Source organism: Cajanus cajan, chromosome 3, assembly GCF_000230855.2.
Source record: "Cajanus cajan strain Asha chromosome 3, NIPB_CcT2T_4, whole genome shotgun sequence".
Taxonomy (NCBI): Eukaryota; Viridiplantae; Streptophyta; class Magnoliopsida; order Fabales; family Fabaceae; genus Cajanus; species Cajanus cajan.
Window position 1 is genome coordinate 79327406 of NC_138519.1, and position 67523 is coordinate 79394928.

At 29.5% G+C, this 67523-nt stretch overlaps 4 protein-coding genes and 1 pseudogene across 4 annotated transcripts in view; 2 read left to right on the top strand and 3 right to left on the bottom strand.

Annotated features, from left to right (window-relative positions):
• Positions 1 to 863, bottom strand: part of LOC145956481 (uncharacterized) — a 3233-nt gene extending 2370 nt beyond the window's left edge. The window contains exon 1 of the mRNA XM_083072087.1: positions 1 to 863. This exon is cut by the window's left edge and continues 1632 nt beyond it. Within this exon, the coding sequence (XP_082928213.1) occupies positions 1 to 79 (79 nt within the window). The 5' untranslated portion in view covers positions 80 to 863.
• Positions 864 to 5136: 4273 nt separating this feature from the next.
• LOC109799016 (uncharacterized) lies at positions 5137 to 6510 on the top strand. Its single transcript, XM_020359492.3, has 2 exons — positions 5137 to 5692; positions 6051 to 6510. Exons 1-2 carry the CDS (start codon positions 5319 to 5321, stop codon positions 6214 to 6216), a joined length of 540 nt encoding a protein of 179 aa, XP_020215081.1. The 5' UTR covers positions 5137 to 5318; the 3' UTR covers positions 6217 to 6510.
• Positions 6511 to 10460: 3950 nt separating this feature from the next.
• On the bottom strand, positions 10461 to 13485 carry LOC145955922 (uncharacterized; annotated as a pseudogene).
• Positions 13486 to 16922: 3437 nt separating this feature from the next.
• On the bottom strand, positions 16923 to 19876 carry LOC109809271 (inositol-3-phosphate synthase). The gene is made up of 10 exons (XM_020372563.3): positions 19530 to 19876; positions 19361 to 19429; positions 19092 to 19227; positions 18680 to 18927; positions 18357 to 18583; positions 18141 to 18256; positions 17796 to 17972; positions 17527 to 17715; positions 17373 to 17435; positions 16923 to 17216 (listed from the first exon to the last, which is right to left on the bottom strand). Exons 1-10 carry the CDS (start codon positions 19715 to 19717, stop codon positions 17097 to 17099), a joined length of 1533 nt encoding a protein of 510 aa, XP_020228152.1. The 5' UTR covers positions 19718 to 19876; the 3' UTR covers positions 16923 to 17096.
• An 11183-nt stretch (positions 19877 to 31059) lies between these two features.
• On the top strand, positions 31060 to 35008 carry LOC109800402 (nitrate regulatory gene2 protein). Its single transcript, XM_020361188.3, has 5 exons — positions 31060 to 32150; positions 32270 to 32347; positions 32821 to 33026; positions 33468 to 33691; positions 34052 to 35008. The coding sequence occupies exons 1-5, from the start codon at positions 31355 to 31357 to the stop codon at positions 34725 to 34727; spliced, it is 1980 nt and encodes a 659-aa protein (XP_020216777.1). The 5' UTR covers positions 31060 to 31354; the 3' UTR covers positions 34728 to 35008.
• Positions 35009 to 67523: the final 32515 nt, after the last annotated feature.

Consider the following 67523-nt stretch of genomic DNA (forward strand, 5'->3'; position numbering starts at 1 on the left):
AAATAGGGGAAGAAGTGGTGGCAGTAGGAGACATTGAAGAAGCTACGGCAGCAGAAGTGGACGCAGCAGAAGAAGCCATAACAAACAAAAGCAAGAACAGAGAGAACGGTCTGAGAAGAAGATCAAGAACCAGAGCAAAAAAGAAACAGTGAGCAAGAAAACTTGGGCACGAAGGAAGAGAATGGTGAAAACAATTTAACCCTAGGGTGAAAAAGGGGTTTTAAACGAGGTAAATGGGCCTAGGTTGAAACGGGTTAGGTTAGGCAAGATTATTTGAAATATTAAATTGAATTTCCAAAACAACCGCCAAAACGTTTCATATCAGAAGGCAAATTTATGGAAAAATAGAAGTATGCGCCGTCAGAGCTATCGATGTCACATCCAAATGGTCAGTACCTTACAAGAATAGGTTTTCATCGAAAGAAAGATTAAGTTAACGTCAAGAAAAGTGAACATCAAGAAACAAATCGAGGAAGTATCGAAGAACAACCTTGATAGGAATTTAGTTTTCTCCTAAGATGCTCATCGAAACCAAATTCCTAGGGGGGCATTTGTTAGGCATACTCGAAAATCATGTGACTCGAAAAGATTGATAGCGCTGCCTGAGAAGTAAAATCAACACATGATGAAATTATGGGACTCGAAAAAACAAGTGTTGCTTGAAAATAGTTGAAAAGTTGAGACCGTCAGAACATGGAGGTTAAGCCAAAACGGTTACTAAAAAATCAATCGAGAAAACAAGGAACGTGGGAAGAGCGGTTAAAGGAAGTTGAGTCAAGACCACGTAGCAAAGATAGTGGATAGCGGTTGAGTCAAAAGCGTACATGTACAGAATCAACCGCCCTTAATTGCTCTATAAATACAAGGAGTACGGACCTTTACTGGGGTCGGAAAAACTCATACTTGAATTAACTTCTGAAGCACTCTCTGCCTACACACACATATGGCTTTCGTGCACAAGATCGTTTTTGGGTATGACTGACTCTCGGCCACTTTTCTTTTGCTTTTTAGGAGTAGAATTAGCATAGTTCTCTTAGTTATTTCTTTTAATCACGTAGTTATATTACTTTGATATTGTAACTCTGGAACATTATGCAAGTTGAACCATGATTTGTATTGCAAGTATCTTAATTATTCATTCTGTTCATCTTAGCATTTATATGTATGAAAATTATTGCTTGTTAATTATGGAAGAATCTTTAGAAACAAGGAATTACTAAAGTTGTTCACTCCTTTTCCTGTTCTTAAATCAAAAATCCTAAATTGAAACCATTTACGTGCTAGTTCGAGTAAAAAGAACCCTTAAACGTTTTTTCACCGTAAACAATAGCTTTAGTTACTCTATCCAAAATTTATTCAGCGTCAGCATCATAATAGTGAACCACTATAATCGGTATAATTAATTAAGGAAATTGAATAAATTTATAAAGATTTAAGTTGATTATTATATATTTAAAAAGATTAATGGTTAGAAAAAAACGTGTCAATAGTGAATTAAATCTTCTACGTCAACATTCAACAGATATAATCTAAATAAGAAACACAAATTATATTGAGAGTGAGAGAGTGAATGATGGATGATTAAAGGGTTTTGTAAAGATGTAGCAGTGAGTAAGAAGAGTAATAGGTGTCAAATTGTGATTTGTCAAGTTGCATTGTGTTGTGTTATTGTACATCATTTCCAATAATCCCACTTTGTCCACATTCTTCGCTCTTCTTTTTCTCTCTTCCTCTGCCCTATGTCAATTGTCAAACCAACACCATCATCTCTCTTTATTTATATATATAAATAAATTAAGATCATCAACCTCTTCACAAGGACCATATACTTCTTCGTTTACCTTCATACACATATATATTATATTATAATAATGTAGCTTCAGCCATCCTAATTTTTATCTATTGGCTAAAATCCTTTCCCTAAATTCAACTAAGTTGATACGAACGTATGAATTTGAAAGCTAAATCATAAATAAAACACATGAATTATAAGTAAAAGGTCAATTACAACTCAATCCCAATTATGTGAGTAATAAGTCCTACAAGAAAATATAAGTCCATAAAAAAGTAGCTCTTTAACCATATTAATAAAAAGAAGAAAAAAAAAGGCTGAATCTGAAAATTTCTCAAAACCCTGTTTTTTTTTTGTTCGTCCCTAGAGTATCCACCGCCGACAGCAGTGACTAATCTCCTCGCTACGTTGGAGGCACCTCAAAGGGTGGGATAGCTGGTCCCAAGATTTAACGCGGCTGCATACACAAGGCAGGATTCGAACTCCTGACCTTGCTTAAGCATGGATCAACCCCTACCGCTGAACCACACGCTTGTGTTAAAACCCTGTCTTTTTTAAAACTCTGGCCTTGGGTAACTCGACTTTTATATATATATATATATATATATATATATATATATATATATATATATAATAAAAATGTAATAAAATAGAGAAACGCTCTCAATATTATCCAACAATAAATATGTTAAAATCGACTTCAACCTAACTTCTATTTGAAGCATCTTTTTTTATGTCCAGGCTAAATTTAGTTACTTTGTATATTTATAATAATTTATATGTAATTGAAAATAATAATAAAAATGTCAAACTAAATAAATTTGATATTTTTAAACTTAATTTTTACTGATTCAATATTTACCCTATTTGACCTATCACCTAGGCTGAACCAAATTTACTTGATATTTTTTAGGCCTAAAAACAAAAAGCTCAAGCCGACTTGATAAAACAAACCAATTTTGATGCCTCCATCAAATAAAGATTAATGACATATTCAAACTTATGATATCATTTCTATTTAATTAATAATGATATAAAAGTAGATAAATAAGTTATTAAAGACAAAAAAAATGATATACTTGTTATTATTTTATTTTTAAAATAATTTATTTATACATCCAACATAATTTTATAAAAATCAAATTTTCAATTTTTCAAAAACAATATGATATTTGTATGCCATAAATAAAGTTATTTTGATTAGTTAATTACTAAAATAAAAAAAAAGTTATTTATAATTATTCTAAACTATTATAACTATATTAAATAACTATAAATTAGTGTATATTAATATTGATTAAAGAATATCAAACAAATAATATATTTTTTTCTTTGTCATTGTTATTTTCAATCTTCTCTTTCGTAACATTATGATTGTTGCTAATTGAAGGATCTTTGCCCAAAAAAATTGAATACAAAGATTTTTCAAAAAATAAACCGTCTTTATAACATATAGGCATAAAATATTTTTTAACTATGTTATTAGTATTAAATATTATTAACTTTATTGATGACTAATTTTTATTAGAGAACCTGACTAATCATCTTTAATGAAAGTCTTCTTTTTCAACCATATTTTTTTCATATACAAAATTTTAACTTGAGACCTTACTAAGGGAAGCTAAATTCAATATTATTTAGATCAATGATAAATATAAAATGTTTAACCATTACTAACATGTTTGAGAAAACATTTGCATCACTACAAACGCGTTCTCACTTTTCAAGACACAAAAACAAAAAGGAAGAGTTTGTAGCTTTTGAATGAACGTGAGATTGAAAGACATTAAATCCAATCCAAACATGCACTAAATCAACCCATCAAATTATATAAATACTAAATTTGAGATAATTAAAGTAATTATATAATTATAAATCCTTTTTTATATATATATTTGTCACCATTTTTTTTTCAATTAACTTGTAACTTGATAACTTTACGTGCTTCGCTTTTTTTTTTTCTTTTGAAATATGCATTTAATTTAAAGTTTAATTAAAATACATTGATATTATTATCATCTAAGCACGTATATAATAATTTACTGATTATTATAATAATTATCTTAAAAGTTATAAGAAAAAATTTATTGATTAAAAGTGTCAAAAATTAAACTAATAATATATAAAAATTAATTCTTAAATATAGATAAAATTCATATATTATGTTTTGTATGTATTTTTTATATGCTTATATTTCGCATAAAAAAGCTTGAGTATGCTTTAATTTATTTGCGAAGCGCTACCGTTATACACGGTGAATATGTAAATACGATTTGACAAGTGGCAGTTATATTTGGCTCGACAATATATATAAATGCGTATTAAGAAAGAATAGTCAAAGAGTCAATTTAATTGGAATGGCAATATCTCGATTTCATAGAACATCGATCTACCAATGTCCAATCAAATTAATTTAACTTTCATTTTCATGTGTTATCAAAATTTAACTGACTTTTAGGCATAGAAAGAAGCAAAATAAGTGAGGTCCAACTACATTAATTAGTGTCACCGGCAAATCTTAAACAAGATCTAGGTGTAAAAGTCGAAGAAATTGTAAAAGTAACTTGTTTCAATGTTTATGCACCCAACCCCAAACTATTCACGCATGAAATGTCCCATATAGTCTGAATTAATTTAAATAAAATAAATTATAAATATGCAGTATAATAATTTAAAAATAAAAAAAAATAATACGATATGATGAATGGTTTTTAATTAGTATCTTTAAAACACCCGTGAATAAGACCCATCAAATAAAAATACTAAAATATATATAAAAAAATCAATTTCACACAAATTAAAAAATTAATTAAATATACTTAGTTTTCATGATTTTGCATAAAAATATATATTACATTTAATAAAACATTCTTAGAGATATTTTTTTTGTTTAAGAGCATTAAATAACATTAACTAATTGATTGAAAATTGTTTATATTTTAATTTTAACAAAAATATATATATATATATTTTTTACTTATACAAGTCCAAAGAGGTAGTAGAATTAAAGGGCACACATCGTGTTATCTTTTTACATGTATTAATTAGTAATTAACAACCTTTACTTGATCTGAATTAATTTAGTAAGATTTGAAGACTGTTTGTTTTTCCGCAAAAGTTGGCAATCTTAGAATATTACTTGATTAACAGCATCAGCAGTAAGACTCCAAATTAGTATATTCCTAATATATCTCATGATTTGGCGAATAAGGGTTATAATATATTTGTTTGGTATTGAGATGCTATAAAGCCTAAAACATGTATCACTCTAATCAGAGAGAGAGAGAGAGAGAGAGAGAAGAAAGCGTGACGTGGCCTATATGCAGTCGATGCCCTCAAGCAACGGTTGAGATTGAGTGTGAGGGTTGACACCTATTGTTTATCTTCGACACTCAGTTCCCACCTTTCTTTCTCAGTCACACACACTCACCCGTGTGAACTCAACTCCAAATAACTCTCTCTCAACTCTCTTGTTTCTGTTATCTCTCCATGAACTTTTTCTAACACAAGAGGAGAAGAACAAAACATGTTGCTTATGAGAAGAACTACGAGCATGAGTGGTGGCATGGCCGTCGAAACGCGTGAGGAAGTCATGTCTGAATCCTTGACCCTTCAACATGACGAGGGTAACAATAACATCAAATATTCACATGTTGTTGCCACGGCAACACAAAAAGAAGTGCTGGATAACCACACCATAAATGTTTTTGAGGCCAAAGAATCATATGAATATGCTGACCAACGTTTGATGGGCATGCCTCTTTCTCCCACATCAACAAATATTCATCGTTATACTCACAACCATACAAACACTAACATACACACTTCTTCTCACTTTCTTCGGACTTGCGACCTCTGTAGGTCTCGTTTGGCACCTGGTCGAGACATCTATATGTATAGGTACGTATAATCAGCTCTTCCTTGTTTACAGTTATGCATCCATTCACTTTCTAGAGGTTAATTTTCACATCTTACACTAATCCGTGTCTTTTATATTTTTAAGATATTAAATGCATACTGATCCATTGGTAAGATGTAACATTACTAGCTAATTTTTGTCAAATCTAACCTATGGATCAGATATTAATCTCGTTTGAAGTATCGTGACTAGTATGCCCAAACATGGCTAGTTAATTTTTGTTTGAATTCCATATTGATCATTAGTTATTTGTTTTGTTTAGAGGGTGATGTTGATTTTAGTGTAATTTAATTGGTTTTATGATCGGAACAAGATTGTTGATTAATTAATTTATTTCAGGGGGGATACAGCATTTTGCAGTTTGGAGTGTAGAGAGAAGCAGATGAAGCAAGACCAGAGAAAGGAAAAGTGGAAGGCGGGGGGCAACAAGGAACACCGCCGTGCAGCGGCGGCGGGTGCCGCCGGAAAAGCTTCAACGAAAAGTGAAACGGCTGCTTGTAATTGAAGGGTTGCAAAGGTAATTAATTGTAAGGTGAAATATTATATGTATGTGTTGAGGAGAAAATGAAGAAAAAGGCCAAGCTAGCTAACTCGTGTATCATGTGAACTTACGACGAGGATACCCTATATCTTGCGTTGTCCCTCTCATCGTCATCCATATATGCTTGTTAATTTCACGCCTATGCTAGTACCTCTTATTGACATAATTCTGCTGGGAAATTGTACAAAAGATCTCCTTCTTGTATTGCCTGTGTGAATCTAAAATTTCCCATATATCTATATCTATCTATGTTATTCATCTCATGCTCTTTACTTCACTTCCTTGTTGTATTTAATTATGTAGTTAACTTACAAACAAAAACAAGGATTAACATATGTAGTAAACAAATTAAGAATATGTTCAAATTAAATACAAAATACTTTTGAGATCTTCTCTATTAGAAGTAAAAATTATTTCTTAATAAAGAAATTTTCAGAAATGATTTTAAGTTAGTATCAAGTGTTTCTGTCGAATGAGAGGGTTGTACTTTTTAATTATAAAAAAAATAAATCATATTTGGTTTGGTTCCCTGGCTCTCTAAAATATAAAGATCATACATCACTGTTATATATTTATGAGTTCAGTGACGTACTACGTTAATACTGGTCTAAACTTATTGCGCTACTTTTGCAAAGTGGTAAGCGTAATCGAGAGGCAGTTGACGAAATTAAATTCAATTGGACCCACATTAAAATCGGAAAAGCGATGGAAATGGCTACCAATCGAAAATAAGAATCTCAATTAAACCTTAATTGATTTATTTCTTCCACTGCGTTGGATTGGATGGTAGATCTGAGAGGCACGAAAGCATGCACATTCCCTTTCCTCCAGAAAATAATAGAAAAGTTCAAATTAATGAAAGAAATTTTATGAACAAATGAAGGAAATTGATGATTGATGGTACATCAACTCATCAGCTTTGTTAGGCCATGCCATGTAGCACGCTCTTCCTCTTAATTATGTCTTGAAATCATGAAATACTTTTTTCTGGCATCGTTTTATTTAGTGCCCTAAAATATGGACATTAGGATTCGGAATCACCGTGGGTCCCCACCCTAAATCCCATCTTCCAATAGTTAACATTTCTGTTTGGACATTCCCCATGGTTCCACTTTCACCGATGTAAAGTATTATAGACCATACTCTTGAAATTCTTCACGTCCCATGTTAATGTACTTTCATATGTTTTGTTAAACAGAAAAGAAATCAATTTAGTCCATGATGTTGATGGCAAATTGGCAATAGGAGTGAGTATTGGGTATGCAAGTGAAGTGAAAAATAACCTCGTGCGTGAATCACACAAATGAAATTTAATTCATGTAGGTTGCGGATGGGTTTTTTAACTTTGATGAAATTATAGAATAGGACAAGATGTCTCCAATTATCATTAAAAGTGAAACGGACTAAAATGGGTTTTTGTGGTGAAAGGCATGAGTGTAGGGACATGGGGGGTCCTTTCCAACACACATAAAGTCACAGCTCTTTTTGTCACACAAGGGGACCAAGTACTCTCACATTAATTGCCCATTGTTGCTATGACTCTACATGGCATGGGGTCCCCCCATATGGGGTTTGTTCATTGAGGTGATGGAGTTTAGGTGCATCAATAATGCAATGTGAGTACTTAATCAATGATTCCTTGTATTTTCCCTGGAAAGTGAAAAAATAAAACCAAGCAACAAAACAAAAGGTGTGACTATGAAACGCACTAGATGTGGTAATAAATTAGGCTACACTTTTTGGAGCCCACAGAAGAAGGTTAGGAGATACCTAGTTCAAAAACCCCATGATCTGATTTTAAACTAAGGTCCAATCATGTGATACTTGAATCACAAACACAATCTCATAATATTGAGGCAGATGTAGATGGGAAAATCTGAAATTTCAACATATGTTCAGATTCTCTTTGGACCCTTTCTTCATTGCTCTGTCTTTATCTTGTGAAAGATGATTTTAGGAGAATCCCATTCAGATTTGCCACTCGGATTCAATTGGAAAGAGATAACTGTGAGCTGTTTCGATGTGTCGCTTGTTAACAATCTTTGAGGCTTTGTTGATGGGAATGCCAAATGCACAATTATCTCGTGGAAAATTAACTCATTACAAGCTACTATAATATCCTATGTTGAAAGGCTTGAAGTTCATTATTTAGAGGTTTGTGGAGTGTGAGGTAAAACTTTAAATATAAAGAAATAAGTGATTGACTAATACAAGCGTAAATCATGTCATTTTCAACACGCATTCATAATTCTCATTCATCTTGTAAGTTGTAATAAATAAAACAAAGGGATCAATAACTAATTCTGACATCACAACGCCACGAAAATATCACTTTATTTTTAAAAATTCTGACTGGGTGGGAAGGTTTTATTATATCTCTTTATACAGAAACAAAAGAAAAACTCCATAATTACTTTTGTTAAAAATATTAAAATAAAATATTATTCTTAATATTCTGGTATTCAGTATTTGTTAAAGGGTGTACAAAAAAATTAAACACAAAAAATTGTAGTCTAGTGAGAGTAAATGATGTTGCACATATTAAAGAAAATATTTATAATATTCTTATTAAATTGTCTTATTCAAAAAAAGTGGGGTAATTAAAGGATTATGCATATAATGAAGAACATTTTAAAAAATATCATTAAATAAAATAAAAGTAATTAAAACTTGTTTACATTTAACAAAAAAAAATGTGTAAATTCTTTTTCTTAGAGAGTAGTTAATATTATCGTCATCATAATATTTATAAAAAAAAAATTGTAGAGAGAGGTAAATAGATAGAGGAATTTGCCAACACATAAAAATAATATGATGGTAAATTATCTTTTAACACTTCATTAGGAAAGTAAAAGCCAACTAGAAGTGAAAAAAATAAATAACAATATGGTAATCTATTAATCAATGTGGAAGTGTTGATAATAATAATAATAATAAAAATAAAAAATAAAAAATAAAAATTCCTTCCACCTTTGTCTTTCTGGCATGGCCGCCACCTTCCCAACCCCACAGCAGAAAGTCCCTCCCTTGGCCAACCTTGTGAACGCCTCCCCCACCCCTGTCTGCCCTGCAAATGCTTCTCCATCAATGCCTCGCCATTGCAAATCTTTGTCAGTCTAACTAGATTGGCAACCTTCCATGTCCCTTTCTCTTCTTACATCTGAAAAAATAAAAATAAAAATAGAACAACAAAACTAAGAACATAGGTAGAAGCATAAACAACTCAGTCACATTGTATCTTTCAGCTCATAATCAAAAACTAATCTCTTAATAGAAAAAATGCTTATATAACCGGTTATGTATCCAAAACTGATAATATAACATGTTATAATTAAAAAATGATTATTTAATTAGTTAATTATAAGCAAAACCATCTTTGAAATTTAAAATAAAATAGTTTTTAAAGCCCATTTTATACTTAACACACTTTTGTAACCGATTTTGTACTTTAACGATCGTGTTATGTTTAATTAAAACTAATTTTAAAGGTTAAAACTATTTGTTTTATTTTTATTTTTAAAATAAATCTTGGTTTTAACCGGTTATATAATAATAATAATAATAATAATAATAATAAAGTAATAAAATGATATGTAACCAGTTTTTTAAAGATTAAAATCAGTTCTACCAAACCAAATCCGATTATGATTTAGTTATAATATCCACTTATCATATGATTAATTTTTATGACATTTAAAATTAACTTGTAATTATAAAACCAGATAGTTATTTTTATGGTTAACTTTTTATAGCAGGTTATCATGCTTGACCCTACCCTCGAAATATGGTGGTTCATTTAAGAAACAGATCTCTCTTATAAAATATTTTTTCATACATAGAGATGACCTGAAAATTGATCCAGCATCTGTGCAAGGCAGAGTATCCGTTCTTGTTCTGATTCTGCTTTTTTTTTTTTTTTTTATTCTTGGGCTTACGAATGGATCTAACTCCTTTGGTAACCCCTTAGGCCGAAGGCTTAATTTTTTGGACTTGTTACAAGTCCTCATGTAATTTTTTAATGTTTGTTTATGACTTTCTGTTGAAGGCTCAAAAGTAAAATCCAATAAAGCCTCAACCTCAAGACTTATTTTGTTTACAGAAAGAAAATTGGACTTGTTGTAGACATGCAACATATCCTTTTTTAACCCTCAACACTCTTGACTATTATTGACTAAATTATATTAAAAATTACAAATTTTGTAAACTATTTTTTATTTAATGAGTTTCATTTATAATTTTATAAAGTTTAATCATTTATAAAATGTATTAAAAAGTGTATTCAGATAGTATTCCTAACATTCCTCGAAAAAAAAAAATTCCACAAGAGAACATAACTATACATCACAAATCACAATCATAATTGAAACCTTTATTTTTTGGGTCCAAATCTTGATTGAAACTTGAAGGATGTCCATGCGATGCCAATGGTCCTGATCCAATTGTCGACAGATGGGCACACATGCATCACGGAGCATTTGTTTATCACCAAGGTTGTGCTTTGGACTATGATGGTACGGACTAGTGATGTTGAAACATGGGAAACAACCAAGTTAGAGAAATTCTACGGTACCTACTATAATTATGGGATACCGGAACAGTCATTTTATTTTTTTTATTTTTATTTTTTTATAATTACTTGTTTTATTTTTTATTTTAATTTAATATTTTTAATAATTTATCTGTATTTTTATATTTTTTAATTTATATCTTAATATAGCATCTATTATAATTAAAAAATTTAATATTAATATTTTGTTAATATGTTTTAGTTTTTCTTTGATGATAACTTTTTTAAATTTATAGTATAAATTAATTTTTCAGTTATATTTTTTTTTTTTTACTTTAATGTTTTTATAATATTATTATAATTTTTTTTTTAATTTTTTAATTTGGTCAGATATAAATAAAATTTGTTATAAAAATTGATCTTTTGATTATTTTTTTTTGAATTAATTTTTTTAATTGATTTATTTTATACAAATTTTTAATCTAAAATTTATGTTGTTTTAAATTTATTTTTTAAAATTTATTTGTTTATATAATGTGATGTACCAAAACTCTTCAATTTTCATGGGTACCATAGCAATTCCTCTCAAGTTATTATTATTATTGCTGTCCTTACAACGTGGCTCATTTTCACTAAATAATTCAAGTCAGGTGTGGTATGGTTGATTGTAATATGTTGTTTCTTGCAAATGTTACTGAAAAACCGTAGTCGTCCTAACACTACAAGCATGCTGATAAGTGATAGGTATTAATCCAAAAGTATGTGTAACAATTTGAATGGACCCAATGAGATAAAACTTTTAACAAAAATAAAAAATAAAACCTTGATTTCTCAGATTGATCCAAATTCCAGGATATGAACCGTACTGTAACCTTATATCGATAGAATTAATGATATCTATCTCTAACAATTTGATGTCAAGAGGATATCATATAAGAGCCCTGCACCAAGAGATAATATAGCAGTGTTTATTCCAAAGTTTGTCTTCAATAAGGCAACCAAAACCAATTGCTAAAGGGGAAATCTTGCCTTGACATGACAAAGTCCAAAGAGTCCATTATCACCGCACACTTGTACAAAAAGAAAATCTAACAACTTGTGACTGCAATATTTCAAAATTATTCTAGACCTCATGAACAGAAAATAGTGACGGTGGAGGTGGCATAGAGTATTCCCTTTTGTTTTAATAAAGGTGTTTAGGCCATTCAGAGCCTGCGATAATTGGCTTGAAATAGATGCTATTAGCATAAAGTGTAATCGCATGAGAATTCATGTTTGATTTTGGCCATGTCACATGTGAACAACCATTATAACTATACTGAATCCACTGTAATGCACACTACAAGCTTACAAGTTTGTAATGCAGTTTCCGGGGCCACATGCAGCTAAACTAGTGTGACCGTTACCAATGTTCTATTGAACAACTTGAGCATATCTCCAAGCGTTGCATGTTCCTTTCCATGTCATGAAATTTGTTGAAGAGCTTTTCAACCAAGGAATCACACTACAGCAATTATATTTGGTTCACAAAATTTTATTCCATATATAGAATCAATATATTACTTAGAGACCAATTGATGTGAGACTAACAAAGCTAGGTCATGTAACCAACATATAGCAACTGTAGGTTTCTAAACGCCAATCGCCTTTCTCCTTAGAGGCACAAAACCTTATCCTAAGAAATTATATGAATTTCCCTCTCACCAAAAGTGATTTCCTAAGTGAAGTTCCTCTAGATTCTTTCGATTTCATCATAAATCCTATTAACGATGAGTGAAGTTTGCATCACATATCCAGGTAAGACTCATTGATTAAAATTGAGTTAGGGTGACTCAGCTTGCAAATGAGAGTAAGAAGCAAACAAATTTAGACCCTTGTTTACCATAAATAAAAGGATATGACTTTCTCGCATGAACATATTTTTCTTGTATGTGCTTGAACATCTTCAATAGCATGTGACAATCTTTCCATAATAAGACAAATATGAGAGGAAAGAAAATTATAAGTAGAATAGCTAATACAAGAAATATACATTAAGAGAGGGAAGATAAAATGCATCGAATATTATCAAATTAGTCATCAAAACTAACTAGCTTGAGTCTCTTTTCTAATAGACATGCAATTATGATATACAATTTGAACTACTTCACTTTTTTGTTTGATATCCTCATACATCTTCAATGATGTCTCACAAAATTTAGTGACTTGATGAACAACTTTGGTTAAACTTGCATGTATACAACACAAATATGAAGATGAAGAATCATCTTCACTCTCCACATTAATTTTACTATAAGATCCATTAGTGCTTGCAATATCTAAATTATGTTTTTCATGAAGTTCTTTATCTTTTTGCTCTATCATGTCATGAATATCAGACACAAAGTATTGTAGTGAATGACTTAGTTCCTCAAAAGGCAAAGCCTTGACCCACTTGATCAATCACGACAAAGAACAAATATAGGTGGGGCCAAAGCACAATAAGGGGAGAATGACTTTTTGCTCTTTGAACGTTCCCTTGCTTATAGTATACAATTTTGTAGCCATCCATTGAGAGTTTCAATATATGAGGTGTGGGTGTTGATCCAATTAGAAAAATTTAGACCAAAGCACTCAAACTCTTCTAGTAGTTGAGCCTTTATCTCTATTTAAGTACTATCTCCTTCCAAGGTTCTTGTTAAGCTCCTTGAATGACAAATCAAAGAGATTGTAATGTATTGTGCATGATGACATTAAATCAACTCGCACTACTAACATCTCCGTAAGCCAATATTACTATCCGTCTATCTCCATTCATCTAATGAGTTTAGATTATACATTCAATTTGTTTTTATTCATATGATGGATTCAGTTTATACATAGTCTGTCTTCATCAAGTTAATGGGTTCAATCTATCATGTTTTATAAGACTTAGTCTTAGTGTCTTGAATCCAGTGATTTAAAAACCGGACCAAACCGGCCGATCGGACCGGTTGGACCGGAAATCGGTGGTCCAGCCAGTTCGAATCTTAAATTGGATCGGTTATGCAGTCGACCCGTTTCAAACCGGATTGAACCGGTCAATTTTCTGGTTCAACCAGTGAACCGGTGGGTCAAACCCGTTCAACCATTTTTTTTCTTTTTTTTTTTAATTTTTTTAAGGGACCATAAACCACAAAAAATAATAATGAAAATTGAATCTCTTAATGGAAAAGCAAGGAGTCTTATTAAATATAACAATGACTACTTCTAATATATTTGTTTACAATATATACAACTTAAATAACTTTTATAGTATATTATTAATTTTAAATTATATATTTAATAATATAATATTTATGTAAATATTACATATATTATCTCGTGATATTAATTGCAAGCATATTATATATGTACATATTATTTATATTTTTAATTTGTATTAATATATCGTTTAACATGTAATTTTTTATGTATTTTTTTACAAAATAAAAATAAAAATAATTTTAAATAAGATAGAAAAATTGAAATTTAAAATAAGATATGAATTTATTAAAATTTATAAGTATAAAATATATTTAATATGAATATTTTTTTAATAAAAATAAATAAAAACCGAGTCATGCGGTTCAACTAATGACCCACCGGTTCAACCTTTGACCCACTAACCCAGTACCTTAACCGGTTCGATGACCGGTCCAGTTTTTAAAACTATGCTTGAATCCCTATATATATATATATATGGTTGGGGTCTTTTTAAGTATGACACACAGAGAGAAAGTGTGAGAGCAAAGTGTTAAGTATGAGTACAAAGAACTTGAAGAATATATGAAGAGAGGAAACAAGAACTGGTTGGAGAAATCAACGGGTTACTAAGAAGAGTAAGAGTTTTCTCAATTGTAAATATCATATCTTAATTTTAGATCGTGAAATCTACTCTCTCCTTGTGGATGTAGGCCAAATTGAAGAAGACATGAAGAGAGGAAACAAGAATTGGTTGGAGAAATCAAAGGGTTACTAAGAAGAGTAAGAGTTTGTTCAGCTATAAATATTAGATCTTGTTTTTAGATAGTGAGATTTACTTTCTCCGGTGGATGTAGGCCAAATTGACTGAATCACATAAATTTGTTGTGTTATCTTATCTTAATCATTTTCGTTTTGCTGTTGCATTTTTTCTACTTTTATGTTTTTATATTCTTGTTGGATTTTCTCGTTTCTACTTTTTTGGTTTGTTCTTGCATAATGTTTGTTCTTTTTTGTTTTCTTTCTTGTTTTAAAACCAACATTAACTTATATACTTCAATTTTTTGAGAAGTTAGATGAGACAAATATTAACTTAAAAGAAAGAATTCAAATCATTTCATCTTCTTATTTTCTTATCATATAAGTTTATAAAGAAATTTATTAAACATGATTTTACACTTGATTATTAAGGAATTATAGAGTCCTTAAATGATAGTAAACTACTGGTAAAGCCTTATGTTCATAAGCATAATTCTATAATCCTGACTTAACCTAGAGTTAATTCCAAAATTTGTGGAAACAATTCTTCATCTCTCATCGTCTCAATTTGTTTAGATATTAAATCAATAGAATAAAAACTTACTATTATCCTTGAATGCAAATCCCTCACTACTAATTGAGTTTTTTCAATCACTTGAGTGCCTTGTCTTTTGTAAATTGATGTCTAAGCTTATCACATTTTTTTATATCAAATTCCATGATGAATTCACCAAACTACATACAATCAAGATTATCAATTTCAAGAGTTTACATAATTTCATTGAGACCTCATAAAATTCGAATTGTAAACTTGTAAGAGTTTACTTAATATAAAAAAATGTTATAATGTTTATAAATAACATAATAACTCACCATTTCAACTCCATATTAAAGTAAAATAACAAATTACAATGTTGAAGTAAAAATGTTTAATAGCAAATCATGTAAAATTTCACACAAGACACAAGTTCTTAAAATAACAAATAAATATAAAGAAAAGACTAATTTTTGCTTTTAGCAACAAAGGAGGCAAGATTGCTTAAAAACAAGTTTACTTCTGAGTTGTATGAGTGAAACTGACCAATCTTGCAAACTTGATAGCTATTAGGAGTTGCCATTTAAGATTGATAAACAACCCAATAAAGAATTTAGTCAGTAGTATAAGGGATTTATAACACAAAAATAAGATGTGCAAGTTGCGATGCATTATCCAGGTGATGAGACACAAAATGTAAATGTTATTGCAGGAACAAAACAAATATAAGATCATCCAGAAAACTTTAGAACCATTGAAGTTGTTACCGGATAATATATTGCTTTTTAAAACCATGGCTAATATATTGCTTTTTAAAACCATATCTGTTGAAAACTATTAATGGGTTTATGGAGAGATAAAATGGAAACAGAGAAAAAGCACTGAGAAAATACATAGTTACATACCAATAATTTGCACATTGAAATGTAAAATAGCAAACTAGGATATTATTTTATGTCGAGCACTTTTTTGTTGATTGTGTAATACATTTACATCATAAAGTTTTCTCTCCCATGCATACAATCTGTCAAGGGTGCACGAATGACTTCCAGCAATCATGTAGGGTTCTTCAACAAAATCACTTCCATTATCAGCCATATATTTCTTTGATGTTGTAATTAATGAGCTCCTGACTGAAGGTGATTGAGAAGATACTGTCCGCTTCCAACTAATTATCTTCTGCGCAGGTTCTACCAAGAGGGAGGCATATTACTCCATCCAACATATTCATTTTTCAAGATAAAAATAACACACAGTATCTCTCATGACCAATTAGCTGACTTAATTAAGTAGTAGTACTAAACATTATGATCATGTTTTTGCTTACAGTAGTTACATTTCATTTAGGAAGATATGGTTGATCAGATAAAATCTTATGAAGGTTCTGAAAATCTTTTCGAGGGTAAAATATAAATAAAATCCCTAATTTACATAATTAATTGACCCTCCACAGAAAAATGGCAAAACTAAACCATGAATGATGTAATAAAGCTAATAGCTAAACCTTTCACCTTTCAGCAAAAGTTAACTAATACAAATCAATGTCTGTTAACAAAATAGAACTAGAACTCTACCTTGGAAAAGTTAACTAATTTCTAGAAAATGTTTTAACATTATACGGTGTGGTTTGCCTCTAAAAGTGGAAAGGGTGGGATGATAAACACCGACTGAATATAAAGTACACAAATTTATACATTCATTCAAGCGCCTAGAAAACAGAACATGCCCTGCTCTAAAGCATTCATGAGCAGTTGGCAATCAATTACACTTGCTAAAACATCAGCAAACATTATTAACAGAAAACATTAAGCTAGGCTACCCAACAATATTATATCCCATTCTTCACTTGTACTCGAGAATCATGTTATTCTCTGGGGCCAATCCAACACAAGCTCTCATAATGTTTTCCAGCATTGCTCGCTGCTTTGACAATGCATTCACCACTGGTGTACCCGGTGGAACCTGTGAGAGTTATCTAGTGAGTCACCTTGCCAACTTTTGATAAAAAGGGATAAGTGGAGAAAAGGGAAATTCACTGAACCAACAACAATTTAACTTCATAATTGAAGTTCATGAGATCATATATACTAACATTGAATAAAGAATAGAATAACTCACCAGAGGAGCCTTGGTGAGATAACTGAGGATGGTAGCAACTGGGTGGAAAGTGTGAAATTTTCCCTGCAGCACCCAACACAACAGTGATCTAAGAAGGCTAAAAAAATACAATGACTAATACAATCAAGCAATGACATTAGTAATGCATACAGACCTCATTTTCAGCTTTAAACTGGATTCGAGTGCTGAGCTCAGCAAGAAGGACCAAGTCCAAGATAATAGGAGCAGCTAAGAGGGAATCCTCGCATGTGTTGTGCAAAACGATGGTACTCTTTCCACCCATGAATATCTCTGAAGTGTACTCATCCATGGCTCTCTTGCTGTCCCCTACGTAAGGCACATACTGCAAAAGCAACAAAGCAGAAAGAATAAAAGACCCGACAAGAGAAAGGAATAGACAAAAGTGGGTGAAACAAAATTTACCTTAATGACAACAACATGGTCTGGATGTTCACCAGGCTCATAGAGAATGGCATTGCTGTTGACCATATCATCAACAACGTTGCTCTTGGAGATTTCCTTGGACCGGAATGTTTGTGGAGCCGAGAGATTCATACCATCATTGTTTCCAAGATGGTTATAACTAACTATTGATGTAGGCTGTCAATCAATCATCAATAGAAAAAATCAATTCATTTCTCCTTTTTTTGCCATATAAAATTAGCACAACATATAAATTATAAACAAAACTGTCAAAACATACAAAGGATAGATTGTCCTAGCAAAAATAACACCCATGATGTGACATTAGCGTAAAAAACAATGTACCTTGATACCAGCCCCCACAAGGAAATCAACCAGCACAGATTTCATTTTGGTCTGACCACTCTTGAAGTCATCTCCACCAATCAAACTGTTCCTCTTGATGGCAAGATCAATCAGCCCTGGTGGAACACAAGCCATGTTAATAAAATTGCATCATCAATACAACTATGTAAAAGAGCATGGAGAGATGTGGGGTGACAAAAAAGGCAAGCATCCAACCTGGGACAAAAGTGTTCTGAGGGCTTCCATTAATGAAAGGAACATTTTCCATAACACAAGCAATGGCATACAAAGTGGAAGGAGAAATCTCAGCCTCATTTTTATCCAGGGAAGCCAAGAGGTTCTCCATGGTATCATTAAGCCCCACAACCAAATTACTGTACCTCTCTGTGTTGGCAGTCCACAGGACAACCACCTTGTCCACCTTGGTGGCTTCCTTAAACTCCCTGAGTTCATGTCAACAGTTAGAAACTGAATAGGGTTATATACAATTATATAAGTAACAAAAACAAAGCATGCATGTAGATTGAAGCAAGACATACTTTATGTCTTTAATGATTTGCTGAACTTGTTCTTTCTTTGTGCCCTTGATGACGTTGTTGGCACGGTCTTCCTGGTTGGCAGCAATGAAATCCGGGTCATAGATTCCAGGGAGTGGAACCATGGATTCCATGTAAGGCCTCAACTGCTTCTGCAGATCGATGTCAAACACCTTGGCCCTGGCCATGGCATCAGCCAGGTTCATGTCACTAATATCCCAACCCCCAAACACAATGTCATCAGGGTTAACCTGCCAACAGATTTCAACACTACAAGCTAAGCTTATCATCATTCACATAATTCATGACACCTTAACTACAACAAAGTGGTGGTCACATATCAAAACCCCTTAGACCACATCTGATAAAAAAAAATTAAAATAATGGATTATGATTATAATTATAATAATGGTACCATAGGAAGCAGGCTCTTGAATGGAGCATAGATCTCCTCTCCTTGGAAGGACCCAACTCGAATAGCTGAGGCTTGGGTGAGGGAGCCAAAGTAATTGGCTTGTTGAATCTTGTCTTTTGTTGCCCATGAAATTCCCCTGAGAATCATAAAATACAAAATGGCCCATAAATGTTAACATAATATAAGGTTTGAATTGAGCTTCCCTTATATAATTTAATAATTAATATATGTAAATATACCAAAAGAGTGGCTAAGAAATGAAAACTCACTCTCGGTTAGCAATAACACCACCAGTGAGGGTTGAGCCGTTGTTTCCACCCCACCCCACAAGCATTACCCTAATAATTAATCAACATAAACAAATCAGAAAATTGGAAGGAAAAAAAAAAGCATTTTGATGTTTTATAAATGAAAAATATTTTAAAAATGATGTCTAACCCCAATTTAGGAACATGAGTGCTAGTTTTGAATTCGTATTTGACGGATTTGGGTTTAACAATCCACTGATAGGTGCCATTCCTGTTCTCGTGAACCAGTTCGGTAGTTTCGTAGTTGTACACGGACTGAATCTCAGTCTCGGTGTACTTCACATTTGGACTCTCGACCTTAAAATTGTGGATGAACATTTTTGCCACCGATTTAAAAATGAAACAAAGAACAGGAACAGAGGAAAACGATTATTAAGATCGAAGAAGAAAAGGGTTGTGCTCTATCCCTCACTTCTTCTGCACTTGAATCAAAGAATTGTTAACGGTTGCTATGCTGGGTGCCCCTGAATATAGGGTGAGGGTGTCCTATATAAAGAGGGAACCACCGAGTGTGGCTCCACACGTGTCACAATTTGAGTGGGTTGCGGGTTATATCGTGTTATTAATGATTCTCAAAATGTTTACTTTTTTTATGTTTGTCCTGTCGTGCTTTCAATTTAATATTGCTTTCTATTTTTTCTCTCAAGATCCCCAATTAGGCAAATATAACTCCACACTCATTTTACCTTTTTTAGCACAATTTTTCCTTAATAAATTCTCAAACTTTTTTTCCCATATAAACAACATGAAATAATGTAGTGGGATACTGTTTAACGCTATTAAATTTTCAAAGTAGTTCAGCTAGAGCGACCTGGATTAATTGATTCATGTATTTACGATGGTATTGTGATCAAATCTACTTGTATGAAAATTAATTTTATTAACTCACTCGCATTAATTAATTAATAAAATTGGTTTTCATGTAATTTTCGTTAAAAAATAATAATAATAATAATAATAATACTTGCTCTTATATAAGAGATAAAATATGTAGAACATGTGCCTCTAAACGAATTATTTTGGGAAAGTTTGAACTCCAGCTCATCTTTGAAATAAAATTAACCTCTCCGTCTCTGTTTATTAAACAATCGTTAAATTAACACGTGATCACTTTTTTTAGCAAGAATATAACACAACTGATATCCAAAATTTGATTCCTCGCACGAAAAAAGAAAATTTGTAGATGGGTATACGTATATCATATTTATTTTTCTAATAAAAGGGTATTTAAATAAAATTGCATATTTAAGTCATGCAAAGGGTAATTCAATAAATGTATTTTGAGATTATTATTCTAAATCTTATCTATTAAAAAATATAATACACTTTAAATTAGTCAAATCCTAGAAAAGTATTGTATTTTAAAATAAATTTTGAGAATACTTATTCGTGGAGTCATGAAAATAAAAAATATATATTAAATAAATAATAATAATAATAATAATAATAATAATAATAGAATTAAAAAAAGAAAAAAAGAAGTACGCAACCTAATTAGATTAGGAAGAGAGAGTGGGCAAGTGTTTGACTGGTATGGAGAAAGGAAGAGAGTGGAAGAATGATGAATGCGAAACGAATGGGCCCGGGGAGGCCCAGCCCAAGTAACAGTGAGTATGACTCGTGAGTGTACTAGGTACGTGAACCAGATTCTGGAAAATTCGTTTGGGTTAATTTCCACGCTCCAACGATGTGACACGTGTCCTAAAGATACACGTGGTGCGATTAAATGCAACGCCCACGCTCAAGACGCCAACTAGGACATCCACTCAACAATTTAATTTTAATCGCATCTTTTTTAGTACCATAAATATATTTTATTAAAACTTTTTTTCTTTTAGTTTGCTGGAATTATTATAAATTTTCAATGCTTATGCTCCGTCCCTTGTACGTTATCGATCAATGAAACATCTTCTATGCTTTTAAAAAAATAATTATCGTAAAAACTAATAAATTTATCTTGTATAATAATTTATAATTAAATGATAATATAAAATCATTTCACATCATTAATATATAACTATTTTCTCTTATTACAAATATTAAAAGTTATACAGTATTTCAAGTTGGCTTCACTCGTTAAATTAAAATAACTTTATGCTGATTGATACTTGTGTTTGATTACAGTTTAATTGAATGTTTTTTTTCAATTTTGTATATGAAAAATAATTATCGGTCCAAAAAGATTATAATAAATAATAAAGTAATTTGTTAAAATTAATAAAAAAAATCATTTTAAATAGTTTTAATTAATGCTACCATAAATTTAAATTATTTTCAAAATATTTATAAAATTAAATAATTAAAATAATAAAAAATAATTAATAATACTTTTATAACTTCTTTTGTAAATAAATGTGATTTATATTGTTAATAAATCGATGTATATATAAGAATTTGAGTAATATATACATGATGTTAAGTTCAATTTATTATGAAAAAAAATATATACATATATTTATTTATTGTGTTACACTGCATGCATTTACTTGCATAGATAAGATCATAACACGTGAGTTAACCATGGACCCAATCGATTACTAATTGGTATATTTTTTAAACCATTAATTGATATACGTTAATTATCTGATTTTTATTATAAAGAAAATATATGGAATATTTAATCACAAGCATATTAATGAAATAACTTTGAGTAGACTTTAATTTCTTTCAAGTCTCTTGTAAAATAAAAATAAAAAAATAAAAACTTTCAAGTCTTGATAAGAAATAGGATACAAATTTATTAAAATTTATAAATATAAAATATATTTAACATGAATATTTTTATAAAAAAAATTAATAAAAATCAGGTCATGCAATTCAATTAGTGACTTACCAGTTCAACCTTTGACTCACTAGTTCAATAACCTAACCAATTTGATGACTAGTCTAATTTTAAAACTATGATTTAACCTAAAAAAATATTTAAATATATTAATTGTGATATTAACTACTTAATGCTGAATCATAATTTATGTTATAATTTTAATAATTAACATTGAACATTCCATTGAAGATTATAATTATATATTTTATAAAATTGATAGATTAAAATTATGAAATTAATAATTTAAAGATCAAAATTTTAATTAAATATTATAAAAGATTAAAAGTGAAATTTATCTTAAAAACTATTACTTAGATCATGAGATACATAATAATAGAATTTAATTAAAAGATCAAAATTTTAATTAAATATTATAAAAGATTAAAAATGAAATTTATCTTAAAAATTATTACTTAGATCATGAGATACATAATAATAGAATTAGGCTATAATATTATAATACAATTTGAAGAAAGAGGCTCATTTAACTTCATATGACTTCTTATCATTACCTTCACAAAAGAGAATCTAAAAATACCTTAAATGCACCAAAAAGTTTACATAAACTGCACAAATCAAAATGTCTAGGGCAATGTTAACTTAAAAAGCACAAAGTAACAATGCATATCTTTCATGTATTGTAAATTAATCATATAATGCCAAATTTCAAGCAAATACATTGACTAAAAAAAACAATAATCTCAAACAGAAAACATAATCTCGCTTCAATGACCTAAAACAGATTATTCAACCCTAAGTCAATTCGCCATTCCAAAAACAACAACATAACAATGAACAACGAGAACGGCGAAACGACACGTCGCATGTACGCATCCAATCGAACACCCTAACCGATGGAGATGTAACGAAACTCAAAGCAGTAGGTAGGTTTCAACACACAACGTGAGTTAAAAACGAAATTCATCTCTAGAAAACATGAAATTGAAAGATGAAATAATCGAAGGAAAGAAGAGAAATTGATTTTGGAGGAAATAATCCCCCTCATACCTCCTTAACGACGAAGGCGAATGGGTGAAACTCCTTAACGACAGAAACAACAAATAAAGATGGCAGATGTAAGAGAGAAAATGGCAATGGTGAATGGGTGAAAGTCTTCAACAACAACGACAATGAAAATGTACCTCAACAATGACAGCTACGACGACAAGATTTGAGAACAATGAAAATGGATGAAGAAGGGAGTAAGATTTGAGAGTAGAAGGGGCAGCGTGAGAGAGAAAGGAGAAAAGGGGAACCCTATTCCTTAATTTTGTATAAGGTTTTTAAAATTAGTCATTTAATAATCAATTTTATATTAGGTTTACAAAATCGGTTCTGGAAGTAACCGGTTTTGTATACTATCTACAAAATCAGTTCTTCAAAACTCGATTTTAAAAATAGCACCAGAGAGACATTTTAAGATCGTTAAATTTTAACCGATCTTAAAATACCTTTTAAAATCGATTAAATTCTAACCGATCTTAAAATTAGTGAAATTATTTACAAAAATATCACCGCATCACTTTTAAAATTGTTTCTCTCTTAACCGATTTTAAAATCCCGATTTTAAAAATATTTTTTCTGTACATAATAAATTCATTCTCAAACTACTTTTTGTACGTTTCAATAATATGCCATTAATAATTTTTATGATATTAACTTATATTCACATAGCTTTCTTATTATTTTTACCATGTCATGTTTTATTTTCTAATTTCTTGATAGTAATATTTTCGGCGTGTATTATTATTATTATGAGATAAGCTTTGTTTTAATTAAATGTGTAATTAATTAGTTTACTTTAAGAAATTAACAGATGTATTGCAGTATCTGATTAGTAAAAGGTCCTCGTCGGCTCCAGCAAAAAGCAAATCAAAAGATGTAACTCAATTAGCTGGCCCCTCATTTCCAATCACTCTTTTATAAAAGGTAACTGCAATTTGTAATAACAATAACAATACTTATAAAAAATTATAATAAAAGAGAATGGCATTTAAAATAGAGTGCATGCTTGGAAATTTCTTTCCACGTGGCTAGCAGGCATCTCATGGGACAAAAACACAAATCATTACAACAAAATTTGTTATTAACGACAATTATTTAATAAAAATAATTTAATTACCACCATATATAAAAATATTAATGACTAATATATAATAGCATTAAAAATATATTTATATTACACTAAAGTTTACTATTAACGACAATTATTTATTAGAAAAAATTTAAGTCTCACATCGATTAGAGATAAGATAATTAAATAGTATATAAGTGAGTAATAACTATCACCTTACAGGTTTATTTTATAGGATTGACTCCTAATTCATTATTCTAAATTGGTATCAAATCACTCATTATTACCAAAATTAATAATGTTATAAAATAATTAGATAGCAACTTTTATCTTATAAATCTCACATTTCTTAATAGACAAGACAATTAAAAAAATATATAAATAAAAGACAACCCTCATCTTACTAATCCTATATCGAGTAAAGGTAAAAAAAAAATATATAAATTATGAATTTAGAAAAAAAATTATAGGAATAAATTATTTAAAGTAAAAGAGACAATTGAAAAAAATAACTTTTAATAACCTTTAAAATGGTTACTAGAATTGCCACTAAAAAAAATAAATTTTTTCGATAATTTAGTAGATCTTTATCAGTATTTTATATAAATGTCGGTAATATTATTACCGATACTGAATACATTAGTCTTTATTTAAATATTAATAAAAAAAAATAATTATTTATATAACTGCTAAATAATAAATTAATTATCATAAAAAATTAATTTTGATATAGTGAATAAATACAAGCAAAAAGTCTCAACTCATAAATTCGTAGTTAAGCAAAAAGCTGATTCTATTTGACGTGTCAGATTTAGTTTTCAACATGATATATTTCATTACATCCAAAAAGATTCTACTCTAGTTGCATGTCTTTTAGTATAACATGTGTTGGGAATGGGATAGTAGTAAAGGTGGTGTTCAACTTGCACGGCCAACACGGACACATTTTTAAAACTCGATGCTCACATCATTTCAACACATCACATGTATAATAATCAACTTAATGTATCATCACATATTAAACTAAAAGATATCTTATAACATAAATAAACAGTTTAATTGGTTTGATTCTACCAAATCAATTTAATAATATAACATTTTTGAACTTGATAAATTGATAATAAATTTAGATAAAAATTCACAACACAACATAATTTCTTGAATTTTGTCACTTAAATTAGGAAAGTATAGTATTCTTATCAAGGTAGAACAGTTTAGGTGTGAGTCTACCACGATTTTAACATACATAACTAAGCCTCATATGAGATTAACTCGTCATCTACTATCTAAATATTACGTTTCTTTCAATACTTAGTTAGGGATTTTGGCTCTCAATCTTGTATCTCTCTTAGTTTGGTCACTTGGTACATTTATGGCCCGACCTTGCCCCCATACAAATTTATATTGATCGATTTATACATGTATGACTCGACATGACCTTTATATAAATCAACATTTGGCCACTTATAGACAATATGGCTTAATCTACCCCCCTAAATCGCATCAATTAAAGTCTTAGAAGAGACTCAATGCTTCACTTCAAGAGTCAATTTCTTGAATAAGAGTTTTCAACAACTAGGCTTGTTGAGCACCACAATACCATATCCTCATAATGGAATATTCAACTTTTAAAATAACATTTCCTCTAATTCTAAGTCAACCAACACAACTTAACATAATGACTTAAGCATTCTTAATACAACTACTCAACATTACACAATAAACAACTAATGCTACATTCCAACATTTTACAGCTTACAACTTTCAACAGTGTAAAGATCAATATACATAATCTTATATCAATGTATAAAGAATTACAATCATACAACAATATACAACATCTGAATATTCCTACTTATACACACAATGTTCAACACTTAGCCAATTAACAACACATTTTTCATTCAAAATCTTGCGTTTGATGTCATTCAACCCATGTTTGGTGTGATCAAGTCAGAGAACTCTCCTCTGATTCACGCTTGACGCTACCAATCTTGTGCTAAGCGAGAGTGAGGAAAAGGTCCCTAACCTGCATCATGCACGCCCAATGTCTTGAAGCTATGCTCAACACGATGGTGATTTTTGCAATTACAAGAATCACAAATTTGACTTTCCACACCTAAAACTCAAGAAAATCCAACATGCAATGATATTACACACCATAATTCTCTCATTTCCAACCAAAATTACAATATGCAACCAATAATTAACTAAACCCATAAATTTCATTTCAACATGCTATAAGGACCACGAAACCCCAACCTCGACATTCAACCTCAAAATCCAACCAACATGGCCATAATTCAGCAACACTCAGACAACATACAACATCGTAAATTATCAAAGAGTTAAGTTCTAGCTTTCCTTATTTCTAAATTAATTCGAAAAAGAAGAAGAGAAGAAAAGAATGAGACACTCTGAGAACTCTGCTTTACTCCTTTTAGGTCTTTGATTCTCAACTCTATGGACTTGAATCACAACACAACTACTTAACAATCTCCAAGGAAGGGTTCCATGCTCTATATAAACTCAAAAAGGAAAGGAAATCTCTTTAGCTCTAGAGCTCCCCTCTATAACTTTCTTAAGAAAATGAAATTATGAAATTTATTTTTTAAGAAATATTTTATATACTCTTTTTTTTTTTTTTTTTGAACAGCAAAAGACGTAAAATGTATATAATATTGGTACAAGGGGTACCATATCCCATGTACAAGATTTTCTGGCTATTAAGAATAGTACACTTTACCCTCTGTAGATTCCTAAATCAAATTAACCATACCTTCCTTAGTCTAGGTAATTTAATAACCTTTGACCCTAAGTATATAACATACTTGGATTACGTAAGGCAAACCACAGCAGATAATGTCCAGCAAGCTCATGGTAGTTTTGCCACAACATGCTTCGTACCAAAAGGTTGTAATCGGCGTGGCACTACGTGTGAAATCTTGTTAACTCGTGTCATTACCATAGATCATTACCACAACATGCGACATTCCTGTTCAATAATTGTTCCTTCCTAAATTTTTAGAGTTTCTTGACAATTAAACAACAAACTGTTACAACATATAATTTAATAGAATAATGAATATTATCAAAAATACATAGTGTTACGATCACAAGTTATTTTATAGGCAGACCAACTCAATCCAACTAATTTTTAAGTAAATTTATAAATAATAAAAAAATCAATCTAGTACATCACAAATTAATAGATTAAATAATTTGACTTACTTAAAATAAAAATAACTATTTAAATTTAAAAATACTTATCATAGTCTTATGTTTTATAATAACAATGTACCAAAAAATTATATTATAATTACAATTATTTATATAAATAATAGGACAAAAATATTGTTAAAAAAAGAGTATGCATCAATTTACTATGAGCAACATCATGTTGGGATTTAAACTTTGAGTAACTTCAATTTGATTCAATATCTTATATTTAAAAAAAATTGTTTAAGTAATTGTTTCAATAATAAAATTTATAAATAAATAATATTTTATATTAAATAATGTTATCTTTATATACATATTATAAACTATATTTTAACCATAATTTTATTTATCTTTAACTTAACTATTTAATTATTCATGATATTTTAAGCTCTATATACATTATGTGAATAAATTGTATTGATTTAATTATTTATTATTAAAATTTAACTAAAATCGATTTTAAACATAAATATATAATATTATTAAATACAAAGATAAATATGTCTAAAATCATCCAACTCCCGTTCCAAATATGTAGGGCTAATTACTATCATACAGTTATTTTTTCTTTTATCTTACATATTTTTTTCATTATTTTTCTCATATCTATATTAATATAGATCACATTTATTATTTTTCTTTTCTTCTTATTTTTTTTCTGTCGTACATTCAAATTAATTTAAATATATGTATTAGTAGTTACATAACTAATGTATTATTGAAACAATTTATTTATTTTAAAAAAACGTATTCGATCTTTATTATGTAAAAAAGAAATACTTAGGCCAATGAACATCAACCAGAATATTTTTTCTCTTAAAAAAACATTACTTTTTTTTTCTTATGAGGCGATGAACACACGTGACAGAAGGGGGAAAAAACATTATGAATACGTAGTACCATTTTTCTTTTTTGGGGTCACATGTGATCGTACTTAAACGTGGAATAAAGACAATGGAGTTGTAAGCTTAGGTGTACATGGGACCTAAATGTGTCAGAGTCATGTGATATTATAACCAAAGGACGATACTTGACGCAAAGACTAGAACTAGATAATGCTTCTGTGGTTTGTGTGCCTTGGATGATTAAGATTAACAAATCTCATACCACTCAAATTAAAAATGCAAATCAAATCCTGCATGTTACTCTTCAATAAAGTGGTCCCCTTTTTTTTATTTTACCTTTAGTTAATAATCTATATATGTAACGTAGAAAACTAAGGAATTTGTTAAAGAATTTTCGAAGTTAAAAAAATGAAGTGTAATAAGTAATCTTTCAATGACTTTGATTTATTTTTACCGTTAAAATATTAACAAAACATAATTTTATTGTATTATTTGAATAATGAAACTGTGAAACTAATGTGAGATGGGACAAATAGGAAGATAGTGTGGAACGTACAAAATGTGTTGAATGAGGAGGGAAAATTTTAATGTAATATAATTAATAATAAGAAAAAGAAGAAAATTTAGAAGAAACATTGTCATTGATACGATGTTTATGGTTTAACTTGTGCATAAGGGTCGATTTCTTCGTTGATCAACACCATGACGAGCGAGTGATATAGTAGGATTGGTTGGTTTGGCGCCTAACGTTGAGAGGGTATAAGAATGGAAGAGTTTGTTGTGGCATTAGCATTATGGTGAGGAATTCATATGCATATATAGGTGAAAGTGGTGGTATATGGCGGTGAGGTTAAGGGAAGAAATTAAGAACATTAAGAAAGCGGAGGAATGAGGAGAAGGGAGGCATTACCGAGATGTAGGTAAGTGATGCAGTGTGGCTAACAATCTGAGGAAAAGCTGGAATTGGAACCGGGTGTCGAGGGAAGGCGGCTTGGGTGCGTAGTTGCATGGGTTGTTTGTTTGCATAATATCATGACATGTTAGTTTAGTCATGATGTAATTAATGCCCAACGTAATCAACTATATATGACCATTGGTAATGGATAGGGTAGGACTGAATGTTAGTTTAATAATGCATGTAGAACTATGAGTCAATGACCTTTTATTGGTAACATGCAACTATAAATTTTGTCAATTTTTGTGGGTCCATGATCTTTATGTTTGGTGAAGGGATAGAACTGTATGACCTTTCCCCTAGTATTTTTTTGGTCCGTGACTCCATGACCTTTAAAGCTTTTTATATTTGGTGAAGAGACAAAATTGGAGTTGAGACTGAGAAGTGAGAAAATATTCAAGGAAGGCCCAATCTTGTTCTTTGAGGTGGCCCATTTCATTCTTTGAAGTGAGAACATATTCTTAATTTTTCAAAGTATAATTAATTTATTATTATTTTTTATTTTATCAAATACAACTTTTTTAGTTTGATAATTTATCATATTCATTGGAATTTGCATTGCCAATAACAATTGTAAATAATTTCAAAGACTCATACCGACAAATCTTAATTTTTGTACTTTTAATTAAATATTAACAAATATCGAAAGATAATAGAAAATTATCATGAGATTACTTATTTAATTTGATAGGCATTTTTATTTAAAGTTTAAATACGAACGAAAGGATAAAACACTATTACTTGAAAAACTTTACTCCTTCGTTTTATAATAAGTATTGTGTAAAATAATAAATAAATGATCTCTTTTCTCTTTATATATTTTATTCATTATCTTTTCTTGATATACATAAAAAAGAAAAAACTTACACTTGTTGATGGAGAAAGTAATACATAAATCACATACAAGTATGTAAAACATTTCAGGTAACTCTGGATAAATTTAGAAAAAAAGGTTATTAATGAAAATTTTTTACTAAGAAATAGAAGCGGGTTTTAAGGACCCGATTGCGGGGAAATTCTAAGGGCAATTACGTAATATGAGAAGCATTCCATAATTTCAATTTTCAACCATTCTTTCTTCTAATTGAACTTTTGTCACTTTCCTTCTACGTTCTTCCTTTCTCCTTCCTTGCTAAGCCTAATGCCTAACAATAGGTTTAACCTTTTTTTCCCCCTATCTTAGTCAACATGAACTGGAATGAATTATCCAACTTATGCCATTATCATTATTCAATGTTGCACTGCCACTAACAAGTATTTTAATTTTAACTCTTTGCGTTGCATCCCTTTCCATACACTGTAGCCAACCTATAACGACACTCATACGCATCAAGTTTGTTTTTGTCATAATAATTTGGACTTTTGGACTCTGCATTGCATTTCATCACTCACTCCTTCCTAGTTCCTTCTCCTTCACTTCTAAACAAAATCACTCCTTTGCTTTTGTCTGTGCCAAGTAATATACTAAAGACAAAATATATTTTTAAACCTCCAAACTATTCTAACACCTAAAGGAAGAAAAATACATGTATGATGTTAAAGGGGATTTATTTGATAGTTTAAAATCATTAAGTTAATTTTTATATGACATATTTCAATTTTTAAATTTATGAAAAAAAATTAAAACAGTTGATTACATGTCATGAAGATATTAATTTAAAACTATGTTTAATAAGAATAAAAAGATAAAGAGAAATTAAAAGTTGCAAAAATCATTGCTCAATACTAAAACTATTTGATCATACATCATGAACAAATAACAATAGCCTTTGTTTTCGCTAACTGGGTCCAAGGTTCTTGTCTTGTCCACTTTCTCTCCCAACCATGTAACTCAAACTGTTACTCTGTCCCAAGAATGCAAGTTACATTTTGAAGGAGAGTTATTCCCGCTATTGTGACATTTTACCATCGCACAGTTAATGGAAATTGTTGTTGGTGTCAGTGTGTCACAAGTAGAACAGTGTTTGGTGAATGGATAATGATAACACGGTGAAGAGACTCCTGAAGCGTTTGAACTTCGAGCTTTGAAAGGAAAATGGGTTGTGTGAGCTCCAAAGCTGAAAAGAACGAAGCGTTGCGTCTTTGTAGGGAACGAAGGAGGTTGATCAAGGAGGCCATTGATTCAAAACATGCTCTTGCTGCTGCACATTTGTCTTACATTCAATCTCTTCGAAACATTGGTGTCGCTCTTCGACGATACGCTGAGGCAGAGATGTTGATAGAATCATCATTGTCGGTTTCAGATCACACATCATCTCAATCTACTTTCCCTTCTCCATCACCTTCACATGTTGATGATGATGATGGTGATGATTATGTTTCAAAGTCACCATTGGACAATGATAGTCGTCATCATCATGTGAGTTATATGAGGACAAGTGGCAGTGCAAATGTGACTGTTATGATCAATCCTCACAGTGACAACAATTGTTTGGATGATGAAGCCAGTGAGAGTGAAGCCTCTTGGGATTTCTTTGATAATGCTAAGTTTGTAGGGCGTGCAAGTTACTACAAGGATGAAGAAGAAACTGATCCATTCATGGATTCGTCAAGGGGTCAATGGTCACAAGTTGATAAAAAAGGTGATGGAGAAGTGAGAAAGCTAGAGTCACCAAGTTATGATGGAGGGTCAAGTTCAAAGAAGAATAAGGATTTTGGTGTGAACACTGAGAGGGAAGATCCTTCTGAGTTCATAACGCACAGGGCTAAAGATTTTCTTTCTAGCATGAAGGTTATAGAGCATCGCTTTGTTCGAGCTTCTGAATCTGGTAGGGAGGTTTCGAGGCTATTGGAGGCAAACAAAATCAAGGTTGGATATTCTGAGGCAAAAGGTGGTGGTTGCTGCTTAATTATATTAATCTTTTTAATAACAACTTAGCTTACTATGAATTATGTATTTAACGTGTAGAATATAGCTGGCTAGACTTAAATATTAATCTTGTTATGATAGGGAAGTCATCTACCACGATTTTGCTCACGGCTTTTATGTTTCCTTGCTGTGGTGAAAAGGCTACACCTGTTCTCCAAGGTAAAGTTCTATTTTGTTAATAGACACTGATTTGTATTAATTCACTTCTCATCATGGTTTGGTTTTGCCATTTTCTGTAGAGAGTCTATTAATTATGTAAATTAGGGATTTTATTTTATATTTACCCTCGAAAATTTTTTCAGACCCTTCATTAAATTTTTTATGAGATCAGCCATATCTTCCAAAATGAAATGTATCTACTATAATAGCAAAAACATGATCATAATGTTTAATATCACTAATTACTAATTAATTAAATCGGCTAATTGGTTATGAGAGTTAGTTATTCTGTATTAGTGTATTCTGTTTGTTAGTTTCTCTAATCTGTGTTTAGACTTCAGCCTCTAACTATCAATCCAGTATCTTGATATACTAATGGTTTCAAAAGAGAGTTATCTTTCTCTGCACAGCTCTGCAACCCTTTTTTTTTCTTTTCTTTTTTATGAAAAATGAAGGACTAATCCTCTGTGTAGAACCAGCACAAAAGATAATTAGTTGGAAGCGGACAGTATCTTCTCAATCAGCCTCAATCAGGAGCTCATTAACTACAACATCAAAGAAATATATGGATGCTAATGAAAGTAACTTTGTTGAAGAACCTTGCATGATTGATGGAAGCCATTCATGCACCCTTGAAAGATTGTATGCGTGGGAGAGAAAACTTTATGATGAAGTAAAGGTATTACACAATTAGCAAAAAAATGCTTGACATCGCATAATATCCTAGTATGCTATTTTACATTACAAAACTATTGCTATGTAACCAATTATTTTCTATTTGAATCTTCTCTGTTTCCATTTTATCTCTCTTCATAAGTCCATTAATGTTTTTCAACCGTAGATTTGAAATGGTTTTCAAGAAGCATTAGATATAGTCGTTAAAATCTAAGAGGTGAAAAGCAAGGAGTATATTTTCTTTCAGACTTCAATTATTAATAAGTGTTCAGGATGATCTTATATTTGTTCTGTCCCTGTAATAAGTAGCTAAGTCTAAATGTGTATGAATAACATTAACATTTTGTCTAGTCTCGTCACCTGGTTAAATGCATTGCTAGTTGCACATCCTATTTTTTGTGTTTTAAATCCCTTATTTGTTGACTAAATTGTTGTTAATTTGTAGGCCGGTGAATTCATTAGGAAGCAGTTTGATAGAAAATGTGATAAACTTAGACACCAATTTACAAAAGATCAAGGCAGTCAAGTGATTGACAAAACCCGATCAACAGCAAGAGATCTGTATTCACAAATAATAGTGGCTATTTATTATGTTGATTTAATATCTAAACGAATTGAGAAGATGAGTGATGAAGAATTGTTCCCACAATTTTTGGAATTAACTCAAGGGTAAGTGATGATTTCGAATCTCCATATTTCTGCTTCTGAACTTGAAGCTTTACTAGTAGTTTACTATTAGCATTTAAGGGCTCTATAATTCCTTGATAATCAAGAGTTAGGCCATGTTTAATAAATTTTTTTATAAATTTATCTTAAAAGAAAATAAGAATGATTTGAATTCTTTCTTTTAAGCTAAAATTTCTCTCATCTAATTTTTCTAAAAATTGAAGTACATAAGTTGATTTTAGTTTGCATAAGAAACTCCATTCATTTTACCTTCTTATTTTTTTCTTGAGCACTTAGGAAGAATTTTATCAAACATGACCTTAATTTGTAGTAATTTGGCTTATGGAGATGTTAGTAGTGTAGGTTGATGAGAATGTGGAAGACTATGCTTGAATGTCATCATGCACAATACATTACAATCTCTTTAGCTTATCATTCAAGGAGCTTAACAAGAACCTTGGAAGGAAACACCCGAAGAGAGATAATGGCTCAACTACTAGAAGAGTTTGAGTGCTTTGGTCTAAGTTTTTCTAACTGGATCAACAGCCAAACCTCATATATTAAATCTCTTAATGGATGGTTACAAAATTGTGTACTACAACCAAGGGAACGTTCCAAGAGCACAAAGCCATTCTCCCCTCGCCGTGCTTTGGCCCCACCTATATTTGTTCTTTGTCGTGATTGGTCAAGTTGGGTCAAGGCTTTGCCTTCTGAGGAACTAAGTCATGCAATACAATACTTTGTATCTGATCTTCATTGCATGATAAAGCAGCATGATAGAGACCTTAATGAAAAACAGAACTCAAGTATTTCAAGCACTAGTGGAGGAATTGAGAGCAAAACTAATGTAGAAAGTGACGATGATTTTGCATCTTCACATTTGTGTTGCATACATACAAGTTTAATCAAGGTTATTCATCAACTCACTAAATTTTCTGAGGTATCATTGAAGATGTACGAGGATATCAGACAAAAAAGTGAAGTAGCTCAAACTGCATATCATAATTGCAAGTTTATCGGAAAAAGAGACTCAAGCTAGTTAATTTTAAAGACAAATTTATTAATATTGTAATACATTATATCTCTCATCTCTTAATGTGTATTTCATATAATAACTATTGAAGATGTTTGAGCACATATAATATAAGCAAAATATGTTCATGTGAAGAAGTGATTCCTTTTATTTATGGCAAACAAGAGCCTAAACGAATTTGGATCCTCTCCTACAATCTTCTCTCTTCAACCTCTCTCCAGCAATAATAATAGTCATTAGATATATCTAATGGCTCAAATTCAATCTTATAAAATCATTTAAGAAATAACATTAATTAATAAGATTGAATTTGAGTCATTAAATATATCTAATAATTATTATTATTGTTGAAGAGAGGCTAGAAAGAAAAAATTATAGAAAAAAATCTAAATTCGAGTCTAAACTTATTTATTTCTTATTTCCCCCATTTATTAGATGAGTCACTCTAACTCAATCTTAACTAATGAACCTACCTCTTTTATGATGATTACAAAATTATCGCATTATTAGAGTTTTGTGTAATAAAAAAAAAACTCAAATTCTAGAGAAGAGATCTCCCTCCTTTTGATAATAAATATAAATATGAATTTTATTGCTTCTTTTAGCTAGTGCGTTTTTTTTTAATAACAATTTATAACTATTGTTATGTATTATATAATCCATCAGGAGTTAAATTATGTAGAACTTGTTCCACGAGAGTGCATACAATAATTATAGTGTATTCTTTGACCCTTGGATGGAAATTAGATAAGATGGGTTTGTCATGATGAGCAATTGAGGCGATGTGATTGCGTCTGACGTTAGCTTTACGCAATGCAAAGCTTATAATTAGCTTGGACGATTCTTTTGTTTTAAAAAAGCATATTATAATTCTTTTGTTTTAACAAAGCATATTATAATTAGGCTTTGATGAGGTTTTCACCCACTCACCATACATGTTAGTGTCTGTACCGTATGAGGCCGAACGGTCCGAACACCAAATCACGTAACCAAGTGGTTCAAACACATTCACGCCAGGATGATTATGGAGAGATTAATTTACATAATATCTCGGTTTAACCCCCTAATTATCCGGAGCCCAGTCCCTAATCACGGCCCAATAAGAAACACTATAAATAGACCCCCTGTGAGGTACGTATCCAACTTTCAACTACCGCATTTATTATGCCGAGCACTTACTTGAGCGTTGGAGTGTCTTTGCAGGCACACCTCCCTCACATCGGACTACCCGGATAGGAACGAGAAGACCGAGACCCGGGATCAGACCCGCTACAATAAGGATAAGTGAAGTGTGTATCCTAACACAGGATCAGTGTCCAACTCCATCGTTGATATTTAATAAATTTCAGATTTATCATATTACTAGGTAAAAATTCTGTCACAATTTTAATAGAGATTTCGTTTAGCAATCAAATTAGTTGATTGACTAGTATTTTTAATTAAATTGCATGAGATTATGAAAATGTACATATGATTTATAAGTAATATTAAAAAAATAATTTTATTTAATTCACCCTTCAATTTAAATGTTGTGTAATTAACTGAAACATTTTAAATATTGGATGAATTAATTTAAATATTAAATGTAAGATGTTGTAAAAAAAAGAGTCTAAAAAATAATATTTACAAAAAAAATTATATAAATAGCGTTTGTCTAAAGTGCCAACAAATATAATTATATATAAAACGTAGTTAGGCAACACTTACAATAAATAAGTGTTATAATAAGATCTCTTTAAATATTTTTTTTAAATAAGTGATGTTTAAATTAGCTTTAAGACGGTATTTGTTTATTATAATTGTTATTTAATTATATTTAACAATAATACTTATTTTATGTTATTATAGATAGCTTTCCTTTAATACCATGAACATAAATAACACGTCAAAATGCTAATAAAGATCTTATTTAAGTACTATTAAATGACTTTTTTTGTTGTAGTCCTCACAGGATCATTCTTTAGGGGTCCAAATTAATGTGATGCAGGTTGACAGGAAACTTTAAAATATAACAATAATAATAATAATAATAATATATAAATATGTTTTATTTTTTATAAAATAAATAAATTTTGATTTTGTTCTTTATAATTTTTTTTTATAGTTTTTTATCCTCTAAAAATTTAAAATATTGTTTTTAATTTAATTATTATGTAATTATTTTTTAACTACTTATTTATTTATTAAAAAATTAATTGACTATATCAAATATTACTTATAATCATTAATAATGTCATGTTAATGTGTGACACTTTTGAATTTTTTATTTATAAATTCTTAAAATAAATATTATTTATGTACTATAAAGTTATTATGAAGGACAAAAAAAATATTGATTTATATTTTAGAATAATGAAAGTATTTTTTTTTTGTAGGGAGTAAAACCAAAATATACTCATTTTACAAAGAGTAAAAAGAATGTTTACAATTTTTTTTAAAGTGAAAATAATTTTTTTTTACAAAAAACTAAAATCAAAACTCACTCATTTGATATGAATTAAAAGCAGATTTAATTATTATTATTATTGATATCCCAATTAATTTATTCTTTTTAATTTCTTAACTTAAAATAAAAAAAAAATTAGTTTAATTAGTTAAATAAAGTGTGTGTCGTAATAAACTTTTTGAAATTGAATCGATTCCTACATATGAAAAAGGAAAAAAAATCACGCTAACCACCTTAATATAATGAGGATTATTTTCTTTTCTAAACAAACAAATAATATATTTTTACATTATTAAAAAAATCAGTTAATAAATTAGAAATTTTACACACATATATATATATTGTAATAGAATAACCCCAAGCGTGTAGTTCAGCGGTAGGGGTTAATCCACGCTTAAGCAAGGTCAGGGGTTCAAATCCTGCCTTGTGTATGCAGCCGGTCATTATAGAATAAATATAAGATTTGTATAGTATTTTTTTAATAATTTTTGTCAAAATTATAAATTAACCTCAGAAATAAAGGTTAGTTGTTACTAATTTTAATATCGAAATACTTAAAATATTGCACTAAAAAATGGTCTTTAAATATATACTTATCTTATTTAATTGTTTTAAAAAATTTTGATGATGTGCAAATAGTTTTATCTTGAAATTTAAATTTTACAAAAAATATTTGAGATAATAGAATACATTTCTTCTGATTTCTTTATATTTTTTTTTACTGAACTGACGCATTTAAATTTAATATTATTATATTGTATTCCATTTCATTCTATTAATTTCAAAGTAGCTGAATATTTAATGGGGGGAAATATCAATATATTCATAATTATGTTCTGTCTCTCGTTTCTTATGATTTTAATAATATAACCATTGTAAGTCATATCTTTTAACACACATTTAACAAGTAAAGGAGAACTACTTAACCATGATGATCATGCATCTTACACAACTTATGGCACACGACCACACTTAGAAATAGAAATAGATCACACCACTTAGCATGACTATAGTCAAACTTATATTCAATTTTTAGTATTTTCAAGATTTTTTATTAAAAAAAGGTTTTTTAAAATATTTTTAAAAAAATTATTTAAATAAATCATGATATGACTTTAATTAAAGTATATTTAATTATTTTAAAAGTCTATTAGACTTATTAGATCGACTTATCTTAAATAAAAAAAACTTATTTATTACTATATATAATATGTAATTATAATATATTAAAATTATATATTGTAACAGCCCATTTTTCGTGGGCCAAAGGCTCAATTTGTGTCCCAGAACGGGCCGTTTCAATTTTGAAACGGGCCGTTCTGGAATAGTGAGTATGTCCAAAATTGTAGAAGCAGAACGGGCCGTTCTGATGGGAGAACGGGCCGTTCTGGTTTGGAGAACGGGTCGTTCTGAAACCAGAACGGGCCGTTCTGCTAGGTTTGAGAACAAGCCGTTCTGGTTTGGGAACAGACCGTTCCAGTTGAAAAATTTACGTAGGTTTGAAGGGCCCAGAACGGGCCGTTCCAATTTTGGAACGGGCCGTAGTGGTAGGTGGGCGAAAAATCCTATAAATAGGCCTCAAATCCTCTCATTTCTACACACCTCTCATTCTCACTCTCTCTTCTCTTCTGTTCTCTCTTTCGTTTCTCTTCTTCTCTCTGAAGACCAAGAGGCACTCAGAGGATGAGGTTCTGCTCCAGTTTTAGTTCCGATCCTTGTTTAAGGAAAAAGAGGAGGAGGTTCTGCCCGAGTTCCTATTTATCAAGGTACGGGGGAAAAGTAGATTATTTATATGTAAAGTTACATGAGGGAATTGGGTATAGAAAGAGTCCTTAGGGTTATGAATAATTTTATAATTATTTCTGTTTGAAGGATTAATTATCTTATGTGATTCTATATATATATTTAGGATTACGAATATATGTTTAACTTGTAAAAATGATGCTCTGGGAGAGAGAACGAAATTATAGAAAAGTTCCTGTAAGTTAGGTTTTGGAACAATTGGGGATTTTACTGTTTACGTTAAAATTATATTAAATTGATAATTCTGTTGTTTGTTATATTAGTTTATGAATTTTATTGTTATATTATATGATGATCTAGATGATGAATTACTTGAGGGGTATGTGAATCACCATTTTGTGTGGATTGTGTATGTATTGTGGAATTGAGATGTGGATGTGGATGTGGATGTGGATGTGAATGTGAATGTGGATGTGAATGAGACGTGATTGTAGTTCTTCACACCTATGACCAGGGGTGAGCACGACCCGAGATTGTTACATGAGTATCATGACCTTGGTTAACATGTCAGGGGTGAGCACGACCCTAGGTTAGGGGTAACGTGACCTTAGCACAGTGTTATATCAGGGGTGAGCACGGCTCTGGATTGTTACATGAGTATCGTGACCTTGGTTAACATGTCAGGGGTGAGCACGGCCCTAGGTTAGGGGTAACGTGACCTTGGCACAGTGTTATATCAGGGGTGAGCACGGCTCTGGATTGTTACGTGGGTATCGTGACCTTGGTTAACATGTCAAGGGTGAGCACGGCCCTGGAATAGGGATAACGTGACCTTGGCACAGTGTTATATCAGGGGTGAGCACGGCCTGAGATTGTTAAATGGGTAGCGTGACCTTGGCATAATGTGAAGTGCAAGATTTGTGATGATTAGATTGATTGAGAATTATGATGTGATGACGATGCATGATTGATTGAAATACGATATGTTGAAATATTTATGAATATTAAGTTATAATGAGATAATATGTTGTGTTTTCTTATGTGCTATATATATATAGATGTTTTCTTTTCTCACCGTGCGATTTGTGGATATTTTAGGTGAGGAAGATCCGGCTACGAGTGACATCTAGAATGCTAACAGTTGAGTTGTGGGTATGCTCTGATATTGTGACATCGGGGCAGAGGATTTTCTTTAGGACATAGATTGTTATATGGAATTAGAATTGTAAATATTATTTTTGAAAATCATTTGTAAACTCTCACGTTTCATTTTTATTGTTGTGGTTATTGAAGAATAGTTTTGAAGATTCTCATGTGAACCCTTTTACCGAAACTGAAAATTGTTTTTGTTAAGTTTTCATTATTATAATACATGTGTTGGGGTAGTAAGGGTGTCACATATATTAATAAATTTATTAAAAATATTAAACATGTTGATTTATATAAAACTATGAAACTTATAAATTTATTGAAAGATAAATTTAGGTTCTATTTAAAAATTTAGCTACAAATTATGTTTTTAACTATTAGACTTTAAAAATAAACATTTACCATATAAATAAGTTATATTTGATTTTTATAAAATCTATTATATTTATTTTTACTTTTATGCGGGCATAATTTTTATAATTTTTTTAAACAAATCCTGAAAAAATTAAATTTAAATTAACAAATTTGTAGGGTAAGCTAAACTTTTATCGTAATTCATATCTAATTAGAAATTCGTAAAAAATTATAAACCAAATTCTAATAATTATAATTTGACAAATTGAAATTTGTCTTGTTTGTGGTGCCGTATATGACGACACCTGTTCCTATCCATTGTATGGGGCCACATCTAAAATTCGGGGTTAGAGCAACTTCAATGAGAGTTGTTTGTCTCATGAAGTAACTCAACTTCCAGTTTCTTGTCATTGAAGGACTCTGACGTGGCAACATGAGATGCTTGAAGAAGAGAGAGAGTTATTTCCTCAAGTAATCGTTCCTTACTAGATTTCAAGCAAATCGTATTGAACATATTTGAGAACGTTTCAGAAATAATAATGATAAAAATTAATTTCGTATAATATTTATGTATTTACTATTGCTTTATTTTATTTTTAATATCTACTTATTATATATTTTTTCTCGTAATTTATTTTCTTTTATTGTAGTACAATTATCCTTTTTAATAAATTACTAAAAAAAATTAAGTTAAATTTCTTAAAGTTTCTTACCATTAAATTTGTGTTTGAGTTGTTTAATGCTGACATGACACACTGGAAATCACTTTTTTCATTTTTTAATGCATGAAGCAACTCAAATGAATTGCTTCCATTAGAAATGTCCTTAGCTAATAGCTATCACAAACTAAATAAAATACGCATTATATTATTTATGATTTTTGTGTTTGGTTTATTTAGCATTATTTAATATAGAGAAGTGAGAAGTAGACAAATGAGTTAGAGAGAACGTTAGAATTCTAACTTTTTTTTAAAGAAAAAAAAATAAGAGAGAAAGGAGGAAAAAGAAGAGAATAATGTTATCAACACAAAGTTAGTATTTTCCCCACTAGAAAATGTCGTCTTTTTTTTTTTTTTTGAAATATTTTATCATACCCATACCACATCTTCCATTCAAAATGATATTAAAAAGACCTCCTACTAAAACATGAAATGAAAATTATATTTCATTTTTGTAAAAAAAAAATCTCAAAAAACATTTTTATAATAAATTATCATTTTTTATTATCAAAAAAGTCAATAATTTTTTTATTTTTAATTGTCTTATTACTCATCATAATATAATTAATATAGAAATTAAATCTATCCTTTTTTTTTTTTAAATCTATGTTCTCTGTTACTTATTTTTTTTCTTCTAATTTTATATCGAATCATAAAATCATTGTCCTGGTTTAAATGTGATTAAATAAAAAAGTATAAAAACTTTATCATAAAAATAAGGATTATTAACTCTTTTTTTTTTTTTTTACATAACTTCCGACATTAACTTATACCCACTGTTTTACGATTGAAGAGTTATTTAAATTGCGCGAAACTATAGTAGACGATAGACAAAACAAAGAGGCAGTTTGTTTTATTTGAGAAAAGTAAAAAGATGTAGAAACTTTTTTTTTTTTTAATTTTATTTTGTTGAGCTTAAAATTTTAGAAGTAAGAAGACAAAAGAATATATATCAGTGAAGAAATCAAATAGTACAGTTAATAAAATTCACTGGATTTATTAGTTGGTGGCTTGAATAATTAACGAGAGCTTCGATTTAAATTTCATTTCTAACATTATACACCAAAAAATTATTTGTTAATAACTACTATATGTATCAAAAAATTCAGATCACCATGTTATTGGTTTATAATAGTAATTCGTTAATTTTACCGTTCACTAACTTTTACCGTAAAATTTAATCTCTTTCGTTATTGAGATATTTTTTTAATCATATTTTTTATTCATAAAATTTAAACTCCAAACTTTTTTTTTGAAACAGACACACATGTCTGATGTCACACATATATGTAACAGTCTTCTCATCATGCAAGAAGTGGCTAGAGAACGGAGAAATCCCTTTACACTTGAATAATTAATTCCATATCATTGCCCTAATACTCAAATGTGACAGACCCGAAACCATGAAATCACCCTCTACCATAGTTTTAAAAACCGGACCGGTCATCGAACTGGTTAAGGTATTAGGTCAGTGGGTCAAAGGTTGAACCGGTGGGTCACTGGTTGAACCGCATGACTCGATTTTTATTTATTTTTATTAAAAAATATTCATATTAAATATATTTATACTTATAAATTTTAATAAATTCATATCTTATTTTAAATTTAATTTTTTCTATCTTATTTAAAATTATTTTTATTTTTATTTTGTAAAAAAATACATAAAAAAATTACATGTTAAATGGTATATTAATACAAATTAAAAATATAAATAATATGTACATATATAATATGCTTGCAATTAATATCACAAAATAATATATGTAATATTTACATAGATATTGAATTATTAAATATATAATTTAAAATTAATAATATACTATAAAAGTTATTTAAGTTGTATATATTGCAAACAAATATATTAGAACAAGTAGTCATTGTTATATTTAATAAGACTCCTTGCTTTTTCATTAAGAGATTCAATTTTCATTATTATTTTTGTGATTTATGGTCCTTTAAAAAATTTATTAAAAAAAAAAAAAGTGGTTGAACCGGTTTGATCCACCGGTTCACCGGTTGAACCTGAAAATTGACCGGTTCAATCCGGTTTGAAACGAGTCGACTGCATAACCGATCCAACTTCAGATTCGGACCGGCTGGACCACCGGTTCCCGGTCCAACCGGTCCAACCCGCCGGGTCGGTCCGGGTTTTAACACTGCCCTCTACGATGTGATATATAAGATCATGTCCAAAACTCTCGCGAACATGATGAAGTCATTTTTACATAAATGCATTTATCGGGAACAGGCGACATTTGTGGAAGATAGATTAATCACGGTTAATGTTTTGACTTTTGATAGCTATATATTGAACTAAGGGGGATCCACTATCCCTGTATATCTCTTTAATCTTGGCATGGATGGAGGGCCCCTCAGGTATGATCAGAAAAGCAGAAAATAAAGGTAACCTGCATGACATCTGCATCTATCATAATGCACCATGCATCCACCATCTAATGTTTGTAGCCAACTGCTTCCTAGTTTTTGGGGCATCTGAATGTGAAGCCAGCGAGGTGGTGATAATTCTAAAGGTCTTCAAGGGTGCATCGGGAGAAACTATAAACCTAGAAAAGTTGGAGGTCTTTTTCAACAGGAACTGTTGGGATTCATCCCAAGTCCCACATAGTATGAGGCCTTTTGGGAAGGAGCCCAAAAACAAAACCGTGCGGGCTTGAGTGGACTATCGGGCCCTACAAGTGGTATCAGAGCCAACGGTTCGACTAGGGTTCGATGTGGGAAGACCCTCAGTGTTGTGCCTCGCGATGGAGAAGAGATCCGAACTTGGTGCCTTGTGTCTTCCTGATATCCTGGTGTGGGAGGAGATCACGAGACATGTGGTCATTGGTCTGAGGGGAAGTTTGTTGGGATTCATCCCAAGTCCCACATCAGTAAAATGAAGGAACATTGGCTAGTTTACTTTATAAGTGTCCACCATTCCACATAGTATGAGGCCTTTTGGGAAGGAGCCCAAAAACAAAACCGTGCGGGCTTGGGCCCAAAGCGGACAATATCATATTATGGTGGAGGAACGGGTGGACTATCGGGCCCTACAAGTGGTATCAGAGCCAACGGTTCGACTAGGGTTCGATGCGGGAAGACCCTCAGTGTTGTGCCTCGCGATGGAGAAGAGATCCGAACTTGGTGCCTTGTGTCTTCCTGATATCCTGGTGTGGGAGGAGATCACGAGACATGTGGTCATTGGTCTGAGGGGAAGTTTGTTGGGATTCATCCCAAGTCCCACATCGGTAAAATGAAGGAACATTGGCTAGTTTATAAGTGTCCACCATTCCACATAGTATGAGGCCTTTTGGGAAGGAGCCCAAAAACAAAACCGTGCGGGCTTGGGCCCAAAGCGGACAATATCATACTATGGTGGAGGAACGGGTGGACTATCGGGCCCTACAGGAACACCCTACAAACTCATCATACTTAATTACATTACTAACGTCCTGAGTGTTCCTGAATGCACCCCAAACCTAGCAAGTATCTTAGCCTCCCTTCCCTAGTCAGTCATAGCAAGAAAGACATTTTTGGTTTCATCAAGGATCGGGTACGTGTGGAAGAAGATCCAATCCTGGAGTAGTAAAACATTGTCCAAAGTTGGTAATAAGGAGATCTTGTTAAAAGTTGTTCTTCATGCTATACCCACATATGTTATGAGCATCTTGAATTCGCATTGGTGGGGATCTATGACAGGGCACGGTAAAGGTATAAAATGACTTAGATGGGAAAACTGTCCATCTCTAAGGAAAATGGGGGTCTAAGTTTCAAGAACCTTTCAGTATTATTAAACCTAGCTATGCCAGGAAAACAAGCCTGGAGGCTTCTCTCTAACCTTCACTCTCTAGTCACTTGCCTCTGCAATGAAAGATACTATCCAAACAACAACTTTAATTTATGTCATCTATCCTATAAGTAATTGTAAAACCCTCTTGAAGGATTTACAAACTATAATTAATGTTAGTTATACTGCAAGATTAACAAATTTAGTAGTTCATAAGCTAGTTAGGGCAAATAATTGCCAAGCAAATATTAGAGATTTCAATTACATCCTGATGATATGAGTTAAGTTCTAAGTTTCTTTCCCTAAAAAAAAATAGTAAATATTATACTACTTCTCCTGTTACTATACCACGTATAAATTTGCAACGGTGATTTTTACCTTTGCTTTATTTTGGATGTGCAAATTTGTTTCATATTCTCAACATTAGCCTAATTTACGTAACCACTTAGAATGATAGTTGAACTAGTTGATTTTTTTATATATTAGAACTAGATGAAATTTAAAAGTGTATTTTAGTATGAATTTTATCTTGTGTCACTACAATAAATATTACATATAGTGACATACAAAAAGTGTCACTATAAGTATAATATATGTAGGTATATATCTATTTGGCATATAGCTACACACAATTTTAATGTTGATTTTGAATGAGATTTAACAACATATTTTGAGTCTCACTATAGCTTATACCTACATTTTTTAACAATATACCAACATATATTATATTTATTGTGTAGGTAAAAGTAGTTTTTAGTGACACTTATTATATCACTATAGAATGTGTGTCACTATACGGCAATTTTCTTGTAGTGTGTTGTAGTCTTGTAGAGAATGTGGATTTCAACATCTACGAAAATTAAATACTTCTTGTATTAAACATTTTTTCTTTTTCATATATTATTCGCATGCAAAGATAACGGTAATGTTGTCAAAACAAATAGTGTGAAGAAGAGAGCCCTAAAAAAAAAAAGTTGACAATCATGTGTTTGTTGGGGGAATTAGTAATGATCATCAGGAATCTTTGGAGTGCTTAATAAGCTTACTCACTTTTTCTATCTTTGCTCTCTAATTTCACCTTTTGAGTTGAGATTGTTCACTTTAGCTTTATTATTTTTTATTTTTCATGAAGGTATTCATTAATTAAGTTATCCTCGAAAATGAATGTGAACGAGATCTGGAATTTTCAACTAAAGGTAATAAAAGGATTCGTGAAGAAGGGATAATGTAATGACGTACATTTGCGTTGTGTGGCAAGGTAAAATAGATAAATGATTTTTTTATAACTAATATGCAAATGCATATTAAAAAAAATTCTACTTATATGTTAAAAGTACTTAATTATTACAAATTTTAATTATAATATAATTTGTATATTCAAAATATTTATTTAATATAAATTTTAATTATATAAAATAAATATTTATACCATACATTTCACATGTTAAAATACTAGTCTTCATTTAAAAAAATTTATATACAATCATTCAATTATCTAAATTAAAAACACTTTTATCCGTTAATAAATTAAATTAATATAAAATAATATTTAAATTAAAGATTTAGATTATAAATGATTATAACAAAAATACTTTCAAGATGATAGGATTTGTTAGAAGTTAAAATAAAATATAATTTAATTTAAATATGAAGATAATAGCATATTTATAATAATAATAAATGTAATCTAATTGAATTTTAAAAATAATAGTAATTTTATAATGTAAAATAAAATATGATTTGAATTTAATTTGATACAAAATAACATACCTATACTTTAAATTTTAAAAAACTACATAGTCTTAAAATAAAATAATAATAATAATAATAAAATAATAATAATATTATTATTATTTTCATAGGTTATATATTTTCAGTCCATAATAAATATATGGAGAGATTGAAATGTTAACAACCATAAGAGAAGGCCCAAAAACATTACAGGTTCTAGACCAAAATAGAGCATCATGGCCTTAAAGTATAACGGAAGTGCACTGCAACTCCCACTATTACCCTGAACGGCATGAAGAAAGAGGGAAAACGAATAATGGATGAAAGTCGATTAAATCTACTCTTGGTTTATATCATCTTTTAATGTGGCCTCCTTAAATATTTTTCTTATATATATATTTAATTTTCTTATTTTTTAATTAAATAATATTAGTTTATTATTCACATGTCATTCAAAATAAACACAAATATTGATGAATGTCCTTGAGTGATACAACTTTCAACTAATTAGAAATGAAGAGAAATAATAGTATTAAAAGTTAAACATAAATATATTTTAATAGATTGTAAATTTAATTGAAATTAAAAGAAACACAAAATATCTATAGTAAAAAACAATAATATTTCTTACATAGAAATCAATGTAACTAAATAATTTTCAGATAGTGTCATTCACAAATATATCAATATTTTCTGTTTATTTTTTTTATTAATGATATGCATGTTAATGATAGATCAACATTGTTTAATTTTGAAAATTAAGAAATTAAAATTATAATAAAGAATTTAGATACTAAAATTGCACATTCACAAAAAATATCTATAGATAGCAAAAATAATTTTAAATCAAGTTTCTTTTAGTGAATAGAGTTCCCTTAATAAAATAATATACAAAAAGAAATGTACTATAAACCTTATTCAAATAAATAAAAAAATCACATAATTATGTTTAGGTAGTTGCTACTACATTTTCAAAAATTGAGAGATTTTGTTACATTCTCTAATATGTATCAATAAAATAAATACACATTATTAAATGAAGTTACATCAACATTTTAAATATTTGTATTTTTTAATTCAAATTTTTATATTATTTATGTTTAACCCCTTGTTTATTATGTCTTAAAATAAAAAAAATTATAATTATCAATTTAAAATTGATAGATTTCTTGAGGTTGTGGGTGTTTTACATTAAAATCGTACAAATCCTTATGGTCAAAGAAGTTCGGAGTGTGGGTATAGTTTTCTGATCAAAGGACACGATTTTTCAAGCAAAGGGCATGATTTTTGATCATAGGACGCAGTTTTTCAATCAAAAGACGTGGAGTGTGGTGTGATATTCCGATCAAAGGGTGCGACTTTTCGATTAAAGGATGTTTACATAGTTTATCGATCAAAGGATTTTGTACATTTTTTTATAAATGTTAAAACCTACAATTATTTTCAGCAAAACTTTTTCGTTCTATTTGGTCTTTGTAGTGAACAAATTAAGCATTTTTCTGTTCTGTGATTTTACTAAGTAAGTTCCTATTTTCATTATCGCCATCTAAACACACTAGAAGCACATCACACATTGTGAATTTGCTCTTCAACCTCACTATGCATTTTCCTTAGAATTTCTTCAAATCATGGATAAAATTTCTATAGTTTGACTTTGTAGAATTAAAAATAAAAATTTATATAATTATTTAAGGATTGAGTTGAAAATATAATAATTTTAATAATGTAAAATGATGACACATCAAAAGTGATCATAGGACATGATTCTATCAAAACTCTTCGAATAACTATGGATATTGTAAAAAAATTCTTATGTTTATTCCTTCAAAATAACAAGTAAACAATATTTTCGTTCTTTACTTAATATTTTCATTCCTTTCTTTTATTTTTTTCACTTTAATTTCATCTTCTAACCTGTCTTTGGGTTTGTTCCGGCCACGGGGTGCACTAGGATTTTTCCTAGGTCAAGTCGCAAAGCCAGAGCATTCAAAAAGTGTAATCTGCCTTCTCAACTCTAGGGTTTAGGGTTTTATGGTACGTCGTTCATGGGCCACTTGGGCCCCGAGGATCAAGGGATTTCCTTAACCGTTATTATTTGGAGAATATTTTGTCACTAAAGATGAGATTTTATCCCTGATATCGGATCAGTATCTATCTGGGAGAGTTAGATCGGATTTTGGCCGAGTTGCCCCTGCCGAGCAGACAGGTCAGATTTTTACCGAGTGCACCCATGTAGATGGGTTGGATCGGATTCTGACCGGGACGGTACACTTGCCTCCCAGCCCTGAGCTTAAAAGGCGAAAAGGGCTTAAGCAACCACGCCTTAGATTTATGTCGGAGGCAAACCGAGATATTATGAGTCATCCTGTGGTAAAACTTGAATTTTGGCAAGCCAATCGTCCAAACTCCGATTAAAACGATGAAATAGAAAATACTCTAAGTTAGAGACTTTGTTATTATTTTTTATACTTGCCCCAGTCGGATTTTTTACCGATCAGTGACAAGTTCTTCGATTTTTTATACTTGCGCCAGTCGGATTTTTACCGATCAGTGACAAGTTTTTCGATTTTTTATACTTGCGCCAGTCGGATTTTCACCGATCAGTGACAAGTTCTTCGATTTTTTATACTTGCGCCAGTCGGATTTTTACCGATCAGTGACAAGTTCTTCGATTTTTTATACTTGCGCCAGTCGGATTTTTTACCGATCAGTGACAAGTTCTTCGATTTTTTATACTTGCGCCAGTCAGATTTTTTACCGATCAGTGACAAGTTCTTCAATTTTTTATACTTGCGCCAGTCGGATTTTTACCGATCAGTGACAAGTTCTTCGATTTTTTATACTTGCGCCAGTCGGATTTTTTACCGATCAGTGACAAGTTCTTCGATTTTTTATACTTGCGCCAGTCGGATTTTTACCAATCAGTGACAAGTTCTTCGATTTTTTATACTTGCGCCAGTCGGATTTTTTACCGATCAGTGACAAGTTCTTCGAGTTATTTATACTCGCCCAGTCGGACTTTTGCCGACAATCACGAGTTTACCTGCGAGTCAAAATCAATTTAAAAATAATGATTTTTGTTATTTGATGGTACCTCATTAAAAAACTTTGTAGCATAAAACCCTCGCAGAAGACTCCCATGCTTCCTCCACGAATTAACATCTGGGCACGAAAGTCCATTAGATGTTGACTAGGATCCTGTTTCCCGTCAAACGGTTCCACCTGCTGATACGAAGCTGTTCTTTGACAAACCGGACCTTAGATTGACGATCCGAACGGTCAGAATGAAGAACCTCACTTCCCGAACCTATAGTCCAAAAATCAGCCCGATCCAACGGTGCACGACTTCACACCGATTAAAACACAGTACCAGTCCTGTTTTGCGCTAGAACACTTTCACCTACTGATACGAAGCTTTTTTCTCCCAAACCAGGCCTCCAGTTAATAATCCGAACGGTCAGAATGAAGAACCACACTTCTGGAACCTACAGTCCAAAAATCAGCGCGATCCAACGGTGAACGACTTCACACCGATTAAAACACAGTACCAGTCCTGTTTTGCGCTAGAACACTTTCACCTACTGATACGAAGCTTTTTTCTCCCAAACCAGGCCTCCGGTTAATAATCCGAACGGTCAGAATGAAGAACCACACTTCTGGAACCTACAGTCCAAAAATCAGCGCGATCCAACGGTGAACGACTTCACACCGATTAAAACACAGTACCAGTCCTGTTTTGCGCTAGAACACTTTCACCTACTGATACGAAGCTGTTTTCTCCCAAACCAGGCCTCCGGTTAATAATCCGAACGGTCAGAATGAAGAACCACACTTCTGGAACCTACAGTCCAAAAATCAGCCCGATCCAACGGTGCAAGACCTCACACCGACGAAAACACAGAGCCCACTCTGTTTTTGTGCGGGAAACTTCCTCTCCTTCTCTCTCTCTGGGTCGCGCTCCTCTCTCAAGCCATTGATCAACGCCATCATCTCCTCCATGGTAGGGTGTTGTGGGTCGTGGTTGGATGTGCCGCCTCTCGTCATAGTAGAGTGTAGGTTTTTTCTTGTGACTTGGGGCGTAGGAAGAGTTTTACCGTAGCCCCACGGTGGGCGCCAAAATGTTCCGGCCACGGGGTGCACTAGGGTTTTTCCTAGGTCAAGCCGCAAAGCCAGAGCATTCAAAAAGTGTAATCTGCCTTCTCAACTCTAGGGTTTAGGGTTTTATGGTACGTCGTTCATGGGCCACTTGGGCCCCGAGGATCAAGGGATTTCCTTAACCGTTATTATTTGGAGAATATTTTGTCACTAAAGATGAGATTTTATCCCTGATATCGGATCAGTATCTATCTGGGAGAGTTAGATCGGATTTTGTCCGAGTTGCCCCTGCCGAGCAGACAGGTCAGATTTTTACCAAGTGCACCCATGTAGATGGGTTGGATCGGATTCTGACCGGGACGGTACAGGGTTACATTTTGGTTACTGGTGAATAGGGATGAGATTAGGATAGTTAGAAGTGAGAGGATTTATATTGGATTTTTGTTGAGCGTTTATAATTTTCTTCACTCACTGTAAAAAAAAAAAAAAAAAAAAATTGGTTATTTGTTTTTAATTTAATTTTTATTGGGAAGTTATTAAATTTAGAGCACTGTTTAATTGCAAATGAATTTTTAATGAACGTACGATCATAATTGACCCCGAACTTAAAGAGTGATTTTAAGGGTTTTTTTTTTTTTTTTTTTTCCTTTTTAATGATTTTTATAAATAAATTTTAGAAACGAATCTATGTTTTTTAATTGTTGTCATCCTACCCGGATTCTGATTGTGACACCTTCCGATAGAGTTGTGGGTCCCACCAAAGGTGTTTTTGGAGCTTATACTTTTTAACTATAAATTGGATGTGGATATTATTTAATTGTTTCAACATAATTTAGATTAGAGTGTATATTTTATCTCCCATCTTAATTTAGATTAGGATAGCTTATCAATCACTTATATATAAACTCTATAAATAACTTTTATATATAAAATATAAACCGTTATATTTTGTAAAAAAAAATTGATTTCTTTTAAGAAAGTATTTATAGAGGTTCTTTTAACTTATTTAATTAAATTTTTATTTATCATAATTATTTATGAATTAAATATTAATATATTAAATAGATTAACAATAAATAAAATAAATTTTTTTATTATAATATAAATTATTTATCATAATGCTAAAATATAATTTATATGTTTAAAAATATTTATTTATGTAAATTTTAAATATAATTTATATATTTAAATATAGTATTTATTTATATATATAATTTATTATAAATTTTAATCATATAAAATAAACATATTTGTTCAATACATGCTTAAAATACTAGTGTACCCTAATTGAATGAAATGCAATCGAGAATTCTCTCAATTATGGCTTAAATATGTTTTTAGTCTCTTAAATTTAAGATAAATTTATTTTTGGTCCCTCAAATTTAAAACGATTGTTTTTAGTCCCTGTAATTTTTAAAAGTCTTGTTTTAGTCCCTTAGATCACCAATAACATATTTGAAAGTGACTAATTAAGACAGTTATGCAATATTAACCAGACTTAATGTGATATTTTCACTAATAGGGACACCAATAGGTAGATTTTATACAATAATATTTGATAAATTTTTTAACAAAATTTGAATATAAAGACTAAAATAAGATTTTTTTGAAATTATAGGGACTAAAAACAACAATTTTAAATTTGAAAGACTAAAAACAGAATTACCCTAAATTTGAGGAACTAAAAATATATTTAAGCCCTCAATTATTTACTCTATATTAATGGTGTGGTATTTTAGAGTGTGGAGTAGAAAGTAATTTTGTAATACCAAAAAAATCCATTAGTTGCATACTGATGTTTCCATTTAAAAGTCTCACTTGCTGTATATATCATTTACATTTATTATTATTTTTATTTTATTTTAATTATAATTATCTTTCACTTAAATCGGATGATAAAATTTTTCCTTCAAATATTTAATGCAATGTATAAGATTCAAATTTGAGACATTCAAAATTTATAACAACACTTTAATATTTCTCATCTTTTTGTATTGTGTTTAACATCACATCATTTGTTATTCATGTCTCTTTTTACTTAATTCTTCTGGCGCGCGTCATATAAGGGGTGGGGGAATATTATTATTCTTGATGCGTCTCGCATGATTTGCCACCAGAATTAGGGTTTGACTATACTTATGCTCAGCATATGTAGGTTTATAGTTCTCTCTTTACATGTCCATTTCAAATAATGCTGCGTACATATATATATATATATTGTCAATAAAATTATCTACCCGAAAGTGTTTGGGTTTGTGACGTTATTGGTGAAGGAAAATAACACCCAACCAAAAGATTCATACATGATGGTTTTCATAGCAGTGTGTATTGTACTATTTTATTCTCAGATAAAATGATCGAACAAGAGAGGGAGACAGTGATGTCCTCATCTCAACCTGAAATTGGCATTGATGCAAGTTCTTGATTAGGACAACTCCCCATTTTTATTTAATCTAAGGTCTCTTATTCTCATTCCACGCATTGCCAAGAAATTTTCACCATTACTTGGAATTAGAAAGTCAAAAGCATGCTAATTATAGACTCATAGACTTTTTTTTTTCTCTCTCGAAATGGTTGGATCATTTTCATTGCACAAGAAAAGCTTTAAAGTAGGCGTAATGTGGAACCAAACATTGGTACATATGAAAGATCATCATTGCGTCGGGGGTTTGGAATGAGATTTTAGTTAGGTACATTGTGAGTCAAATTCCAACTTGTGAAAAAATAAAGAAGAAAAATTCATGACTAATAATGGCCACTAATATATCTATGTTGAAAACTTGAAATCATCGTAAAAAAGGGGGGTTTCTTGTTTGTCAAAGTTGGCTTGATATGAATGAATTCCCTATTCAATAAAGGAGAAAAAGGAATGGTATTTACAATATTTTACACAAAAATCATAATTCACTCTTCTCACTCTCAATCATATTTGCTTGTCTCAAATTTATTGTTTTGACCACTTGATACACTCCTTATATACATGTATATAAGAATGATTTAAAGTTATGATAGGGTGTATTATTGTCATTGTTAAATAATTTTTAATCTTAAACATGTGATAAACAATTTGATTTCCAAATTTATATGTATAAAAATGATTTGTTTGAAAGATATCATCATCTATTTACCTTAATGATTGCTCATGCTTTTTTATTAACAAAACAATATTTCATTCGTCACAATATTTACAAATAAGTATAAGTGATATTCAGATAATCATCATACTATTAATATTACATTACTTAAATTAAGCCCAACTTTAATAGTCATACAAAATATTGTATATGAGCTCTGATAGCCCTTGTATAAATATAGTATAGATTTACTTTACTGTTAAAAAAAATACTATAAAGATTACAAATCATATTTGCAAAGTTAAAAATTCTGGCAATTGTTTATTACATATTAAGTGTTGAAATTACCTTTATTATAAAGTAACCAACATTGCTTGCATAAAAAATTGTTAAAGCTTTTACTTAACTTTATTGTGTCATGTCCAAGTCATATTTGCCACCCACTTTTTTGTCTTTTTTCTTATCTGCCATTCAATTAAGGCTTCTACCAACCTAAATAAGAGCTTGGTCATGGATTACTACTTTAATTTAGTCCTTAACAAATGGTTTTGATACAAGCTTCTAGGTTCTACAAGCCTCTAGATTCAGCAGCCATTGTAAAAGTGAGTAATTAATTAAACCCATCAATAATTTAAAGTAGATAGTTATCACCAAGTAGTAAATATACATCGGCATCATGCATTCCAAATTCACCAAACACAAACACACCAAAATATCTGCCATCTTATTTTTCGTTTGACACAGCTTAATTCTTCATGTATTAAGAGATTAAACATAATGTCACACGTGCTTATATAAGAAAACATGTACAAAATTCATAAAATTATATGATACTGATGTAATGGTAGGTTTAAAGGATCTGAGATGAGATGAGTACTACCATTATTTCTTCAATAAATAAATCAAAGTAAAGACAAACATGTGCTCTTGCAATGCATGCATGATAAAATAAAGTTCCAAAATTGATATATATATTTTTGACAGCCCCAAATTGATATTTAAAAATACAAGTATTGATAGACTTCTTTAAAAGAAAATTAATCTCTAAGATTTATATAAAAAAAAAAAAATATTGTAGTCCTTAAAATATTAAATATACGGTATAAAGTGATCACTTTTCTTTCCGAAAAGCTAGGATTCTTGGGTTATACCTTTCCTCTTTATATATATATAGGCAAACATCCTCGTCGGATTTACATCCTACAAAGCCATTTGAAGAAAAAGCAGTTTTAAAGTGTTTTGGAGAAAGAAGATAATCAACGATCCCTCATCAATTGATATATTTACTACCCTAGTTGATAGTAATTCGATCAGGCCGAGTTATGCACATAAAGGGTGAACCACATTTTGTCTTACCTATCTTATCTTAACACCATAAATATTTGATTAAAATATATCGACATATATGAAGAATTGAAGATTCATAAAATTACAAAAAATACTACATATTTTTATTTTTATAATAGTTTTTTAATTATTTAAAAAATATTACAGTAACACTCCTTAATCCTTATACAGTATTTTAATATTTTAATTATTTTAAAAAAAAATTACATCCCTTATGAGAGAAGTTGCTGTACACCTTAAAAAAGTGAGAAGTATTAGTACAAATTTATAAAAATTTTAGAAATGTCAGTACAATTTAAAAACTAAATATTTAGGATAAATAAACAGATCGTGGATCAATTTTAGAGGTTGGTTAAACTGAAACTAAGCCACGATAAATGGCTAACTTAAACAATTATAATCATGTGTTACTAAATAAAATTATAACTAGGAGGTATAATTCTCATCTATGGATCAACTCATTTTAAGAATAAAATTATACTTTCAGCTGCAACTCCATATTCAAATTAAGAATCAAATACTGGTTCTTTATTGAAATCACAAATAGTAAACTATTTATACTAACAATTTTTGGTATAATTTATATATGAGTATATAATATTATAAAAGGTCTTTATATATATTAATGGGTTCAAAATATTTCATATTTTTATATTTTATTTAATAAAAATATTTAAAAATCATTAATATTTATTAGATGAACCGTTGCTATACTTAACCCTCAAATTTCAAAGTTTTGAATTCAAATTTTGTATTTTTAAGAATAATTATTTTTTAATATTATTTAATATTTTAAGAATAAAATCATCTAAAAATGTATATATTAAATCACTATCATCTTTATATATATATATATATATATATATATATATATTATTCTTTGTTAACTTGAATTAATGAAATGAAATATCAAATAATTTTCAAATTTTTTAAAATTTTATAGATTATTGATCTATGCATTAAGAACTTTAAATTCAATGGTTAAATTGTTAAAATTTAATGCAGAACATGAGTTATTGAATAAAATAAATTTAAGTAGATTTATTCCTAAAATAAACAGATCTCTCCTTATATATATATATATATATATAGTTAATCATTTATACGCTGTCAGTGTAAAGTTTTTTTACACTAGCAACTAATTATATCATTTAATTGTACCATGTCCCTACTAAAAGTAAATATGTTTATAGTGACATGACACAATTAAAAGATATAATTGATTGTCAGTGTAAAAAAATTTTACACCGATAGTATACAGGTGATTAACTCATATAATTGTTTTTTCACATTTTTTTATCTTCCCTTTCTTGTTGTACTACGTTATCACATCTTTTAATTCTTTTCTCTTTTCTAAATCTTTCATATAATGTGTATATATCAACCAATTTTCTATTTTAATGGCGACAGCAATGTTAGCCCGTGTGAGTCCATCATGCCGACCTGGAGCTTAGTAAGAAATGTCTCTTTCCGTCACATCTCCAACTGTTTCAGTTGCAAAATTGTTTAAAACAAAATGAGATATAGTGATAAACCAAAGCAAAGATAAAAGGATGAAGGAAAAGTAAGGGTTGTGTTGTGTTTTTATTTTTTTATTTTTTTATCTCTTATCCAACATCATCCATTTGCAAGCTTTTTGCAATAAATAATGGCAAAATCCTCGTCACTCTAGTTTAAATAAAAAAGAAAACAGAACCAATAAACCAAAAACACTTCTAGATGTGCCAAATGTGCGCATGAAAATGAAGTTACGTCCCGTCAACCCTAAACATGGAGTTAATTATAATGGTTCTCTAATTATAGACAAAATTGGACGATTTGCCCACCTCTTTCTCCCTAATACTCTTTTGAGATAATTTAAAGCACACGAATGATGATGTCCTTTCATACGTTAAGATCAAAATCTAGTTATTATTAAATCGGCCATGACTGAATGTTTAAGCTCAAGGAGAGAATTCCTTATCTTACATCCATGGAAGGGATAAGAATTGAAACTTTAGGCAAAATCAAAGGCAACGAGGATAAAATCCATGTTAATCATAAATTAATGACGTCCCAAGGATATCTCTTGAAAAAGTGCAAACTATGGTGACAAATCACAATTTTTACATAATATCTTAAAGGATGAATTCAAAATTATAAAAGAAATTCCAAATTGCAAAATAACCACTTTTTTCATATTAATATATCATTTAAAAATTTTACATCAATTAATGATATAATTAAAATAATATATATAATTGAAAAATAATCTTCATTTTCTAAGCTAATTTTACAAAATTGAGTTAATTTAATAATTTGCACTCTAAAATTATATAAGGTTTATATTAATGTTTGTTATTAAACTTATTATATCATCAGCTATTCTATTGGTTGAAAATATATATTAGAGATTTTGTATGGATCGATTTTTTTAATTAGTAAAAGTAAAAATGATATATTAAAATGATACGAGAGTACCAAAATTTATATACAAATCAACACCTAAAATAAGTACCATCCCAAAAATAAAACTAGTTGATGCAGGTGGTTACTATATATTAAAATTTTAGAGAAATATGAATCATTACAATAAATTTTCAATATAGTGACACATACAAATATATATGTCACTAAAAATTATTTTTACTCACACAATAATTATAATATATGTTGGTATATTATTAAAAAAATGTGAGTATAGATTATAGTGACACACAAAATATATTGTTAAATCTCATTCAAATTAACACTAAAATTATGTGTAACTATATGTTAAATAAACATATACTTACATATATTATATTTATAATAATATATTTTATATATCATTATATTTCTTGCAGGGAATATACAATAACCAGCCACTCAATCACCATCCTAACTATAGCAACACTAGGAAGTTAACATTCATACAATTTTATCTCCTGCACCCACTTGTTTTATGCCACGCTATAGGACTAGAATTTCAAAAACCCACCATTATGTTGGCCAAAACTTCTATAAGCAAAATGATATGATAACTACTCCAAATTGTTGTTGTAGTAGTTCCTCTCTCGTATGCATCGGTGAGTGGGTCATTGATGATATAATCCCCTCAATCTCATTGTCCCTTTTATTTTTTTATCTTTTTCTTTCCCTTTTTGTCCCTAGCAAGACATTTTTCTCACCTATGTCCAACTATAGCTATCTACGGCCTCTTATCTCCACGTGTTATATGATGTTAGTGCATGTACGTGTTTTACAGGAATTAGTTTTAAGCTAGTTACCCTAAAAAACAGTAGAGTCATAATTGATGGGACTAGTATGTACATACATGCATATGAACTATAATCAACACTAATCATGATTATTAATTGATTTATTAATTACATGCATGTTTATTTCACATTATTGTCAACTCTTTCTTGGGTCAAACGCGCTTTTGAAACTCTGCATAAGTAAACCAAACGAATTGTTGGAGCAATCAGTGAATCAACGATCAACCGATTTAACAACTCGCTACGCAAGTTTTATGCTAGTCATAATAATGATCAGATACATATATAATCAGATACATATATAGATGCAAAGTAAGATTAAAGTATCTTTATAAGAAAATTCTCACCTTTCCCATTTTTTTTTTGTTGCTATGCTAGATAAAAGAGCGTATCAGGGTTCGTGTACTTGATTTTATTGTTATTCAAGCTCTTCCTCGATATTTCGAATTATTAAAGCACTTGAAAAGTAGTTAAGATAAACCAAAAAATTAACAAAAAGGGTGTGAAGACAAAAAGGAGGTTATTCATCAAATGATGACTAGACCTTGCATTAAAAAGAAAAAAGAAAACGATACACTATATGTATGAATGAATGTATAATACTATTAATAGACCAAGATAATTTATAGGAAGATATTACATAAATAAAATTTGAACTTGTGGCTAAGAATTTTTGTACCCATGATATATGATGTAACTGATCATCTCTAGATACACAACCATTTGCCTTATCCTTATATATTAGCTACATTTCAATAATTTTTTTTATATCTAAAAAATATTTTTTAATTATGTATAAATGTTACTAATTTACTTTTAAAACATATTATCAAATATTGTATGTAGTTCATATTGCTAAATATCATTAATAATATTTTTATATAATTAGACAATATTTTTCAAACATTAACAAATTGATATTTTTTTAACATTTTAATAATATTATTAAATTTTAATTAATTTTATAAAATAATAATTAATTTTAATATAAATATTGTTATTACTTATACTTTAAGCTCCTAACCTTTTACAAGTTTTTTAAAGTTGAAGACATTTTTAGTTTTTTTTTTTTTTTTTTTACCAAGACTTTAGTCATCACTAAATTTATATCAAATATTAAAGTTCATTTATCTTAAGTATCATTATATGATTATATATATATATATATATATATATATATATAAATATTATTCATTTATTCGACATGAAACTTTAATTTTGGGAGACAATTAGAGATTGAAATAATATACTCTTTATGTGATTCTTTATTTGATAAGAGACTTTAATTTTAAAAATAATTAAAAAAATAATATTGAGGTAAAAAAAATCGTTACTCAATTTATTGTAACCTTTTTTAAAAAGATATATATTGTAAAATAACATGTTAACTTAATTTATAGTAACATTTTAATAAATCTAAAATAAGTGAATATTGTTAAAGAAGTAAGTATAATAATTAATATTACTAGCGTTCATTCATAGAAACTAACAACTGAAAATAAAGTGGAGGGGTGACAATAAAGGAAAGGAAAAAGAAAAGTTATTTTTCATGATTTGCTGAAAGAAATGATAAAAATAAATTAAGAAAGATGGCACAAGAAAAATGAAGAAAAAGAAAAAAGGTTATGGACTTATTATTATTTTTTTTTTACATAACAAAGTTATGGACTTAAAATGCGGTGATCGATAAAACTAGTTTATAAGCTAACTAAAAATTTATTAGTTAAAACTTTTTTAGCTGAGCTAGGAATTAAAAAGTCGAAAACTTATAATCTAGTTGATAAACTAGTAAATAAATATAAAATGACATATTTATTTATTTAATAAGAAAATAACATTATCATATTATAACCTAAACCTTAAGGTATTTAGTCAGTGAATTTTTCTCAATTATATATTATTCAACATATCCAACTTTAATTGATATAAAACTCATTTCACACTTGAATTTCAACATTTCTCCTCAAGTGTAAGTCTCTTCAACATAGTTACATTTCCTTTTCAAGACTTTGATATCACTATTCGGTCGAAGAGTTAAATACAAGGGGTACTATTTATGGATAATGAATAAATCACTATAAATGAGTTTAACATCACGTTATAATACAAAATCTTAAGGTATTAGGTACGTTGGATGATCTTTTTCACTTATATATTACTTAATATGTCTAATTTTAAGTAATATGATATTCGATTCACACTTGAACTCCAATAATTATAAGCTCTTAAAGTAAGTTCATGGTCGAACAAATTTAATTTGACAAAATGAACTTATATATTAGTAAAAAAATAATTTATAAACTCTTTAAATATCTTGTTGAACACACTTGAAATAATAAAATAAATTTGGACGGTTGATAGTATAAAAAGTTTTTTTTTTTGAATAAAAAAGCATGGTCATTAAACTACAAGAAATAAATTAGTTATTAGAACGGTGATTTTTAAATAGTTGGTAATTTAAAAGTTTTATGCACATTTCATTAAATTAAATAATGATAAAAAAGAATAGTTACAAATGTACATTTTTTTTTCTTCTTTAAGAGATGCGAAGGAAACAGGCACCAATTGGTGGTTGAAAATTGAAATGCATGCGTATATAATGTAGACCTGATGCACTGTATCGGGGCAAAACATAAATAATAAATTATTTAATTAAAAAAATTGTTTATTCACACGTGCACACATTGCAGTGCCCCCTTTATCTTCGCACTGTTCCTTTGGGTGCTTTGCACCGTAAACCAACGTCTTTCTGGTTGTCGTCTCAATTTTATATTTTAGTTAATGGTTATTCTGATTTCTAAAATTAAGTAAATGTAAAATAAGTCATTAAAACTTAAAAGTATACATTATTAATTACATTAGTCTAAAATTTAAAATTATATAATTAAAATAATAATATTAATATATTTTAGGATAAAAAGACAATAAATAATTATATTTAGAGACTTATTCAAAAATTTAGAAATTTATTTAAAATTTTTATAATTTCAAGTATATATATATCAATGCTTACTACTTTTAAAAACTAAAATGACTATTTTCCTCTTGTTTTTATTAAAAAAAATTAAATTCATAAATTAGTAAAAAAATTCAATAAAAAAATGACTAGAGTAATAATATTAATATATATTCAATGATTAAAGTGATAGTAAATAGTTAAATATTGTAGAGACTTATTTAATATTCTAGAGATTTATTTTGTCTTTAAAATACAAATTGACAATCACATTAGTTTAAAATTGAAAAAAATATATGTAATTAAAGTGATAATATATTTATATATATGTTCATGACTAAAATTAAAGTAAATAGTTAAATTTTAAAATTTTATGAATTATTTAATAATTTTTTAATTTTAAAGACCAATATAAGCGCTTCTTCTAAACTCAGATAACAAGTTGAGTATTTATTCTTCAAAATAGTTAAATACATAAGATAAACGTTTAAAATGTAATTTAAATTTAATTTACCAAATTTGACATGATTTTATTGAAAAACATGTTTGAACGTGTGCCCAAACATATACCATTACAGCATTTTTTTCCTCTATGTAATGACTGAAAATATTTACAATGCTAATAAAAAAGAAACCCTTTTCGAAAGAATAAATAACGATTTTGTTTTTTTTTGAGAAGTTAAACAAATGTTTTAAGTTATGATTTGGGTGAGGATCAAATTTGTGTGCACAATACGTTGCTAATTATCAAGAATGTTTTAGGATAATATATGAATCATATTCAAGGACCATTTAGAACATTTACGTATATTATGTTCATGAAAAAAAATAATGAGTTATACTTACTTTTTAGTTTTTAGTCATAAATCTCATATTAAGAATTATATTTATTTCATGCTTATATAGTATTTAACAATAGTAATTATCTATAGACATAACCTTTTTCTTATTTCTTGTATCGACTTACATAATTACAAATAAACTACTAGAAACAAAAAATAACTAATTACCTAGGATTAATATAATAACAATACTTGAATAAATATACAATATTATATATAGGTGTAAATTAATTAGGAAAATAACTATATATATATATATATATATGTGTGTGTGTGTGCGCGCGCGCGCCCACACATGTATGTACAATAATCCAATATTAAAAATAAAAACCTTAAGTTATTAGTCAAACAACATTATATAATTACTACCAAAAGTAGCACTAGCTACACCGTCAACAACTTGGCTTTTCACACTCTAACAATTTAGTCTAACCCTGTCTTGCTTCCAAGTAAACATGATTATCGTAGTTCAACCATCAAAAAACATTTAAAGGCAAGCTAGTGTACAAAAAGAATAATCATACAACTATTGTAGAATTAAATACAACTATACTACCAACAACATCAACATAGAAACCATACAACCCACACCATGGCTTACAACATAGCAATATAACTCAACCAAGTGGCATCCAACAACCTAAAAAGGCAAGCGATAGTTTCACAATACATCAACAACAATGTCATACAAATACAACATATAAACAACACCAAATTCACCACATCATATGAACCACACCTCAACATGTGTTGTCACACATTTACCTATATATAGAGATCTCCTACAGTAAAGGTGAGCAGTTTAAGTGACTTGACCCAACTAAACTAACACAATCTTTTTACACCTACTAGATCAACAATTAAAATGAGATATCAATCCCTAACAATGTGATTTCTAGGATGTCACAACCTAAATCAAAAAGTATATCATTACTTTCAAGGTAGAATAACTTGGGTATATGAGTTTATCATGACATTAACTTACAACACTAAGCCTCCTATGAGATTAGTCTACTGACTACCCTTCAAATATTATATGCTCTTCCAATACTCAGTTAGGACTAATTAAGCCCTCAACTTTGTACCTTATTTGGCTGGTCACTTTGTACATGTATGTCTCAACCTTGTTCACATATGAATCAACATTGGTAACTTATAGTTAGTATGTCCTGACTTGACTTACATACCGCATCAACTAAGATCTTAGAGGAATCTCAACTATCCATATTAAGAGTTAACAACTCAGGAAATATTTTCAACAACTAGACTTATAAAGCACCACATCAATATATCATCGCAATGGAATATCCATCTTTTGCAAACACCTTCTTTAGTCCTAAGTTAATCAACATGTCATGCCTAAATGTCTAAAGCATTCGCAACATCAAACATCAATAGTTCAACAATTATTCATTTATACACATTATCCCATGTCAATTAATATGGAACTAATAACATTAAACAACATACAAAATGAAATAGATTTACCTAACCTGTTCATGTTCATCATTTCACCATCAAACAACAAGTTTTCACAAGTTAATCCACGCTTTACACCATACACCTTGTGCAGAAACGAAATCAGAACTAAACTATATCAGGGACCAAATATAAGAAAAAATTATTTAATAAATATATAAATATCAAAATTTTTGTATAAAATATTTATAATTATCCATTTTCAAAATGTTTCACAAATATTTTTAGAGAATATGTTTAATAGTAAACAAGTATTATTAATTTTGTTATAAGAATCTACTAAATCAAAATAAATTATGTTACTAAAAAAATAGACAATAATATTCAATAATTATCAATAAAAATAAAAATTTCACCAAATTATTTATCAAGAAAATAATCGCCAATAAGAATTGAAGATAATACAATATTATGTTTAACCACAAAGAAATGAGAATATATATATATATATATATATATATATATATATATATAAAAGAAAAATTATCGTAAAATATTAAAGAAATTTTGTTAATGTTACTTAATTATAGAGTTCAATATGTCAATCTCTTATATAATATTGTCTTATTAGCAAATATTAATAATAATTTTCAATTCTCAAATCAATTTATAATCAAGTTCATACAAAAGGAATGAAAATAAATTTATTTTATTACAAATATCTTTATTTATAACTTTTAAAATTGCTATAAAAGTTATATAAAGAAAATAAATAATTAAAAAATCATTTTATGTTAGTAAATAATTTGCTTAGAAATAGAAGAAAAAAATCATCTAAAATCATAAAAAGAAAAACAAAATATTTTATTAAAAATATTTACAATAAAAACTATAAAAAGATAATAAAATATTTTGAAAAATAAAAAATAATTAATAATATTATATTCATAATAAAATAATAATTTTAATATATATATAAGAAAAATTAAATTTAAAAAATTTCGGGGAGCCATGGCCTCCCTAGCTACATGAGTAGCTTTGTCCCTGACCTTATGCTTGTGTCATTGAGACAAAGAGCCCTTTATCTAACTCATGTCCAACGCCATTCAACCAGTACTTGGCGTGGATGAGAGCCTATGCTTAATCCATGTTCGACGTCACTACATTGACACCCAACATTAATTCAGACATAGGTGATTCACTCTCCTCATACCTAATGTTATTCAATTTAACGTTCAGTATGGTCACGTAAAAGACAATTATCTCTCCTTATGTTCAATGCCATCAATTGTACGCTCAACATGAGTAAGATAAGGGACTCTTAATTCGAGCCACATTCGACACCAAGAAGGTGCGTTTACCGTGATGGTGAATTATGTACTTTGCATATTCATGAGCTGGCTCAAAACCACTTGAAACTCGACAAATCAAACACACAATGCACCAAAATGTATACCTATATCACCAACAACTCATATCCAACAAAATATTCAACATGCAACCAAAGCTCAACCAAAATGATCAAGATTCACCTCTACAAGCTCAAACACCCAAAACTCAACAAAACAATTTATCCCTTAGATTCATCTATACAATCATGAGTTCCACGAAATCTAGGCAAAACAATTCAACAAATCAACATAGATTACAATTCTACTTTTCTTTACCTCAAGATCGAAGCAAACCAATGAAGAAGAGAACAAACGAGCTTCGAGCCACATTGTAGCTTTGCACCACGATCCTTACAACTTGATTCCAGGTTCTCCACCACCTAGAATACAATAACAACTAATTAGCTATACTTTGGGAAGGTTGAAAAAAGGAAGAAGAAATCCAAGAATTCCAAAGTTCCTCTCTTTAGCCTTTCTCTAGAATTCTTAAGAATAAACTTATAAAATTTAATTTTTAAAAGAAACAGCATATATTCTCTCCTCATAGTCAAATTAGATATCTGTCTAAAAAAATCCTCCAAACTACTTAAAAACTTCTTAAAAGTTCCTTAACTCCATGAATTCCTCAACAATAAATTTCAAAACATCTCAACACATAATTATTGTAAGAAAATAATAATAATTAACAAAAATATACGGTATTACATTTTCTACGTTCCTTACATTCTTTGAAGTTTATGTTTAAATGAAAAAAAAGAAAATATAAATAAACTCAATAAAGATACATTTTTTCTTTTATATATTTAGTTAAAAAAATAAAAAAGACAAAATATATCTAACAATAAAAATAGGTATTTTTTTTTCATTCATTTGTCTCCAATTTAAATTTTTGCCCTCGTTTTCTTTCTCTGTACGAGAGCCAGAGGTATAAGTTTTAAAAATGATGAATATTTTTCTTTATATAGACATGCCTATATATGACACTAATTAAGCAATAATTGATTCGTAGGAAAGGAGGAGGAGGATATGCTTGTCGTGTTCATGGAAGTGCATGCACATATAAATTCACGAGATAGACGTAATGTATGGTATGCCTATGCCCTAAGGAATATGTAAAATGCACATGCAGCTGCTGGTTTTGTTCGATTCACGATTGGCCGGTTTGATTTTATGCTTGAGCTAGCCCCTTGTTTTGCTTGCCTGACTTTTCAATGCCCCTATTCGCATTTCATTTCTTGCAGTACTATATATAACACATACCATCACACCTTAATGCATATATATGGAAAGCCAATACAGCCCAATAAAAATTACTCTATTTATACACTATTATAATATATATACTTATTCCTACAGAAATTAAGGTATTAAGAAAAAAAATCTAATTCAATTGGTTGAGATGAGGTTCTTATTTAATATGATATCTCCCACACACCGCTCATATAGAGTATTAAACATCTCAAATATAAAATTTATAAATTATTCTAATACTATTTTAAGAAAATTAATTATGAATCTAACTCAATTTTATTTAATAAATTTATAAAATAAAAATTATTTTTCACTTATATATATTATTATAATTTTTTTAATGTATAGAATTTTAATATGTCACATGTAAGCTAACTAGTTATCTTCGACAGGTGTAGAAATCGTTTTAACTTTTTAATATTGAAATTAATTTTGATGAATAATTTTTTTTAATTAGTTAGTTTATTAGTCATTAATTACATAATAACTACTTTTCACTATTTCTACCTTTCTTCTTATTTATCAACTTCTATGCTCGTCACATTTGGACATTTAATGTACCTTGGCCTGTCTTTTTAAACAGGAATAGTCGCAACCCTATTTATTTTGTTTTTAATTTATAAAATATCATCTTGTTTTCAAAATTTTTTTTTTATTGTTTCTAAATATTTGTACAAGATATATATAATATAAAAAATGTTGTTTTCAGTGGTTTCTATATAAAATTTTGAAAGTACGGGACAAAATGAAAATAATGTAGTAATTTCGTAAAAAAGTAAAAATAAAAAATAAAAAAAGTCACATTTCCTTTGTTTTTTACTTTCTCTCACGTTCAAATCGGCATATTTTTTTTTCCGTTGACTATATTTGAAGCAAAATATCTTTTAAAATGTTAGTTTCGAGATTTCAATTAATTTTATTTTATTTAATATTATCATTCTAAAATACATTTTTATTTAATTGAGATTATATTTCTAATGTTTGTTTTTATTTTTTATTTTTTATTTTTTTATACTAATGAAAGATTATTCAGAAAAAAAACTTATTTTAAATAAGATTAATAAAATTAAATAATATAAACTAATTTTTTAGTTAACTCATATCGATTAGTTGTTTACTTCAAAATTAGTGGAAGTAAAGTTTACGATGACATAGAGCTCATTGCAAAACAATAGTGGTATTTTGGCATATATAACAAAATTACTTAAAATCAGAATTTTAAGGTTGATTTAACAGTTGGAGAGTTGATATAATATAGACAA

Bases quoted from the DNA above. Each gene is read 5' to 3' on its own strand.
- LOC109799016 (XM_020359492.3), top strand. From the start codon at position 5,319: ATGTTGCTTATGAGAAGAACTACGAGCATGAGTGGTGGCATGGCCGTC. The intron at 5,693-6,050 runs GTACGTATAATC...AATTTATTTCAG, and splicing joins CGAGACATCTATATGTATAG to GGGGGATACAGCATTTTGCA.
- LOC109800402 (XM_020361188.3), top strand. From the start codon at position 31,355: ATGGGTTGTGTGAGCTCCAAAGCTGAAAAGAACGAAGCGTTGCGTCTT. The intron at 32,151-32,269 runs GTGGTGGTTGCT...TTGTTATGATAG, and splicing joins TGGATATTCTGAGGCAAAAG to GGAAGTCATCTACCACGATT. The intron at 33,692-34,051 runs GTAAGTGATGAT...TTAGTAGTGTAG, and splicing joins TTTTTGGAATTAACTCAAGG to GTTGATGAGAATGTGGAAGA.
- LOC109809271 (XM_020372563.3), bottom strand. From the start codon at position 19,717: ATGTTCATCCACAATTTTAAGGTCGAGAGTCCAAATGTGAAGTACACC. The intron at 19,228-19,360 runs GTGAGTTTTCAT...TATGATTCTCAG, and splicing joins GGTGTTATTGCTAACCGAGA to GGGAATTTCATGGGCAACAA. The intron at 18,584-18,679 runs GTATGTCTTGCT...ACATGAACTCAG, and splicing joins CAAATCATTAAAGACATAAA to GGAGTTTAAGGAAGCCACCA.